Below are 60948 nucleotides of genomic sequence, written 5' to 3' on the forward strand. Positions count from 1 at the left end.
TCTTCCCAGATGACTCCAGCTTGTGTCAAGTTGACAAAAACAACCAATACCCACTCCCCAAAAAACCCCAAGTACACAGCACAATCACCACACCCCAAAAAGTATAATCAAAGTAGAACACCTGACAGGCCAATGCTTAGAATCGCAGCACTAGGGAGGCTGGGCAGGAAGACCAAGAATTCAAAGAAATGGGGTGTGGTGACACATGTCATTAATTACCAGAGTTTCCTTAATCCAAGAGGCAGCAAATCACTTGGCCACACAGCAGGTTCAAGGCCAGCTGGGGCTACATAGTGAGATCTTATCTCAAGAGCTCAAGACTAGTCTATATAGCAAGACCCTGTCTAAAACAAAATAGCAACTTCTCCCTAAGAAAACCTGAAAAAACTGGAAAAATAAGCCACATGTGGTGGTGCATATCTATCCTCTCTGTACTCAAGAGGCAAAGGCAGAAGGATCAAGTTGAAGGCCAGCCTGGTCTACATATCAAATCCTAGGCTAACCAGGGCTACATAGTGAGACCTTGTCACAAAAGCAAAATAAAGCCAGCCAACCAACCAACAACAACCAAAAAAAAACCCACCAAATCAAGGGAAAATAAATCTATTAACTCAAATTACACTAAGTATTTACCCTAACACATAAAAAGCACCCAGAAACAGAAAAGAAAAGGATCAGTAGTACAATTAAGAAATGGACAAAGGGGCTGGAGAGATGGCTCAGCCATTACGAACACACCTGCTCAAGTCAGTAACCCTTCCTTTACTGTGGTCAGCACAGTCTGTGAGACGGTCTTGCGGGAAGGGTCCTGCAGTGCGGGCTTTCTGTCCTGTACCATATGTTCAAAGAGGGCTAGATTCTAATGCTTCACCAGTGAACTAGAGGAACTTAAACTAAATGGAAGTATATTACACAGGTCAGAGGCTTTACAAATGACCTTGGATATTCTATTTCTAAAATGGAAGTCTGTCAACTAACCTGTGTGTATCTTACCTGTTAAAGTCTAAAGGGTGTAAAGACTTGTTTTGTTTGATACAGGTCTTACTGTATAGTCCAGGCTGGCCTTGAATTCTCAGAGATCCTCCTGCTTCAGCATCCTTGGTGCTGGGATCACGACTGGCTTGACAGAAGTTTTACTTCCTGATTTAGGGATGTGAGAGGCAAAGGGCCAGGTGATGTACACCTCGATCCCAGCACATAGGAGGCAGAGGCAGGAGCAGTCTGCATTCAGGACCAGCCTAAGCTCCACCGTGAGACCATGTCTTAACATCCAAGAGCTGGGATGTGCAGCTCAGTGCTAGTGATTGCCTGGCATGACCCAGGGCTCTGGATTATCTCACACGAAAACGGTCGGATTAAAGTCCCTAGAATGTTTAAGCTGCGTATAGAGCAGAAAAGCAGTAAGAGACGCTCAGATAAAATCCCGAAGAAGTGTCCAGCTCAGAGCCTGAATCCTGGTTGCCTTGGGCAGACCCACACTTAGAATACCTCATCTAAACCATGAGCAACAGGTAACATTTACTGGGTGCTCACAAAGTATTAGCCAACAGTCTAACTCCTCAACAGCATGTCCTAAAAAAGTATCACTCATAATGCCACCTTACAGATGAAGGAACAGAGCGAGGCACATAAAACAACTGCTCCTATATGCAAGGGCAGAGCTCACACGGGACGGAGGTGTAGCTGAGGCCAAAAAGAGAAACTACTTGTCACTATTTGCTTGTTGTAGCTAGAAATGAAGTCACCACTAAACAGTCTTAGGCTACGTAACACCCAGAGCACAGTGTCGCAAGACCTTCTTGGTCACAAGTCCACATGATGATTATGAGCTCACTCACTGATAGGCACCTGGAGCACTCCCTAAAGATGAGGCAGCTCTTGTAGACCGAAACGCCAGGAGACCACCACTTGTAAGGGGGCAGACACTAGACCTAATGTATCTGAAGGCTTAAGTCTCAATTTCATCTGAAAACAAGGAGAAAGAACATCTACCTCACTGAGTTTTAATGAGATGACAATATTAGGGCCGATGGTCATGAGAGAGAACTTGGAACTAATGTGAGCTACAAGTACTCTGCCAGTCTACAAGCAGCATGGACTAACCAGCCTACATTAAGATGCATAACATACATAAGTACGGCTACAGCTTTCTCTAATCTGTAACTTCCGAAGTAATAATATAGTATTTCTTGAGCCTGTCACATGAAGCACAGGTCACAGCATGGAATATGGTTTATGAATTCCAGGCACGGCGTCAGGAGCTTTCAGAAAACACTTTTCGGTCTCATGAGAAACAAAAAGGCACGAATTCTCTTTATTACACTAACTTGAACCGTGTGGTCTGAAGGAGAATGTCCCCTACAGCCTCTGGCATTTAACACGTGGCTTCAGTGGACGGTGCTGTTGGAGGTTAGGAGGTGCAACCTCAGAGGACAAAGTGTCACTGGAGTTTAAAGACTCCACACCGCCATTCAGTGCGCTCTCTGCTCCCTGCTTGTGTTCCAGATGTGAGCTCTCAGCTTCTGTCCAGCTGCAGCTTGCTGCCATGCTCCTCCACATGATGGACTCCTACCCTCTGGAACTGTCAGCTCAAATAGACTCTTTCTTCCACAAACTGCCTTGGTCATGGTGTTTTACCACAGCAATAGAAAGGTAACTAATACAGGGACTGGAAGATAGAGGGCATAATTTACCCAAAGCCACACTGGTTAAGATGGAACTCTAACCCAGCAGTCTGGCTGAACCTTAAGTCAAAACCTCTTCTTTCTCATACCTAAATCTCAACGCACACGGACATTCTACTTCTTCTGCCCTCCTGATTCCAGGAGCATTCTGTCTGTCTTCCCTGTGACACCTTCATCCCTTACGGTTACTCTGTGAAGAAAGGTGTGGAGGTGGTGAGAAGCCAAACAGGTCACAGACAGAAATGTTCATTAAGAAAGGGAAAACTCTCTGGAGAGGAAATAAAATGGTCAAATTCTGAAAGGGCTGGGCAGAACAAAATGCCTGTGCAGACTAAGCCTATGATTCTCTAGTAGAGAAGGGAAAATGGCACAGCCAATTTGGTGGAAAGAGTGTCCGCTGGTGAAACCTGAAATAATCCAGGTTGTCCGGTGAGTAGCCCAGTGGTAGCCCAGTGGTAGCCCAGTGGTACTGCACTTGCCTTGAGTTCCACCCTAGGACTGGAAAACAACAGAACTTTGTTACTCCCTTCTCAAAAACAAAGTCTATGGTCTATGAAAGTAACAAAATATAATACCAATACAGTAAAACAGTAACTGTTTCACTGTCTTACAAGAAGAGAATTATAAATATTTTTTTTTTTTTTTTTTTTTTTTTTTTTTGGTTTTTCGAGACAGGGTTTCTCTGTGTAGCTTTGCGCCTTTCCTGGAACTCACTTGGTAGCCCAGGCTGGCCTTGAACTCACAGCGATCCGCCTGGCTCTGCCTCCCGAGTGCTGGGATTAAAGGCGTGCGCCACCACCGCCCGGCCGAGAATTATAAATATTAAGTCAGAAATTCTACTGTCAATTACTGCTCCTGACACATGGTAGGGGCCCAAACCATTTGTTGTGTGAATTCTATGCAGTAATCATCTTGTTTAGCATCAGAACATGCAAGGCAGTATCTTAAGATACTTAACACATATAACTATAAAGACAATTTTCTCTAACCCCACTTCTGAATAGTGACTAATACTAGAAAAGGCAGTAACAGTGCCCTTACATGCAGGCACGATTCAAACTATTTATCATGGCGCAGATGGATGTTAAGGATAACTTTATAAAGTCAACATTAGCACTTCCCTTTTACAGATAAAGAAATGAGGGTGTGGAGACACAAAGTAATTTAACCACAGTCCCTTCACTGAATGGAGTAAAGGCTCAAAGGTCTGGCTCTCAACTTGGCTCATAACCATTTTAGAGTCATGTTACATGGTAGACTGCACAGCCACTAGAACAATGATGTTTAACTGTGCAAGCAGAAACAATGGCAGCTGCTGAGCTGTCCTGTAAGTCTATCTTGCAGCTTTGTCACCCAGAATCTAAGAACAGGATTATAAACTGCTTGTGTAAACCCTGAATTACACAACACTCTAATAACGGCAGGCCGACCTTTCATTTATAGGCTTTTGTACTTTAATCTCTGATTGCTAAAATTCAGTGCTTGAATCCCAAACAGCGAGCAAACACATCTAGAATATCAAAAGTGAGGCCTCGATGAGTGTGGTGCCCCTCCCATACTTTGTCACCTGGAAGGCTGAGGCAAGCTATTGAGCTTGAGGCCAGCCTGGAGTACAAAGCCAAGTCCTTGTCTCAAACAAAACAAAACAAGACAAGACATGGCGGTGCACGCCTGTAATCCAAGCACTTGGGAAATGGAAGCAGGAGGACAGAGTTCATGGCTGGCCTCAGGTGCATAATGGGACCCTGTCTGAAAACCAAACACCGAAATCCAATAGGGACACTTTGGGGGTTCTGGACAGGAAGAGGAGGAGTAAACAATTTAGACATCTGGATGCACTTCCATACACTGGAACTGTACCTATCAACATCTAAATTAGCTCGAACCCAGCCTTGACTACTTCTTCTCTGTCTCCCATTGTTTTCTAGACCTTTCTGGTGTTGAGGGTCAGGATCATATTCTTAATACACGACATGTTTTCATTTAGTTTTTTTGTTTTTTCATATTTCCCTAGGTCATCAATTGTCTCTTACAACCAGAAACATTCTTTGAAGGCTGGTAGTTTCCCTAGCTTTCCATCACTAAGGCTGAGTAAATTCATTTACTACTACTGGGCTGTGCTGAGGAACGCCTCCGCGCATATGGAGCTTATATTGTATCACAGCCGTCAATAGTGCGTAAGTTAGTAACAGATAAGCACTCCAATGAAAAGGAGAAAAACAGACGGGGTCATAGAGAGGTGATTCTGTTAGTCTGACGGTGACAGGCAATCCGGAAGCGTGATACTGGCTGCATCAAATGCACTAAATCTTCGTAACCCGTGATGCAGGGAAAAAGCCCTGTACCAACACTAGTTCCTCCTCCTCTTATGAGGAGCCTCGCTTTCTTCAATACTTTGTGCCTCTCGGGCCTTATAGGATTGGAGGCAGAATCGAAAACTAATGAATGCAGAAATTCTGCAAAGCTGCAAATCACCAAGCCTGGGCTTCGAGAAAGCCAAGGCGCGCTAGATCACATCTGAATAGCTTCAGCGGAACACACGTTTATCGCTGTCACGGTCCGCCTCCGGGTGTCAGGACTCTGAGCGTGGGACAATCTGCGGGTCCCCGGCTCAAGTCCTGACCGAATCCCGACGGGACTGGCCCCACGGGGCGTGCAGCCGCGGCCGGGTCGCGAGGCAGCTCGAGTGCGCGCCGCCCAGCCCGCCTCACTCACCGATGGGCTTGTCCAGGCGCATGAGGCGCAGGTAGGGCTGCAGGGGGCGGGGCGCCGAGTTCACCACGGCCGCGGCCGACAGGCTGAGCGCGCGCCCGCGCGGCGCCCCCGGGGCCCGCTCCCGCCAGTCCCGCACGCCCGACGCCGCGGCCGTGCGCGCCAGGGCCAGACAGAGCCCGCGCGGGCCCCGCAGCCACGCCGGCGCTACGGCCCGCAAGCCCGGGGCTAGCCCTCGACCCCGCAAGCCCAGCATGGCGCCGAGGCTGGACACCGCCCCCTGACGTCATCCCAGGGCGACGTGCCGCGGGCGGGCGGGCATGCGCAGTGGCGTCGAAAGGCCGTTTCCTGGTAGATGGGCGGGTAGGAGGGTCCTTGGCTTGTGTGTGTGTGTGTGTGTGTGTGTTTTAGGCTGCCTGCGTGTATGTGCATTACCGTGTATGTGTGTTGTGCGCATGTGTCAGGTTGCCTGCATCTAGGTATGTGCATCACGTGCATGCCTAGTGCCCACGGAGGCCAGAAGAGGGCGACGGATCCCCTGAAACTGGATTTTTATGGATGATGCTGAGCCATGTTGTTGGTGGGAATCTCACCTGGGTCCTCGTCACCGCTGAGCCGTCTCTCCAGCCACACGTTTCTTAATGAACTCGAAAGGATAGTATTTATTTATATGGAATAGTTGTACCACAAAAAGGAAAGTGTAAGCCCAAAGATGTTAACCACATCCGGATGTTCACTTTCTGAAGCTAAAAGGGAACCAAGAGGCCAAACTTAATCATATAAATTCAGATTTATTTTTTAATTAAGGGAAGTTCTTTACTCCAGGGAAAACCTAAGTTTGACGGCCAGCCAAGAAGAAAGCAAAAAGCTTGACTCAAGAACAAGGTCATGGCACCCTTAATTGTAGCCAGCCCTTCCTTGCGTATTGCTATGTACCAGGCACCTGGTGTGTGTTATCCCGTTTAACTCCCTCACTGACTGGCTCTGGGTAAGTTGCTCATCTGGGTTTTGGCGTTTTGAGATGGTAGTGTGTCCCTTTAGGCCCGTTTTCTTAAAGCCTGTGCAGTGGATTCTGTGGTACCTGAGTAACAACCGGTTGGTGGCCTGAAGCAGGAAGAGAAATGCAGCTGGCCTTTCCCTTGCTTGCAAGACTGAAGGCCAGACTGCAGTCTGGGAGACGCTGCTGATCTTTGATCTTTAGCTCTCTCTCAAGACTTAAAAAATGCAGTGTCAGTCAGCTGTAACTTACCAGTTGAACTCTGAATTCTCTACAAGTTTGCGGCCTTTGACACTCTTTTCCAAAATGTTGCCTCCACGCTGTTTATTCTTTTTGGTTTTTGAAGATAGGAGTTCTTTTTTTGTTGTTATTTATTTATTTTTTAATTATACTCATGATATTCATTAATTACACTCATGATATTAATTACATTTGTGGTATTCATTGATTACATTCGCAGTATTCATTCAATAATTATATTTATGATATTGATTAATTCATTAATTGTATTGATTAATTACATTCATGATATTATGTCCTGATACTACTGTCCATTTGTGGGACTTTTCCATCTCACAAAACAGAGGTTCTGTAATTAGGAAATCATTGCTCTATATTCCTTTCTTCTCCATCTTGAGATAATGGGAGACAGGAGTTCTTTGTGCAGCTCTGGCTGGCCTCAAACTCACAGAGATCCGCCTGCCTCTGCCACCCTGAGTGCTGGGATTAAAGCAAAGGTGCGTGCCACCACCTCTCTGCATGCTGTTTATTTATTTATTTAGTTAGTTAGTTTTTTTTTTTTTCCGAGACAGGGTGTCTTTGTGTCATTTTGGTGCCTGTCCTGGATCTCACTATGTAGACCAGGCTGGCCTCATACTCATAGAGATCTGCCTGGCTCTGCCTCCCGAGTGCTGGGATTAAAGGTGTGTGCCACCACCACCTGGCTACGCTGTTTATTCTTAAACACCCTCTTAGGTAGCAGAGGTGCCCACCATGCCAAACACAAGGCTCTTTTAGACTTGCACACTATATCCAATTGCCTGGAGTTCCCATCACAATACTTAAAATTCAAAAGGCATTGCGAATGCTTTCTTTTCTGTTTCACAGGGAAAAGATGGTGATGCTATTTTTTATTTTGCTTAATTATTCTATTATGATGTAAGAACCCATCAGCTTTTTTGACTCTCACACCCATTTCAATCACCTTGCTCAGTGGTGGTGTATACGTTAGAGAAGGCAGAAGAACACCCGATAGTTACTAGCCTGAGGCAGGGGCTTAGGAGTCACCACAGCTCTTTCCTGTTCTGTTAACCTCACCGAGGTGTCCAACCCTTTGCCATTGTGACATGATGTTCATGGCCTTCCATGGGATGTGTGCGTGAGCACACACACACACACACACACACACACACACACACACACACACACAATAAATACATATAATAAATGTCTTTTAAAAGAAAAAAGTAACCATTTTTGTTTCAGCCACAAAACTCACATGCCCTGGACAAGTTTCATCCCTGGACATTCATTTTTTTTGTGGAGATGTTATGAACCACACGGATGAAATAAATGATGAAAACCGTTGTGTAGAGAGCCGTGCACGGCCGTGCCTCAAAGATGGCGCCGGCGTCCGGCTTCTGCCTTCCCAATGGCAGGTGCTCCTTATTTGGCTAAGGCTAGGATCTGGCTTGCTTCCACACACCTGGACCTAATCTGGCTTGCTTGCGTATGTCTGACCCTATCGGCATTGTCCACGTGGCACTATGGGGTTGATTGCCCAGTGGCTATAAAGGGCGTGGGCTGGCTTTCCCCAAGGGAGATTGGAGGAGGGAAAAGAAGAAGATGGCTTTCCCCGGGGTCAGAAGATTGTCTCAAGGTTCCTGAATAAACTGCTTGGAGAAGAGCCTGGTGTTGCGTCTTCCTTGCTGGTCGAGGTGGACGCGACAAATGGTGGCCCGTACGGGGAACCTTTAAGGCTCAGAACTCTTCACAGTCAGGGCAGTGCACTGGTAAGTCCCCAGGTAAGGTGGGGATCCGCGACAAAAGCGGGAAACATAGAGCCGCGACAAAAGCAGACGGGAAAATTAAGTGGAGCCACGACAAAAGCGGACAGGAAAATTAAGTGGAGCCGCGACAAAAGCGGACGGGAAAATTAAAGAAAGTGAAAGCAGGTGAAAGCAAAAGTGCTGCTAGCATCATGGGCGCAATTTCTTCGCACCCAATTTTTCTGGCTCTTAACGAGCTGCTCCTTTCAAAGAAATTAGAGATTAAGAAGAGTAACCCGGATGTTTGGAGAAAGGTTAGAACTGAAATACAGCTAGCTTGCCCAGTGTTTCTCAATGCCCAGACTCAACAGAGATACCATGACCAGATAAATCAACTAGCAACAAGGGCATGGAAGTCCCTACCTAATAAAGGGGAAGTGAGTGGTAACCTTACTAAGATCCTTCAGGGACCTATGGAACCTTTTTCAGATTTTGTGGCCCGCATGGTTGAGGCTGCAGGCAGAATCTTTGAGGACCCAGATGCCGCGATGCCGCTCATAAAGCAGCTAGTTTATGAACAATGTACCAAAGAATGCAAGGCTGTGATCACCCCTTATAAGAACAAAGGTCTAGAAGTATGGATAAAAGTGTGCAGAGAATTAGGGGGACCTCTAACTAACGCAGGCCTTGCCACTGCAGTTATGCAACTTAGTAACAAGAAAGGAGGGAACACTGGGGCATGTTTTCAGTGTGGAAAAATGGACCATCTCAAACGTAGCTGCCCTCAAGGAGAAGGTAACTTCTATAGTTTCATTAAAGAGTATAAATAAGTAGATGTTAATATGTTATATGTGAGTTTGTAAAAATGTGTAAATGTTAAGTGTGAGTTTAGGCCTAAGCACATGTTATATGTGAGTTTGTGAAAAGGTGTAAATGTTGATTGTGAATCTAAGCTTAATGTATGTGGTGAAAGAACCTGAGACACAGAAGGTTAGTGTCCTAGCAGACTGCAAAGCAGGCAGTCTGAGCGGTTTTTAAAAGCAGAAGCTGCTAAGCTAAGAATGGTGGATGCCAGAACCAGCACAACAAGGTATCCGCAGCTGAGATCTGTGGAAAATCAATGCAACACAGAAAAACCTGAGCTAACAGCAAAAAACGGTGTGGTTTAAAATTACTGACTCCGCAGATGGAAGTACAATTAGTGGAGTCTGATTTTAAAGGCCCTTTGAAGCCGGGCACGGTGGGTTTATTGATAGGAAGATCCTCCACCACCATAAGAGGTCTTAAAGTACACCCAGGAGTGATTGATCCTGACTATACTGGGATCGTGAAAATTATGGTTGAGTCTCCAAAAGGAATTACTGCCATTTCACCAGGTGATAGGATTGCACAACTAGTTTTATTACCCAGTTTACATGAGTCCTATCCAGCCGCTGATTGAAACAGAGGAAATAAAGGTTTTGGATCCACGGGGACAGATTTAACTTTTCTGTCCCTTGATTTAGATCAAAGACCCACCTTGCAATTAACTATTAATGGTACCAAGATAACGGAACTCCTGGACACTGGTGCAGATCGGAGCATCATTGCCTGTAAAGACTGGCCCCGTGGGTGGCCAGTGCAAGTCTTCTCTCAAACTCTACAAGGGCTAGGATATACCAATTCACCAGATATTAGTGCAGGACAATTACAGTGGCAGGATGAAGGGGGCCATTTGGGTGTTATGCAATCCTACGTCCTCGAGCTTCCAGTGTCCCTTTGGGGAAGGGATCTTATGCAATCTATGGGATTCAAATTGAGTATGATAAAGATGGGATGTCTTCCTAGGTTTGGTTTGGGGAAGTTTCTCCAAGGCAGAAAAGATCCAGTTCAGGCACAGAGTAGACCACCTAGGCAGGGATTGGGTTTTTCATAGGGGCTACTGAGGAAGGAATTCCCATTTCCTGGAAAACAGAGGACCTGGTATGGGTACCTCAGTGGCCACTTTCCTCTGAAAAGTTGCTAGCGGCAGAAGAGCTAGTAAAAGAACAGCTTGAGGCTGGACATATACGACCCTCTGGATATGTCCCCTTGGAATACACATATTTGTCATTAGAAAAAAAATCTGGAAAGTGGCGATTGTTACATGACCTTAGGGCTATTAATAATCAGATGCAGGTCATGGGTCCAGTGCAGCACGGGCTGCCGATTCTATCGGCTCTGCCAGCCTCCTGGCATATTATTGCCGTGGATATAAAGGATTGTTTCTTTTCCATTCCCTTATTTCAAAATGATAGTGCCAGATTCGCCTTTACTCTCCCTTCCATCAATCATGAGGAACCTGATAAGAGATATGAGTGGGTGGTCTTGCCTCAAGGCATGGCTAACAGTCCCATCATGTGTCAGATCTATGTGGCTGCAGCTCTGGCGCCCATGAGGCAGCGTTTTCCCATAGTAAGATGTGTCCATTACATGGATGATATCCTCCTTGCCGCAAAAGATGAAGGAATATTAGAGGAAGCTTATTCCTGCTTGAATGAAGCATTAAGAAAGAAAGGTCTTTGCATTGCCCCAGAAAAGGTTCAGAAGAATGGGATCGCTCATTATTTAGGCTCTAATATAACCTTTAATCAGGTTGTCCCACAAAAGGCAGAGCTGAGGAAGGATCATCTTCGTACTCTTAATGATTTCCAAAAATTATTGGGAGACATAAATTGGGTCCGAGGGAGTTTGCATATGTCCAACTATGATTTGAAGCCTCTTTTTGATATCTTAAATGGAGATCCGGCCTTGGATTCACCAAGAGTATTAGCTCAAGAGGCTAGGGATGCATTGCAGAAGGTAGAAGATAGACTACAGGGGGCGTTCCTTGCAAGAGTGCAGAGTCCAGACAAGATTAGCTTATGCATATTGCCTGCCCTTTTAGAGCCTACAGGGATTTTATGGCAAGATGGACCTCTGTTGTGGATTCACCCAAAGTTGTCGCCTGCACAAACTATACAGCATTATCCCACTGCTGTGACAGAGCTTGCCCAACAAGGAATCTTATTATGTGTGCAACATTTTGGAGTGTCACCCAAAGAACTCATTACGTCATATGATAGCAATCAAATTAGAATATTAACTACCACAATAGATGCATGGGCCATATTACATTGTTCATTTTCAGGGTCCATTGATTGTCATTTCCCTAAACATCCCTTGTTAACCTTTTTCAATGAACATCCGGTGGTGTTTCCCAAAGTGAATGCCGCTCAACCCATTGTGGGAGCAAGCATTATTTTTACAGATGGTTCTAAAACTGGTGCTGGAGCATATATGGTGGATAATGGGACACCGGTCATACATCAGTTTTCCCCAGGGACACCGCAACAGGTGGAGCTTCGAATTGTTTTAGAAGTTTTTAGAGCTTGCCCTTTTCCTTTTAATTTGATATCAGATTCCTGCTATGTTGTTAATGCTTTGAAATATCTTGAATGTGCAGGACTGATTAAACCCTCTAGTTCTGTGAGCTCCTTATTTCAGCAATTACAAAGTTTGATTTGGCTACGTAAACATCCATTCTTCGTTCAGCACATTCATGCTCATACAAGATTGCCTGGTCCTGGCCGGGCGGTGGTGGCGCACGCCTTTAATCCCAGCACTCGGGAGGCAGAGCCAGGTGGATCTCTGTGAGTTTGAGGCCAGCCTGGTCTCCAAAGCGAGTTCCAGGAAAGGCGCAAAGCTACACAGAGAAACCCTGTCTCGAAAAACCAAAAAAAAAAAAAAAAGATTGCCTGGTCCTTTAGCTAAAGGCAATGACATAGTAGATCAGTGTACCCGACAAGTGTGGATGTTTATGGCTTCAGCTATACAGCGAGCCTCTGATTTTCATAAAGAATTCCATGTGAATGCACGCACGTTGCAGGCTAAATTTTCCCTTTCCCGTGCGGATGCACGCCAAGTAGTCATGGATTGTCCTCAATGTGTTATTTTTCATCATCCCCCTAGTTTGGAAATTAACCCCCGTGGTTTACGTCCCTTAAGAGTTTGGCAAATGGATGTTACACATATCCCTGACTTTGGGCGCCTCAAATACATGCATGTCTCTGTGGATACTTGTTCAGGGATTATACATGCCTCACCTATGACTGGGGAGAAAGCATTGAATGTCATTTCCCACTGTCTGGAAGCCTGGGCAGCATGGGGAAAACCACAGCAATTAAAGACTGATAATGGGCCAGCGTACACAGGACAGAAATTTAATTCCTTCTGTCAGTGCATGGATGTGCAGTTAACGCATGGTCTCCCTTATAATCCTCAAGGCCAAGGCATTGTGGAGCGTGCGCATCGGTCCCTTAAAGAAATTCTTCAAAAACAAAAAGGGCGAATAGGCCGTGACCAAACCCCAAAAGAAAGACTCTCTCTGCATTATTCACCTTAAATTTTTTGAATTTGGATGCCTCGGGAAGTTCATCAGCAGATAGGCATCATAATCCACACAGCCCTATGAAGGGCATGGTGAAGTGGAAAGATATCCTCACGGGTAGCTGGCATGGCCCCAATCCCGTGCTGACATGGGCACGAGGTTCTGTTTGTGTTTTCCCACAGGACCAGCTAGACCCTATCTGGGTACCTGAACAATTGGTGCGACAGGCCCCTCAGACGGAGAGACGTGATGACACCCCGGAAGCCGATGTGCCTGATCCTGATAGCCCTGATTCTGAGGATCAGCAGCTGAGGATCGACTACTCTGGGCTCTTATAAAAGCCTGGCCATACCCTTTACCCATAACATCACATTCTAGTGTATTGCTTTATTTTTGAGTTGACTTGCTGCAGGAGCAGAACCCAGATCCTGCGCAATGAGATCATTGCGGTCAACTCCACCCGTGTGCACCTGGCCTATCACCTTTTTAAAGGAGTGGGCAGGATTAGGTGCCCTGGCAGGCCTACTGGTGCTTGTCTCCCTAATGGGCCTGTGGTGCATTGTTCCTTTAAGGCTTTCTCAGCAGCGCAATGCAGCCATGATTATCCAAGCCTTTGCAGCCATAGAGGCTGGACAGTCTCCCCAGGCCTGGCTGGCCGCATTAAAAGCTTGATCGCGCAGGATGCCAGGCTAGTGCACTGCACTTGGGTCTAGCTGTATTGCAAAACCCAAGAAGAGCAAGTCTAATTGCATGTGGGTTGATGCCCTAATTCCCACCTCTGCAAAAAAGGGTATCGGACGGGTCAAGCGTTCTCTGGGTGGATGACACCTGGACTAACACCAGTACAATGTCCAAGTTGTTTTTTGGCAGAGATTAGACCTCTGCTCTTGCCTGCTGCTTAAAACAATAAAGGGGGAGCTGTAGAGAGCCGTGCATGGCCGTGCCTCAAAATGGCGCCAGCGTCCGGCTTCTGCCTTCCCGATGGCAGGTGCTCCTTATTTGGCTAAGGCTAGGATCTGGCTTGCTTCCGCACACCTGAACCTAATCTGGCTTGCTTGCGTATGTCTGACCCTATCGGCATTGTCCACATGGCACTATGGGGTTGATTGCCCAGTGGCTATAAAGGGCGTGGGCTGGCTTTCCCCAAGGGAGATCGGAGGAGGGAGAAGAAGAAGTTGGCTTTCCCCAGGGTCAGAAGATTGTTTCAAGGTTCCTGAATAAACTGCTTGGAGAAGAGCCTGGTGTTGCGTCTTCCTTGCTGGTTGAGGCGGAACAATACGATACAGTGCAGATTAAAAGCTAACAGGTATAGGAGCTTAAATAGTCGCACTAACAGGTCAGACAAGCATTTCCCCTAAGGAACCTTAAGAAACTTTAATATTACTACATTTAACATTCAGTAACAACCTTGAGCACTGGTCTTCATACAACCATGCTTTCTTCATATAACTATCCACAATTAGTAGCAGCTTACCAGCAATTTATATTGCATATGCTTCTGCATATGCCTCTCAACTTTTTTCTTTTCTTCCTTTATAAAAATAATTTCTTTCTTTCTTTTTCTTTCTTTCTTTCTTTCTTTCTTTCTTTCTTTCTTTCTTTCTCTCTCTCTCTCTCTCTCTCTCTCTCTCTCTCTCTCTCTCTCTCTTTCTTTCTTTCTTTCTTTCTTTATCTATTTATTTAGGCTGGCTGCACCTTGTAGCTCTGGCTGGCCTGCAGCTCTCTATGTAGACCAGGCTGACCTCAAACTTACTGAGATCTATCTACTCTGCCTCCCCAAATGTTGGGATTAAAGTAAAGCACGTGCTACCATGCCCAGCTGCCTCAATAATTTAAAAAAGATTTTTATCTAGGTGTGGTGATGCATGCCTGGAATTCAAGCACTTGGGAAGTGGAGGCAGAATCAAGAGCTCAGGTCATCCTTAGCTACATGGGAAATTTGGGGCCAGCCTGGGCTGTGTGAGACCTGTCGTTTTTTTATTTTATTTATGTATTTTTTTAAAGGTATGAGTGCTCTGTCTGCATGTATGCCAGAGAGAGCTTCAGTCACATTGTAGATGGTTGTGAGCCACCATGTGGTTGCTGGGAATTGAACTCAGGACCCTTGGAAGAGCAGCTAGTGCTCTTAACCACTGAGCCATCTCTCCAGACTGAGACCTGTCATTTTTTAACAAAGTTATATTTATTTATTATTTGCTTGTAGCTGGTGGAAGGTGTGTATGTGCCTGTGTACATGAGTGTGTGTATTTAAGTCAAATATGGGGGTCCTGGGGATTGACCCAAGGTCATCAGTCTTGGTGGTAATCATCTTTACTCAATGAGCCATGTCTTAACAAAATAGTAAATTAAAAAAATATTTTTAAAGAGGTCAACATAAAACCACAACTCTTACCTCATCTGGAATATAAGTTTATTCTCAGCCAGATATGAGTGACCATGGCTCAAGAACATAGATTCGGATTATCCCAAAACTATGTTTCAATGTAAAAATAATGAGACAGAATAAAAGGAGGCAATAAATCAAGGAATTTGATAAATACATTGTGAGGATGTCATATAGGTGAGTTAGAGCAAAGTGGGGAAGCTCTGCCATAGGTTGTAAATGGCATCCTGTGACGTGTAATTTTGGATTGGGGAACTGAGTGAGTGCACTCAGGTTTTATGTGATGGTTGAAAGGACGTTAGGTCAGATACAAAGGTTAGCACTGAGTGATTAGTAAAGGGACTAAAGATAGCCCAAGATGATTTGTTTCTAGATCTGTAACATTCCAACTCTCCACAACCATGAAGTTCTAATTTATAAGCCTGGTAGACTCTTTAACATAGTTTTAGCTTTTTCAATAGGGGTTTAAATTTACATAGGCAGTGCCTTCTCAGGTTTCAAATATCACTGATTTCTTTTGAGTATTCAAAATCAAAATGCCTCATCCTACTTTTATGATTTGTGTGTGAGGTGGGGAGGCACACAGGTACTCCTGCATGTGTGGAGGCCAGCTCTTTGTGGGGTCAGGTCTCTCCTTCCAACTTTGTGTGGGTTCCGGGGATAGAACTCGGGTTGTTTGTACTTTAAACTATTTTATGTCATTAGGAAGAGATCTGTGGCAGTATGCTGAGCACAGGAAGTGCCTAAGATTCTGTGTCCACTTCTTGTGAGCGCCAAGTGGGATGAGATGGATACGGCTGAAATAGCTTGTGACTGTCACGGTGAGGGTTCCGTGGTAGAGTTATACAATGTACGTTACGGGAATGCTAAAGGAGGTGTTGAACTTCGTGTCTGCCTGGGTCTTCACAAACAGGAACATTCGTCACCTAGAAAGGAGAGTTAGGATAGAGCAGCCAGAGGGGACGCGCACACGAAAGCATGGGAGCAGAAGGCGCACGCACATGCGTGCCCAGACTTCCCGCTTTGTGAGCCTGGAGGACCGAACTGATGAAGTGGCTAGGGTTAAGGCTGACGAAAAGGTCTGTAAGAAGTGGAAAGCCATTTAAGTATTTCCAGCAAGGCCGGAGAGCGGGTGGCTCAGTGGTTAAGAGCACTGACTGCTCTTGCAGAAGACCCGAGTTCAGTTCCCAACACACATCAGGTGGCTCCCAATCACCTGTAACTCCAGCTCCAGGAGGATGAGGTGCTCCTGTCCTCTGAGGGCACCTGCACCCTCACACCTTCCCCTCCCCTCAACATAATTAAAAATAATAAATAAATCATAAAAGTGTTTGAGAAAGTCAGGGTGAATGAATGACTCAGATGTTGCTATAATCGTACAAGTGAAAAATTAAGCGTTAAGTTGATCCAGTGGAAGAGGAACAAGGAAAATAGGTAAGTCCAGACTTTACGACTGAAGTAGGAAATTATGTTTATGCCTGATGGTTCCTTTTCTTCAGAGCCAAGAACTTGGATGTTGGGGAAGATGAACTAATACAGGTAGGTATACAGAAAATGGTGAAGGGAAAGACTTCACTCATTCATTCATTCACTCATTCATTCATTCATTGTGCAGTGCCGAGGATCAAACCCAGGGCCTTCAGTCTGTTCTAGGCTAGCATTTTTCCAGTAAGCCACAGCACAGCCCATCAAAACCAGCCTTTCAAATGTAAGAACCTGTAAGCTTTAGCTTTCTTAGAAGAATAACCATGCAAATTAAGGCTATAAAATTAGTTTATTTCAAATGTGAAAATATAAAAACTGCTTGCATAAAAATTTGAGAGTATTGAAGCATTGAAACTTTAAGGTCTATTTTAATCAATGTACTCAAATTCAATTGAGATAATATTCACAGCAGACACAAACATATAGAATTGTAATCCTTAAAAGGATTAAAATCCTGGGGGAATTACATTCTGTTACTTGATCAGAGCACAGGACTGTAATGTCCAGTGATGTGGACCCCACCGAACCTCCCAGAGGAGGGGTGCTTGATGACAATTATAGGCATCAAATGGTCATGGGTGGTGACTGGGGAAATGACCGTAGACCTGTTCCTGGCCAAGTAGGACTGGAAACTTGAAGAAAGGCTTGCTGGGAGAACCTCCAGGAAAGGTGTCTTCAGGTCTGTGAAGAAATCACTCATCTTCTTCCTCTGGTTGTTACCAGATCTCAATGAACTGTAGATCAGTCACAGCCATCATGTGACCAGGCCAACCACAGAGCCAGTGCTACAGACAGTAGGCAGAGCACGTGAAAGCAGCTGACCCATGGTGATGTGCCCAGCTGTTGGACCGTGCTTCATTTGAACTTCTTATATGGGCTATAAATGTCCTCATTTACAGGTCTCTGTTACTCACAGGTCAAAGCTTCCCAAGCGAAGCAAGAACTAATGGTATAGAAAAAGTGAATACTGGGATGATTATGACATGTCAGGGGTTTCCTAAAACTTCTCTCAGTCAACCAACCGTCTCCTTTACAGTCATTTCCAAACTATGTCACCCCTTTCCTCTCAAGTGCTGTCACTGGTTTTTGTTTTTGTTTGTTTGTTCGTTCTTAATACTACCCCACCCAACCATCTGTCCTTTCACAGGTGGTTTCTGAAGAACAAAGAGAAGAGGCATGGGGCCAGTTCTCTTCCTTTTAGTTCCTCTCAGGTGTGAGCAGATGTATGTCTTTAACAGGCAGTGTGAAGTTGTGGCAATGAGCCTTTCCCTGCCGGAGCTCCAGAGAGGCTCCTGAAGGACAGATTGGACAGTCTTCTAACCAAAATAATAATAATAATAATAATAATAATAATAATAATAATAATAATAATAAAAAGCTTTAAAAAATCATGACATATCCTTCACTTATTTGCCTTTTGTTCATATCGAAGGCATTCCTATACATTTTTAATAACCCTCAAAATAGTGCATGCAAAATGCTAAGCATCATTTGGCCCACGGCGCCATTACCTGCCATTACCTGCGGTGTCTGACTTAGATGAGGTCACACTGGCGCCAGCACTGAGGCAAGCCCCCATCCTCCCAAGGCTCTGGAGCTGAGAATAAGGCGGCCTTCCTACAGACAGCTAGAGCTTTGCTTTACTCTCATGAATAACACCCCTGAACTCTTTCATCTCGGGGCTACTGTATGCCTTTTATTTTCATAAACAAGCAGCAATTTTGGCATTTCTTATGACAAAAAACCCATAGGAAAAGGCAGGCATGCCCAGGGAGCTTCCTGGGCGGAGTGGTTTCTCTGTTAAAGCTGGCAGAGTCTGGTCATCCACCATCTTCAGGGTTTCACCGTTCAGCTGAACAGATCTACGGAAGGAAAGACAGGCCTGAGTTAGGCAGGTTGTGCATGCACTGTGGCCTCTACGAAAGCTGTGAACTAATTTTAAACCAAGGAGGACTTTTGTGGCAGCTTGAGTTATGTAATTTGTATTTCAACACTAGGTGAGATTAGGTGTTTGACCAAGACAAACTTAGAGCCGCAGAGGGAGAGAAAGTAACAGGAGCAGAGGCCATCTGGCCCGCTAAGCCTGCAGTAGTACTAGCTGACTTTTTACAGAAACATGCACAAACTATGCACCTTTTTTTTTTTTTATCTTTTTTTTCCAAGATGGCGTCACATACACAGCTCAGGCTGGAACTTACTGTGCAACCCTGGCTGGCCCCAGACTCCTAGTGATCTTCCTACCTCCACTACATCTAGGTTCTTCATCTTTTCCTGAAGTGATTTTTGTTACTTGTAAACACTGATAGGATTGATGAGAGTTATGTTTACACCATATATAGAATACATGTGACACATGTATAAGTCATCACTATGCCTGCATACAATAAGCACTATGAAAATGTTACATATTGCCATTTTTTTCCATATACGTGAACATAACAAGCCAGGCCTGTAACCCTAGCACTGTCAGGAGGTGGAGCCAGGGGTTCAGAGTCGTCCTGACAACACAGCATATTCAAGGCCACAAGAGACCCTATCTCAAAAACTCCTAAAACAAAAGCAACCCATTACATCATCCTACTTTTAATACCTCAACATATTTTTTCCATCTTTCTATGCACAGAAACACATTTTACTTTAATGGTTGTGCTTATGTATATGAGGGTTGTGTCTACATGCCAGAAGAGCATCGGCTCCCATTATAGTTGTAAGCCACCATGTGGCTGCTGGGAATTGAACTCAATACCTCTGGAAGAGCAGCCAGGGCTCTTACCTGCTGTGGGATGTTCTGTATGGCAAATGTGTTGCTGATTAGTCAATAAATAAAACACTGATTGGCCATTGGCTAGGCAGGAAATATAGGCGGGACAAGGAGGAGAATAAAGCTGGGAAGTGGAAGGCTGAGTCAGAGAGACACTGCCAGCCGCCATGATGACAAACAGCATGTGAAGATGCCGGGAAGCCACGAGCCATGTGGCAAGGTATAGATTAATAGAAATGGGTTAATTTAAGCTGTAAGAACAGTTAACAAGAAGCCTGCCACGGCCATACAGTTTGTAACCAATATAAGTCTCTGTGTTTACTTGGTTGGGTCTGAGCGGCTGTGGGACTGGCAGGTGAGAGAGATTTGTCCTGACTGTGGGCCAGGCAGGAAAACTCAAGCTACACTTACCCTCTGAGCCATCTCTCCAGTCCTGTATATATTTTCTTAAAACTTATTTTTCATTGAATACATCCTCATGTTTGTTCATATCATACAGCATTCATCCACTGTATCATTTTAGTGAACACATAGCGTAGGATTCTATGCTATGAATTCATTAGTGCATTTACTTAATTCTCTACTTCTAGATATTTTGTTTCCATGGGGTACTATCCTGTGTTTTTCCTTCTTTTTTTCACAGGTTCTTTCTCTGTAGCTCTGGCTGGCCTGGAACTCACTATGTAGACTAGGCTGGCCCCTAACCTGGGAGCCATCCTCCTGTTTCTGCCTCCCAAGTGCTGGAATTATAGGTGTGCACCCTCATGCCTAGCTTGTTCTGCTCATGTTTTAAAAGCCTTTTCACCTCTTTTCTAAGACTGGATCTCACTATGTAGCTCTGGCTGTCCTTGAACTCACTCTGTAGACCAGGCTGGCTTTGAACTAACAGAGATCCCCCTGCCTCTGCCTCCCAAGTGCTGGAACTAAAGGTGTGCATCACTACGTCCTGCTCCACCTCCTGTCCTTACGAGGGTCAGTGGGTAGGAACTGGGTTCCACATAACCTTTGTCAGAAACTCAGCACCTAGTCCCACAACTCAAGGCATACTAACAACATGCCACAGTTGTGCCAGCGGCTACCACCAAGGCTATTCTGAGGTGGATTCAGTCCACAGGCTTTGGTTTTGTTTTTACGCTCACATACCACATCAAGTTTATATAAGGAAGCAGAGGAAATATGACCATCTTCAGGAAACCACAAGCAAAAATAGGCTTGAAAGATATCTCTGAATATTGGTAGTAGGAGCACTCAGCATGAACTGAAGGACCGTTTGAGAAATCCTACCAATGCCAGGCGGTGGTGGCGCATGCCTTTATCCCAGTGCTGGGAAGGTGGAGGCAGGTTGAGCTTTGTGAGTTTGAGGCCAGCCTGGTCTACAGAGCGAATGCCTACCGAAGTCCTAGGATCGATTCAGTACTTTGCTACCTCAACTTGAAGGTAAGTTTGATACTGTGAATTAATTAATAGTGCTGTGTAAGACAGGAACACGGCAAGATTCCACCTGCTCAGGCTGTGGTGTTTAATCAGCTCTGCATACAAATGTACCCTGAGGGATGCGTGTTTAAGTGGATTCAGCAATGAGCGTAGGGTTTCATCCGAGGGAAGTAACTTGCTTCATGCTTTGAAGACAGAAACCGGAGGATAAGGAATAGAAGACAGGTCTGTTGGACTGCTGGTGAGATAAAGGTTTAAAGAACTAGTAAGGAGCAGGTTTGGCAGAATTGAGGAGCCTTGGAAAAATTCACCTGAGATAAATATAAAAATACTGTTAAAATACTTTCATTCAAGCACTTGCTGCCCAGCAGACAGCCTGATTCTGGTTCCCCAGACCCACATGCTGGAACTTCTACATGCTGCTCTTTGACCTCTGCGCTCGGGAATGCACCCAAAATGTACTTAGAAACAATTAAAGTAATTACCAAGAAGCTCGTTTACAGCCATTTTCTTACTCTATCCCCCCCCCCCCCCACACACACACAAACTATTGCAATGCTGTAGGAGAATCCCACCCAGCTCTGTGTGGGGTTTTATTCCACCCACACTCCCTTACTAGATCAGATGGATGGTTCTGTGCCACTGGGTATCGGAGTATCTTCGGAACAAATACTCTAAATGTGGAAGTACTCTGCCCTTGATAAACACCAGCCACAAACCCCTTATCTACAATGGTGTCCTGCCTGAGAGATATGCTAGGGCAATGGTGGCACAAAGCTTGTGGGAGTCACCAACCAATAGCTGATCTGACTTAAGGCCCACCTTGTGAGATGGAACCCATATCGACACTGCTTGGGTGACCAAGAACCTGAGACTAGATAGATAGCCTAGGGACCTAGGGCAGAACTGAATAATACTGATTTGAAAAAGAAAAAAAAAATGTAGTGATGAAACAATTCCTAATGATATTCTCTCTACTCATTGACCAGTGCCTTGTTCAGCCATCATCAGAGAAGCTTCCTCCTGTATGGAACACATATAGAGACCCATAGCCAGACATTACACAGAGAGTGAGAGACCTGGGAACACTCAGCCCTAAAGGGGATGTCTCCATCAAATCCTTCCCTCATAGCTCAGGGAACCCCACGAGGAGAAAGAGCAAAGAATGTAAGAGCCAGAGGGGATGGAGACACCAAGAACACAAGGCCCTCTAAATCAACATGAGCAAAGCTCATTTGAACTCACAGAGACTGAAGCAGCGTGCACAGGGCCTGCATGGGTTTGTGCCAGGTCCTCTATGTGTATATTATGGCTTCCAATCTGGTGTTTCTATGATATCCCTGAGTGTGTGAACAAGTGGGTCTCTGTGGGAGCCCACAGAGATTTCCTAGTGAGATCTGAGTTAGCTTTACCCAGCAGGGCTGCATAAGGGATGGATTGACCATGTGCATGGTTACCAGGTCTGCACTTGGCTGTGCTGGGGGGAGGTCTTTTGTTCCACCCCTTGGCATTCCTTTAAAAAACCCTTTAGGAGCCTGGCGGTGGTGGTGCACGCCTTTAATCCCAGCACTCTGGGAAGAAGAGACAGGCAGATCTCTGTGAGTTCGAGGCCAGCATGGTCTATAGAGTGAGATCTAGGACAGGCACCAAACTACACAGAGAAACCCTGTCTCCAAAAACCAAAAACCAAACAACAACAACAACAAAAAAAAAAAAACAAAAAACAAAAAAACAACATCTCTTTAGAACTAGAGACAGAAGGGGCCAGTGGATAAGGATCCAGGCCCTCCCAAGGCTATCCTGTGTTTCTAGCTGTCTCTCTCTCCCCTCTATATTTCTATCGAAATCTCTTATCCCTCACTCCTCAAGAGTACCCTGGGGAAAAAAGTGGGGGTGGGCCCCACACAGATCTCTGATCTTTTCAACTTTTCTTCTGTTGGTTAGTCTGTCCAACTTTGATGTGATAGTTTTTGTTTATCTTATAGTTTATTTTGTTATATATTCTTTAAAATGAATGAATGGAAACCTCGCCACCAGGGTAAAGGTTAACTGAACTGTCACCTGCTGGGAGAGAGAAATGAGTTTTCTTCCATAGAGAGACACATCAGCCTCTCCAGGACAAGCCTCATGTTCAGGAGGAGTTGACAACATATAGTGAACTCCACAGCTTTTTGTGTGCTTTTATTTGGATATAGTTTGGTGGGGTTTGTTTGTTTTCTTTTTGAGTGTGGCCTTATTTTGTTTCTCTGGTCTTGGGGAGTTTGTTGTTAAACTGGGTTTTAGTTCTTTTGTGAAAGAATCTAAAGTTGAGTGGGCAGGGAGAGGATTCGGAAGGACTTAGGGGAGGGGAAGAATATGATCAAAATATATTTAAATTTAAAAATTGTTTTAAATAATAAAAAATATAAAAAAAATCTAAATACACTGACTGGATCTTGATATGTGAAGACATTTGGGATTACAGATTTTCTTCTAAGATAACTACTCGTTTGTGTCCATACCCTTCTACACTGCTCTCTTCCATGAGTTACAGTTGTACAAATAAGTATTCACATATAGAATTTACGAGATAAAAAATGTTAGAATGTAATAGTTACTCCCTTTCCCCTGCCATTGAAAAACCCTCTCTATTCTGATGAATGCCAATAAACTTACATAAAGTTTGCAATCAACAAGAAAAATGACTCACTTGGAAAGTAACCCATCAGGTCCAACAGGCTTTAGAAGGTACTTGTCCACTGGCTTGTTAAACAGTTGATATGGCAACTTCAAGTGCTTGGTGACATTATGGAGGTTCAAGGCATATAGAGTTAAATCTCCTTCCCGATACCTCGGGCTAAAAGCAAACAAGTTAATTCAGTCACATATCTGTCTGACTTACACACTGAAGAGCTTGAACATTCACGCAATCAGAGATACTGAGTACCGTATTCATTGGTAGTGGGATGTATTAGCAGCCTTTCCAAGGATGATGTTAGACCAATCTGGTGGCCCTATTTTGAAAACAAGAAAAGTAACTGTTCTTCACATCACCACCTCCTGAGCCAGAAGAGGCTGAGAGCTTCGCTCCTTTGCCACACTGAGCTCCAGAAGGCCATAGCCAGACCACATGTTTTGTTTTTTTTTTTTTTTTTTTTGGTTTTTTCGAGACAGGGTTTCTCTGTGTAGCTTTGCGCCTTTCCTGGGACTCACTAGGTAGCCCAGGCTGGCCTCGAACTCACAGAGATCCGCCTGGCTCTGCCTCCCGAGTGCTGGGATTAAAGGCGTGCGCCACCACCGCCCGGCCCAGACCACATGTTTTTATATATAGGAAGGATAATGATACTCTTGATGATAATGATAAGATCTACAGTGAATTCCAGTTATAAACTATATAAACGAGCTATTCCTAGTCTAATAAAAAGACTAACCAGGAGGCTGGTCAGAGCATGGGCTGCTCTTCCGGAGGATTAGGGTTCAGTCCCCATAACTCACAACATAACAGTTGTAATGCCAATTTCAGGAGATCCAATGCCCTCCTCTAGCCTCCAAGGGCACCTGGTACACACATGGTATACACATATATGCGGGCAAACACCCATACATATAAAAAAAAATAATTTAAAAGAAGACTGAAACGGGGCTGGGGAGGTGGGTAAGCTGGTAAGATGCTTACTCCATCTCCCGAAACCCTGCAAAGAGCTAGACAAGGTGGCTCGTGCTTGCCATCCTCGTGATGGTGAGATGGGAAGGGAGAGACACGTGACTCTAGAGCTTGATGGCCAGCTCGCCTAGCAACTTGGCAAAGTTCCAGGCCAATGAGAGACCCTGTCCCTAACAAAAGGTAGACGGCACCTGAGGAAGGACCCAAGATTGTTGATGTCTTCATGCACACTCATGTATGTGCATGAACACACTTGAATACGCATGTGTACCCCACATGTGAGCATGCACATATACAAAACACACAGAATATACTAATCACACATAATGATGATTAAGGCCGAGGGTGGTGGTGCACACCTTTGCTCAGAGCACATGGGAGGCAGAGGCAGGCAGATCTGAATTCAAGGGCCAGCTTGGTTTATATAACAAATTTCAGGCCAGTCAAAACTACCTCCTAGTAAGATCCTATTTCAAACAAAACTAATCTGTTGACTTTTCCAGAATTTATCCACTTAAGCCACCCCATACTTCATACCATGACCTTCACTATTCTGAGTCCTCAGTCACCAGGAATGGAGAACATCAGGTGGCTAGTACTAGCCCATCTGCCATAAGAGATTGAAACTCGGATAAGCTAAGCCCTGGGGTTTGGGGAACTCTTTCAACCTAAAGCCAGAGTGCAGGGCTAGGAACATCTGCATGGCCTCTTGCTCTAAAAACTGGTCACAACTCAAGAATATTTTTTATTTATTTGGTTTATTTCTGGGGAGGACATATGTGTGCCACATGTGTGGAGGTCAGAGGCCACCTCTTGGGAGTTGGTTCTCTTCCACTACCTTGTGGTGTCCAACTCAGTCCCTGCAGGTCCTCTACCTGCTGAGCTGTCTGCCGGCCCAGGTACAACTTAAAAAAGAATCTCTAAGTTAAACAAGCTAGGCTTATTTATTTGTGCACATGCGCACGGACAGAGGGCAGAGGACAGTTTTCAGGAGTCAGTTCTCTCCTTCCATCACGTGGGTCCCAGGGCTGGAAACCAGGTGGTCAGTCCTGACGGCAGGGGCCTTTATCGGCTGAGCATTCTCGGCAGCCCTTTCCATCCTTTGATGCTGTCATTTTCTTGATTCTTTCTTCTACCTGGGTAAACTAAGGAGATCGGTCCATCCACAGACTTGTATATTCAAACTAATTCATGTTCACATTTACACGCACCCGTAAGGAATCATCTGCGTACCATTCAGGATATGTTTTCATTATAGACATTATTTCATTAAAATCATTATGTAAATCTTTACTGGGTTGCATATGCTTATATTGAAACAATTGTTTTACTTTTTAATCATATTTATTTTTGTTTTTCAAGACAGGGTTTCTCTTTGTCCTGGCTGCCTGGAACTTGCCCTGTAGACCAGGCTAGCCTTGATCTCAAGGATCCACCTGACTCTGCTTCTTGAGTGCTGAGATTAAAGGTGTGCCACTACTGCCCAGCTTGGTTTTTTATTTTTAAAAAACCTTATTTATGTGTATGAGTGTTCTGCCTGCATATATGTACAGTGTGTGTGTGTGTGTGTGTGTGTGTGTGTGTGTGTGTGTGTGTGTGTGTCTGGTGCCTGTGGAAGCCAGAGTCTTGAATGCCCTAAAACTAGAGTTACAAATAGTTGTGAATCACTATGTGGGTGCTGGGAACTGAACCTGGGTCCTTAGTCAGTGCTCTTACCTGCTGAGCCATATCTCCAGGCCCTATTTAAGCAATTGTGTGTGTGTGTTCTTTTTTTTTTTAAGAAGGATTCTTTTTTTTCTTTTCTCTTCTTTAAGATTTATTTATTTATTATGTATACAGTATTCTGTCTGCACGTATCCCTGTAGGTCAGAAGAGGGCACCAGATCTCATTACAGATGGTTGTGAGCCACCATGTGGTTGCTGGGAATTGAACTCAGGACCTCTGGAAGAGCAAGCAGTGTTCTTAACCTCTGAGCCATCTCTCCAGCCCCGTGTGTATGTTCTTGTATGTGAAATGTGTGCTCATGTGTGTGGTGACTAGAGACCGACAATAGATGTTTTTCTCAGCTGCTCTCCATTTTTTCTTTCTTTTTTATTTTTTCATTTTTTTGAGACAGGGTCTCTCCTTGGCTTCAAGTTCATGAATTCAGAGAGACTGGCCAATCAGCACACCCTGGGGACCCTTTTGTCTCTGCCTTCCCAGTGCTGGACTACAGGTACGCACTGCCACATCCAGCTTTTTCTACATGGAGGCTGGATGTGGATCTCAGGCCCTCATGCTTCCTTCCACACAGCACTTCCCCAGCCGAGCCGTCTAGCCAGCCCCGCTGGAAGGCTTGGGAGTTAGAGTCTGGTATCATGAAGACAAAGAAAGAAAGAGTAAGGAAAAAACGACACAGTTCAGATCCGCACACAGCTGGAGGGCAGCCGGGGTGCTGGGCAGGACGTCTCCCGCTGACTGACTTGTCTGGGGAGCGGGTGCTGGGTACTTACTGGTGGGTGTTCGTGCAGTGCAGATACGCTCGAAGTTTGCTTCTGTCTGGGTCTTTCACTTGCACCATCAGCACCTGGGGACCTACCAGTTTCTTGAACAGAAGAGACAGCCAGTAATCCTATCATTCGGGGGAGAGACGAAAAACAGATCTCTGGTTATTGTCATTCATTCATTCATTCATTTATTTATTTATTTATTTATTTATTTGGTTTTTCGAGACAGGGTTTCTCTGTGTAGCTTTGGAGCCTGTCCTGGAACGCACTCTGTAGCCCAGGCTGGCCTCGAACTCACAGAGATCCTCCTGCCTCTGCCTCTCGAGTACTGGGCTTAAAGACATGTACCACCATACCTGGCCTATATCTTGAAGATTATGAATAAAATAGTCAATTATTAGATGGTGTTTTTAAAACAAATATATAACCCTGACATGTTGTAAAGTTAGACAAACTGTATGGCTTTATAGTTGTTGGTGTTGAGACAGGGTCTTACTCTGTAGCCCAGGCTGGCTTGAAACATACCATGTAACCTGGCTGGCCTTGAACTCATGGTGATTCTCCTGCCTCAGCCTCTCAAGTGTGGGATTATTGGCAGGAGTCACATCTGGATGTCATAAACAATTCTGAACCTTGGCCAGTAGCTAGATAGCATTTTCTCCTTTCTTTTTGTGTCTGTGTGTATTATGGCGTGCGTGTGTGTGTGTGTGTGTGTGTGTGTGTGTGTGTGTGTGTGTGTGTGTGTGTGTAGGCATGTGTGCACCATAGAGTTTGTGTGGGCATCAGTCAGCAACTTCTAGTGTCGGTCTCTCTGCTTGCTGCTGGATACACCAGAATATCTGGTCTCAAAACTTCTGGGAATTCTGTCTCCTCCTCCCATCTCCCCCTCCATCCCCCTCCCATCTCCCCCTCCATCTCCCCCTCCCACCCCCCCTCCATCTCCCCCTCCCATCTCCCCCTCCCACCCCCCCTCCATCTCCCCCTCCCATCTCCCCCTCCCATCTCCCCCTCCCATCTCCCCCTCCATCTCCCCCTCCATCTCCCCCTCCCATCTCCTCCCACCTCCCCCTCCATCTCCCCCTCCATCTCCTCCTGGAGCTCTGGGATCACAGAAGAACAACACCGCACCAGACTTTGCAAAGTTTCTAAGGAGTCAAAGTGTAATAAAGGTGGTCAAGTGTGCTAACACACGCCTTTGATCCCAGCTCTTGGAAGGCAGAGGCAGGTGGATCTCTGTGAGTTGTGGCCAGCCTGGGCTACAATAGTGAGTTTCAGGACAACCAGAGTTACATAACAGAGAGACCAAAAGCCAACACAAAACAAAAACAAGCCAAGGTGCAATAAGCACCTTCACCCGACGAGCCGCCCTCCCAGCCCTGGAACAGCAACTGTAGCTCTGACTTGCTTTGCAAAACATTACCCAAATGTTTTAATAAAATGCATACCATACTCTTAGTGGACATATTTTATTTTTATTTATTTTAGAATCGTTATCAATTTTTTGCTTTTGTTTTTTTAGGACAGGGTTTCAATGTGTAGCTCTGGTTGTCCTTGAACTCTCAGAGATCTGCTTGCCTCTGCCTCTCAAGTGCTAGGATTAAAGGTGTGCACCACCACTGCCCAGCAAGTGGCAAGTAGACAATATTTTAAAAGTGATTCCTGATTCTTAATTTTCTCTGTCTCTCTCTCACACATACACAAACAAAACACACACACACACACACACACACACACACACACACACACACACACACACGATGATCTGTAAGGGCCCTCCTAGCTCATCTTTACTGAGGGGACTGACTCCTCCTAGGAGGTTAGGAAGGCCCAGAGCAGACATCCATCTCTTCACAGTCACAGGAAGTAAGGTCACTTACAGGTAAGGGCTTGAAGTTTTGGTCCACTAGGTGGTAGTTGCCGGCTCCGAAGAACACCTGCCTCATCACCACCTCTATGCCCATCTGGGCTGAGATGCCCAACTTATCCAGCCACCTGGGACAGAGTGACATGAGCTTTCTTTAGATTGGAAAACAAAGTCATTCCATTCTAATTACACATAGATTTGCTCATCTGTGGGGAGGAATCAACAGGAAACTATAAGAATGGCATTAATTACAAATAAGTCATTCACATGAGATGGTGACAGAAGTAACATACACAACACACACACACACACACACACACACACACACACACTCCCATACAATGACATGCTCTATCTAGAATGACATTAACAGTCAGAAGAGTTTCCTCAAGGACAAGACAACTTCTACGGAGCACAATCAAACTTCCACCTCTGTAGACAATTCGTTATCCAGGTCTGTTATCCTCACTCCTCTACCCCACAATGTTTTTGGACACACTACACACACACACACACACACACACACACACACACACACACACACACAGTGAAGACTAGAGAGAAGGCGGTTGTCAACAGTGGTCAAAACATGAGCCACACAGAACCACAGCCAAACCACTGTGATCATCTCCCCCACGCCTTCAATGAATGGCAACTCTTCATTCTTTTCTCAATTCCTGAGCCCTCATGAACACTGAGTGGTTTGTGTTTTATTCTAACTTATAACAAGGAAGATGGTGGGAACAAAAGAGTAGTAATGGATGAGAAAAAAAAGTCTCAGTAGGCCTCAGAATGAAGAGCATGGAGACAGTGAGGATCAGAATGAAGAACATGGAGACAGTGGGCTCAGAATGAAGAACATGGAGACAGTGAGGATCAGAATGAAGAACATGGAGACAGTGAGAATCAGAAGGAAGAGCATGGAGACAGTGAGAATCAGAAGGAAGAGCATGGAGACAGTGAGAATCAGAAGGAAGAGCATGGAGACAGTGAGGCTCAGAATGAAGAACATGGAGACAGTGAGAATCAGAATGAAGAACATGGAGACAGTGGGTTCAGAATGAAGAACACGGAGACAGTGAGGCTCAGAATTAAGAACATGGAGACAGTGAGGCTCAGAATGAAGAACATGGAGACAGTGGGCTCAGAATGAAGAACATGGAGACAGTGAGGCTCAGAATGAAGAACATGGAGACAGTGGGCTCAGAATGAAGAACATGGAGACAGTGAGGATCAGAATGAAGAACATGGAGACAGTGAGGATCAGAATGAGGAACATGGAGACAGTGAGGATCAGAATGAAGAACATGGAGACAGTGGGCTCAGAATGAAGAACATGGAGACAGTGGGCTCAGAATGAAGAACATGGAGACAGTGAGGATCAGAATGAAGAACATGGAGACAGTGGACTCAGAATGAAGAACATGGAGACAGTGAGGCTCAGAATGAAGAACATGGAGACAGTGAGAATCAGAAGGAAGAGCATGGAGACAGTGGGCTCAGAATGAAGAACATGGAGACAGTGGGCTCAGAATGAAGAGCATGGAGACAGTGAGAATCAGAAGGAAGAACATGGAGACAGTGAGAATCAGAATGAAGAACATGGAGACAGTGAGGATCAAAATGAAGAACATGGAGACAGTGAGGATCAGAATGAAGAACATGGAGACAGTGAGGTGCTGCATATAAGCAACCCCTGGGGTAAAACAACCACGTTTGTGCAGTGAACAATGAGGTATGACAGCCAGTCCTGAAGTTCATGGGTCACCCTCAAGTGTGACATGGATATTTTAGAGCTAAACTTCTTGAGAATCTGCAATACAGCTCTATGCACATTAAGCATCCTCGGAGCCGAAACTCTGGACGAACTCTTAACATCTTCCCTCCCATCCTTGCCCTTTCCTTCCTCTTCCCTTGCTTGCCTTGTCTCTTTTCCCACAGGGTTTCATTGTGAACCCCTGATCCTCCTGTTGTGGCCTCCACATGCTGGGATTGTAGGCAAGCCCCCACCCCTGGAAAAGAGCAAGCTTCCCCAGAGAAGGGACCCTGCTACAGGCTGGACCTTAAATGGCCTCCAAAGGCTGGTGTGTTGGAGCCTGGCCTTGGCTGATGGTGCTTGTGTGAGGCGGTAAGGCCTAGTCAGAAGAAGTAGGCCCTTCAAAGGGTATCAGGCCCCCCTGGCTCCTTCTCTTTTCTCTTTTGCCTCTACTCACCCCGAGGTGAGCCGTTTCCTCCACCACGGGCCTGCCATAATATACTGCTTCACAGACCCAAAGGCAACAGGACCAAGTAAGTGATCAGGGCTTAGACCTCTGAAATGAGCCATAGTCAATATTTCCTCCTCTTAAATTGTTTATCTCAGTATTTTTCACAGTGACAGAAGGCTAATTGACATGCATTCTTTGACCTATTTTTAGGGCATCATAATTCCTTCTTCCCTTTGTCCTCTTCATCATCTTCATCATCATCATCATCATCATCATCCTCATTGTTGTCATCCTCCTGTGGGCTAAACCTTGGGCCTATGAGCATTCTAGGCAAGTGCTCTATCACTGAGGCCTCATCTTACTTTTTGTGCTTTGAGACAAGATCTTGCTTGGTTGTCCAGCCTGGTCTTGAACTCACTCTGTGGCCCAATCAGATCTTGGACTTGTAGTTCCCCTACCCCAGCTTCCGAAGTAGCTAGAATTACAAACGTGTGCCATCAAGCCCCGCCAAACTTTCTAAAACAGTTCATGCTTGCTATTGATCCGGGGCCCTGGCGGCGCCAAGCATCTTGGAGCCGCTGATGACAACAATCACGGTGCTGGGATGACTGGGACTGACCCTTCACTGACCTTGGTGGAATTTGCGGCACGACTCTTGCCTATGTCTTTGACATGTTTAATGTTTGAACTCCTTGCTGTTAAGGGCCCCTCACTGAAGGCTGGAATTGGGACAATGTAACAATTTTTATGAAAGCTGATGTTAAGAATAAAACTTATGGTGATTCCCTGGGAGAATTAGCTATGCAAGAAACTGAGTCTTCTATACAACCTATTACTTAAGTGGTATTAATAAGCATGAGACATAGGATGTAGAAGAAATCATTTAAGAAGAAAGGCTTAGGGAAATTTTAGAAGCTGACAAACTATAACTGAATCATTAGGTTTTTATGCTTTGCCCCAGAAATATGGAACTAGAATGGACAAGGAAAAGATTTTTTATTATTAAATTAATAACAAGCCGTGGTAACATCCTGAAGGCAAAGTAAGCAGTTTTAGGAATCTTTTTGTTTGTTTGTTTGTTTTTGTTTGAGACAGGGTTTCCTTGTGTAGCCCTGGCTATCCTGGAACTCGCTCTGTAGACAAGGTTGGCCTCAAACTCAGAGATCCACCTGCTTCTGCTTCTTTTTTTGTTTTGTTTTGTTTTTTTCAGGGCTGAGGACCGAACCCAGGGCCTTGTGCTTGCTAGGCAAGTGCTCTACCACTGAGCTAAATCCCCAACCCCTGCTTGTGCTTCTTGAGTGCTGGGATTAAAGGTGTGCGTCACCACTACCCGGCCAACTTTAGGAATCCTGATGTTCTTTTACTCTTTGCAGGATTGTGATAAAGATAGAGACCACACTGAAACAGGAGTTTATGACAGAGACACAAAGAGAAACATCTTGGCTCAGTGAGCTGCCGTTGTCAGACCAGGACCTCTCTGACTGTAGGAAGAATAAAGAGCAGAAGATGGAATTTCAGAGGTCAGGGGGAAGGATGGTGGGCTTATGTCAGATAGAAAAGAAAGAATTTGAACAAGGATCAGGGAATCAGATTTCTACAGAATAGAGCAAATATACCTTAGAGTAGATTAATAGAATAACACGTGGTAGGAAATAACTTCTGATCTGTTAACTTAGTCAAACTTAAATAGAAACATCCTGTCTAGTTTTCCTGTAACCACAAGGCTTTACAACACCAATGTTAAGGAAAAGGATAGTGAGTTAAAAAGAATTGATTTTATCATAATGTTCGATTTTAGTTCTCATGAAATTTGCCGTTCGCTTGTTTTGTTTCTTTTACTTGCTAAGCCTATGTAATCAGAGAAGACTTTATAGAATGTCTGTACCATGAAAAGACTTCGTCATCAAGGATTAAAGTCTGTGAGGCAATGATTTTATGTATAAATAAAGCCTGTGAGAGATACAGGTTGTCAGAGCAGGACAAGCCACGCCGAGATGCGCTTCCTCTCTGTCCATCTCTCCTAACATGAAACTAAGAAGTGTCCCGTGTCTGATTCCCCCGTCACTGCTCTTGCATCCACCCATCTTCAGACGCCACCCTCATCTGGAGCTGGACTCTGCAGGACACCAGTTAAAGATGTCTGACAAGGTTTAGCAAGCATTTTAGATAAAAGGTGTGAGTGTTTTGCCCGCTTGTATGTCTGTGCGCCAGGGGCATGCCTGGTGCCTGTGGAGACTGGAAGAGGGCATTGGATCTCCTGGAACTGGAGTTACAGACCGTTGGGAGCCACCATGTCAGTGCTGAGACTTGAACCCCAGTCCTCTGGAAGTGTAGCACTGTTCTTAACCACTGAACCATTTCTTGAGCCTGGAAAATTACTTTTTTTTTTTTTTTTTGTAAGACCTGGCACAAAATTTTAGGGTTCTGTCACAGACGTTGTGTTTGGTGTGGGTTTTGGCTGACATTAGGGGATGGAAAGAGCTGGAATCTGAGCCCAAAGTCTGTACAGCATCACTCACATAAAGCCAGCAGCAAAGGTGTCGGACAACAAGGGCGCTCCCCCACCGTAGGCTGAGCTTGTTTCTCCCAACCAGACCTTTTTGCCGGGTCTTATTTCCTTAGTCACCTGGGGAACAAGAAGAGTTCCACGATCATTGCAAACAAGTCAACCACCTCACGGCTGAATGTGAACAGCTCTGCCTCTCCAGACTCGCCTACCCTGTTAGTTACAGACAGATTTAGATCACTTAGGTCTTGGCCATTATCTTTTATGGGCCTAGTAGGGTATAGAAGGAATATAATACTGTCTATAACAGTTAATTCTACTGAAAGGCCATTAGAAGTATTTTAATTTCTAATCACCACAACTAAACATCCAACACTAAGGAGGAAACCAAGGAATAAGACACAGTGCTTACCCTTTAAAATCAGAAAAAAAAATACGGCAATATGTATATATCCATCGACATCATCAGACTATAAAACAGAGACTGGTGTGGATGAAAAATTTAGTAAGACCATTACCTTTAGAATTTTTCGCACAGATAAAATAAAAGTGTCCAGCACATCAGAGCTCAGAAAATCTTCTTTGGTGGCAATGCGTCCATTCAAGTAGTAGCTATTATTCGGAAAGAATTTACAGTTTACTTCTGGCTGTAAAGCCAGTTCTGAACCTTGTTCTTCCTCCTACTCTTTCTCATGGATGCTGTTTTTAAAAAGGCAGAAGTCCCTCCAGAGAGGAGCTAACGCGGGGAAGGGGCCATTCTATCTGAGTAACTACAAGTCAGCTATCCCACCTTAAGCAGGGGCAGACAAAGCTATAAGCACTCAGCGTTACTTATTCTTTGCCAGCAACTGGTTTTACCTGCTTCTGTGGCTCATGGCTTAGTTGGCCATGTACCTCAACCGTGTAGTAACTGCCACATTGTTTAAAACAACGTTACACTTCCGTTTTATTAACATTAAAATCCTTGTGCAATGGATGTTCGAGATGCTGCCCATTTATTACTGGAGCTTTTAAAAGTCAATCAGCAGCTGAGCAAAAGTAAGTTCTTGAAAATTGGCAATTAGTATGACTAGAAGGGCATGGTACTGCATGCCTTCAACTCCAGCACGCGGGAGGCGGAGGCATAGGGATCTCTGTGATTTCAAGGCCAGCCTGGCATACATAGAGAGGTCCAGGACTTCCATGGCTTCATAGATTTTGTCTCAAAAAATCAAAACAAAAACAAACATAAAAAAGACAGGGTTTCTCTGTGTAGCCCTGGCTGTCTTGGAACTAGCTCTGTAGACCAGGCTGGCTTCGAACTCAGAGATTCACCTGCTTCTGCCTCCTAAGTGCTGGGATTAAAGGTATGAGCTACTACCAAACCTCGAGAATATTTTTAAACATTATTTCTTTATTTATTTAGAGAAAGTCTCACTATGTAGCTTTGGCTGGCCTGGAACTCACTATGTAGACAAGCTGGCCACAAACTCACAGAGATCCATCACTTTGTCTCCTGAGTGCCTAGATTAAAGATGTGCACCACCACACCCAATTGATTTTTACTTTTTATGGGTAAATGTGTGTTTGCACGAGTTTAGATGCACTATGTATGTGTAGTGCCCTTAGAGGCCAGAAACGGGTATTGGATCCCCGGGAAATGGAGTTCCAGACTGTTGTGAACCCAGGTCCTCTGCAAGAGCAGCAAGTGTTCTAACCACAGAGCTATCCCTCCAGCCCATTAGCTATAACTATATCATGGAGGCATTCGGAAGTTAATAATGGGGATATTAAGTTAATGTGAATACTTACTGATGCCATGTAACTGAGTCAATCACTTCTCCACCAGTCTTCAGGAAACTAGAAGAAAAGTTCCACAATGGGGTCACTTACCCTCCAACAAGCATATGCGAATTTTCAGAAGAGCTTCATTCCCTGGAATGACTCACTGATGTAAGTCTCAGGCAACACAAAAACCCTAATCATATCCTTGGAATTTTAAGCCAATGTTTCCTCTTTTGGTAAACAATAAAACAGTGAACTGTTTAATAATGTAGAGCACAGGGGATTCTCCACCGGAAAGGACCGTTTATCTCCAAGAAAAGTGGTTTTGTTTCTTTGCCAAGAGGGCACTCACCAAAAGCAAAGAAGGCCCTGTCCCTCTCAGAGCTGAAGTCAAAATCAAGGCCATTGGAAGCCAAGAAGGCAGTGCTGACAGGTATCCATAGCCACATAAAGAAGAGGTGCCCATCACCCACCTTCTACGACCCAAAGCCCCACAGCTCCAGAGGCAGCCCAAATACTCTACAAGAGCATCCCCAGGAAAAACAAGCTTGACCTCATCATCTCGTTTTCCCTGACCACTGAGTCAGCCATGGGAAAAACAGAAGTCATCAACACACTCCAGTTCGTTGTTTAGGTCAAGACCAACAACAGGGAAATCAAACAGGCTGAGAGGAAACTCTAGGACATTGAAATGGCCCCAGGCAATACCCTGGCCAGGCCTGAAAGAAGGGTACATTCTCGACTGCCTCCACAAAGATGCTTTGGATGTTGGGACCATCTAAACTGAGTTCAGAGGGCTAATTTTTAAGTATACATTTTTTTTCACCATTAAAAAAAAATAAGAAGGCACTGGAATGTGGTGGCTCACACTTTTAGTTCCAGCACTCAGGAGGCAGAGGCAGGTGGATCTCTGAGTTCTAAGCCAGCCTGGAATACAGAGTGAGTTTGGGACAGTCAGGGCTACATAGAGAAGCCCTGTCCCAAACAAACAAACCAAAAAGGAAGAAGAAGGGGGAGCCGGGGAGAAAGCAGCTGTGCACCCCCAGTTCCTACCTTCTCAGCAGCTTAACTGTCTTCCCTCGAGGCTGACCAATGTCCGGACCATAGAGTTTTGCATTTTTGAAAGCTGACTTTTGTAGAAGCTTATGCAACGCATCAAAATCTTCTCCTAACTGCAGCCCATCGATGAAAATGTGAGCTTTCTTCCAGAAACTGTTGGGCTCTGGAAGACAGCAATTCTCATGTTCACCTCTTACTTAAACATTCTTTAAACACAAGCACACAGCAACAAACAGTTTTCCAACTACAAACCTAGAATCAAAAGTCAAGAAAAGCGGGCTGGAGAGATGGCTCAGTAGTTAAGATCACTGGCTGCTCTTCCAGAGGACCTGGGTTCAATTCCCAGCATCCACATGGCAACCCACAACTCTCTGTAACTCCAGTTCCAGGGAATCCAACACTCTTACATACATGCAGGCAAAACACCAATGCACGTTTAAAAAAAAAAAGAGTCAAGGAAAGTAAGACCCCACCCCCCCACCCCCCGCCATAGTTAATAAAGAAGAGAGTTTAGAAACAGAAATATTTTAATTATGGCACAAGGAAGGAGTAAACAAATTGAAGCTAATAATAGAGATCTTAAACCAATGGGCCTTTGGAAAATAGTTTATGGACAGTATTTTGAGCCTGATTTATTATTTGTCCACAAAGAACAAAGGAAAAAGAGGGGTTAGGGAGACAGCTCAATTGGTAGAGTACTGCCGTGCAAGCCAGAGGACCCGAGATGGATTCCCAGACATGGTGACCCACTTGTGAACCAGCACTGAAGAGGTAGAGATGGGACAATCTCTGGGACGTACTCTCCAGCTAGCCTAGTCTACAAGGTGAGTTCCAGGCCAATGAGAGACCAAATCTCTCACATACACAAAAAGGTAGAAGGCACCCAAGGAAGGACACTTTAGGGTGTTCTCTGGCCTTTGCATGTTCATGCATATGACCACAAGCACACAAGTGCTGTGGATATCACTCTGTATAAATAAAATGCTGATTGGCCAGTAGCCAGGCAGGAAGTATAGGTGGGACAAGCAGAGAAGAGAATTCCGAGAAGTGGAAGGCTATGGCAGAGAGACCGTACCAGCCACCGCCATGACAAGCAAGATGTAAGGTACCAGTAAGTCACGAGCCACGTGGCCAAGTATAGATTAATAGAAATGGGTTAATTTAAGATAGAAGAACTAGATAACAAGAAGCCTGCCACGGCCATACAGTTTGTAAACAATATAAGTCTCTGTATGTTTACTTGGTTGGGTCTGAGTGGCTACAGGACTGACAGGTGAGAGAGATTTGTCCTGACCGTGGGCCAGACAGGACCAGGAAAACTCCAGATATACACAAGCATGTACACACACACACACACATATATACTTGGAAAAAAAAAAGAAAACAAGAAAGAAATAGAATGGGCAGGGAGGAGAATTTTATGTGCAGAACAGTGCCTGTCCTAAATAGCATGTGCTCATTAAATGACTGCATTTTATTGTTGCACTTCATATTTAGCTATATTGCTTGATGTATGGGAAATTCTTACAAATATATATATATATATATATATTTTTTTTTTTTGGTTTTTCGAGACAGGGTTTCTCTGTGTAGCTTTGCGCCTTTCCTGGAACTCACTTGGTAGCCCAGGCTGGCCTCGAACTCACAGAGATCCACCGGCCTCTGCCTCCCGAGTGCTGGGATTAAAGGCGTGCGCCACCACCGCCCGGCATACAAATATATTTTAAATAAATCTGACTAATCATTAGCGTATTAGAACTTATAAGTTCCTTGGGACTGGAGAGATGGCTCAACAGTTAAGAACACCGGCTGCTCTTCCATATGACCTGGACCCCCTGGTGGCTCACAACTACCTATAATCTATACTGGAAGCTTCTAGACAGCTTGAGCATATAGTGGAGGAGGCGTGGGGATTGGAGTGTATTTGCTATTTTTGTTGCAATAACAGAAAGCAACTTGTGGAAGAAATAATCTCTTTTGTCTTGTGGTTCCAGAGAGGAGCCATGGCAGTAGGTGGCCAGCACAGGAAGCTGAGAGATCACATCTTAGTCACACACAGAAAGCAAGGAGAGAGGAGGGAAAGGAGGGAACCAGGGAGGGAGGAAGGGAGAGAGAGAGAGGGAGACAGAGACAGAGACAAAGAGACAGACAGAGACAGAGACTGAATGTGGGGTGCGGCTATAAACCCTCAGAGCCAGCTCCCTGTGACATACTTCCTCTGGCAAGACTGCACTACCCTCCACAAACAGTTCTTCCGATAGGGGACCAAGTTGTACACATGCCTCAGCCAATGGGGGCCATTTCTCATTCAAACCACCACATGGAGGTCACCTGACAAGCTAAGATATACTGAAAGGGAGGGAAGGGGAGAATCAACTGCCACCCTCACAGTTTCGCTGAGTTCAGTTTGCTAAGCACAGTAAGTTTAAAGTCTGCAAAGCCCAAGGGGAGTTGGGAGCTGGGGAGGCTGAGGGCTCCAGCAGTTTTTTTTTTTTAACCTCAAAAACAACACAAGGATGTGCTCCCAAGATGACGCAGCTGGTGAAGCATTTCTCACACAACCCTTGTAGAGGTGGAAGGAGAAAACCAATACCACAAAATTGTCCTCTGACCTCCCATGACCTTCCCCCATCACACACTTAATAACAATACACAGTGTTTGAGACAGATTTCTCTGTGTAACAGTCCTGGCTGTCCTGAAACTGGATTTGTAGACCAAGCTGACCTTGAATTCACAGAGATACGCCTGCCTCTGCCTCCTGAGTGCTGGGATTAAAGGTGTGCACCACCAGTGCCTGGTTCAACACACAATTTTTTTTCTTAAAGAAAATGTAATCACCACCACCAACACAAAGGTGAGGTTGTTGGCTCTATCGGTACAGTGCTTGTTGTGGAAAGCAAAGGGGCCTGAGTTCATATCTCCAGCATCCACATGAAGTGCTTGGCATGTAGTATGCCTATAAGCCCATTGCTGGGGGCAGAGACAGGCATCCCAGGGCTCAGTGGCCTTCCAGTTAAGCTAATCATTGAATTCTAACTTCAGTAAGAGACCCTGCCTCAAACAAAGTGGATACTGACAAAGGAAGACATCTGACTGAACATCCACATGCGTGTGTGCACGCGCGCGCGCACACACACACACACACACACACTCCACACACCCCTAAACTGGGATTATCAACAGGCTCTGTGATTCAGAGGAGCTTTCTGCTGATGCAGCTCCACTGTTGAGCAATTGCATGACTGTGTCTAGGGAGAAGTCTATTTACTAACATGGAAAAGGATATCAAAACAGGAAAAAGAACAGTGCGGGAATTCCTTTATGAGTGAAATGTTCCCGGGTACATACCATTGCCCAGTTCCCAGGAGATGTTGTAGCCCTTGGAAGTGCAGTAGTCCAGCAGCAGCTGAGCGTTGGAACTGTTCCACCGCAAGTCGGGCGTTCTTAGTAATGCATTTAGACCAAAGATCAGGTCTAACCCTGAGCACTTCGCAAAGCTGTACAGCATGTCCACTGAGCTTCCTAAAAGAAAAATGGTGGTGTTAGTTATGTTGGCACCACAGCGAAGACTACCCCCAGGCTCACTTGTCACGGGTTTTCTTTATATTTTTAGTCAAAGTAATCCCATTCCTAAAAATGGCTGTCATTATGCCTCAGCAACGACACAGTGGACAGGCAGATCAAAAAAGAAAAGCCTGGACTGGGGACATAGCCCAGTTGGTAGAGTAGTTGACTAGCATGCAGGAAGCCTGGGTTCTACTTAGGACTCAGACTCACTACACAGCTTCGGACGACCTTGAACCTCTAATTCTTTTGCCTCCATCTCCTAAGGGTTTGGATTGTAGCTTTCTGTTTGTGTTTTGAGACTGTCAACAATACAACTTTAAGTTTCTAAACTTTTTTTTTTTTTTTTTACGTGCTTGAGTGCCTGCCTGCATGTCTATGTACCGCCACACACATGCAATGCCTTCCGAGGACACAAAAGGTCATGAGATTTCCTGAAATGGAATTACAGATGTTTGTGCGCTACCACATGGTGCTGGGAATTGAACCTGGGACCTCTGGAAGAGCAGCCAGTGCTCTTCATCATCGAGCCATCTCTCCATCCTCAGCAATATAATTGTAAGTGTGGTCTTTGAATTGGATATCGTAGGCATACTAGGCCTCTGTGATTATCGTGCAAATTCTCCAATCATTCTTCAGCAGAAATTCACTCAGGAACTCCTCTAGTCTAGAAAGAAAGAAATACCACTCTATCTGGTAAACGTCAAAACTTCCTCCTTAAAAGCGGCTTGGCTTCATTCAGCTCCCAAGTCCTTGGCTCGAATCCTTTCATAGTCACCACAGCAGAGCCTAAGATTCAACGCTGCTGACAAAGGCTTCTGAGTGGCACAACTCCAGCGAGCATATTTGCTGTGTCACTGACTTCCACAGCACTGTGGCCAGTCAGCAAGGAGTGACCCACACAGGGATCAAGAAACTCTGAGCGCAGCCACCTAGCATTCCACTGGGTCTTACAGTCTCGGTTTAGGTCAGCCTTGAGCTTGGGATCACAGAGCACACACACGGACGTCCACACTCACTTTCCTATGAGGTCCAAACAGCTGTGACAAGTGTTGCCTAACTGCACACTGGGTTTGTGCTGGCTGTTCCACCGCAGTTCTCAGTAATACATGCAGACCAAAGATCAAGTGTGGCCCTCAGCACTTAGCAAAAGTGAACACCTGACACTAGAGTCCACTGCAACCTGTAGCTCAACTGCAGTAGTTACACCCATGATCACTTGCATGTTTCAAAGAGTGATGTAGAAAGTTCTCTGGGTCAGAAATCTGCCACCCGAGTCATGTAGGTTCACCTCTCTCACAGACGAGAAGAGGAGTGCTGTGGAACAGTCTTTGTATATTTTAAGTATGTATTGCTCTCATTGTTAATGAAAAGCTGATTGGCCAATGGCTAAGGCAGGATTTTGTGATCAAACTGCCAGGTGGATTTGCTCCTGGTCAGATCAGAGGATGACTTCAGCTGTCTACTTCGTTCTGTATTCATGAGTATATTTCCTCAATTTATATCTTAATAAATTCCTATTGCCCATTAAATAGACCCACGTGGTTGATCTTAACATGGATAGGTCAAGTATTTATCTGGAATGCTTGGATCCAAAGAGTTTTACAATCTACATGTGTTTTGATTTGAGAGTATTGTAATCTTTACCAACTGCACATCTCTAATTCAACCGAGACTCAAAACAGCGGACTTTGGAGGATTTCAAACTTTGAACTTTGAGATTTAGGATTTTCAACCCATGGGGGTTTTCCACACTTCTAAAAGGAGAAACAGAAGAGTGAGGAAGTGCGGGTGAGTTTTCTATGTCACACTTCTGGTTTTTACTTTTGCATGAAGACTATATTCACATCTCAACTCCCATTCTGAACCCCACTCTGTGGCCGGCTGACAAAGTCATAAGTCAAGAAAAAAGCCACACAAGCTTTGGGTTCAAGGTCTTTCATAAATTTTCTTCTTCTCTTGATGCTGGTTAATGAAGCCAGAGCCTCACGCATGCTCAGTGTGCCCTAGCACTGAGCTACATGCCAGCCTCTCTCCTTAACTCTGTGTATATACATGCAAGTGTGTTCATGTGTGTAGTGTATGTGTATGCACATGCTTATGGAGGTCAGAGGTTGACACTGAGTGTCTTTCTCTGTTTTTCATCCACTTAGGGTTTTTTTTTTAATTGCTACCACCCATCACAAATAACAGCAAATAACTTATAAAAAAATGATTTACTTTATGTGTATAGGTGTTTTGTCTGAAGAATGTATGTATGTGCACCATATGTGTGCCTGGTGTCCACAAGGTAGAAGAGGGTGTCAGGTGCCCTGGAACTGGAGTTACAGACAGTTGTGAGTCACCCATTGCTGTGGGCTGCCAGTATATGAAATAGAGATTCAGCTGTATATAATAAAGCTATACCTAGAAGAGTCAAGGAAATTCTTCAAGAGGAAAGTCAAATGTCAAGGAATATTTGATGATAATCAGTTTTTAATATATCAGCTGTCTTCTGCTACGAATTTCTTGTGCACTCATATACTACTGGGCCTTAAAGGCAAAAAGTATAAGCTTCTCAGACCTACTGCTGATCTACTAGGTAAACAACCCTACAGAGCCTAGGGGATAGGCAGACTGTAGATGCATAGCTTTGTTTCTTGTGCAAATGAAGCTCAGACCTTCCTTTCCCAGACTGGCCAAATGGCATTCCAGAGCATTTGACTCAGAACAAAGGGTTTTTTGCATATCCAGGTGTGAGTGAAGGGGAGGCAGAATTCCTGGTCAGGCAGAGTCATGTGGCCAGAGGAGAAGAGAACAAGGCAGAGTTTCTGTAGATGGTAGGGCAGAGTCGCATGACTGGAGAGAAAGGAACAGGGCAGATCTTTTGTAGAGAATAAGGATTGGGTCAGGTCAAGAGAGTAGGAAGAGAAGAAAGGAGCATGCATGGAGAAACTGGAGAAATGAGAGGGAAAGCGTAAGAGCTTAGTTAGGGCTACGAGAGTACAGAAAACGAAGGGACAGAGAGGAACTGAGTGTCGGGGTGGAACTGAAGCTGTGTAGATAGAAGTTTGTCATAGAGAAATAAAGTAAACGGACATAAGAAACTAGTGTATATAGATTCTTTTCCCTCAGATAACCCCATGCTGGATGTAGCATCTTCCCCAGAACTCTGGGAAGGATTTTCTCAGGGCAGGCCCCTGGGAAAATTCCGATAAACCATGTGGGTGCTGGGTATCAAACCCCAGTTCTCCGGAAGAGCAGCCAGTGCTCTTAACCACTGAGCCACCTTAACTGCTCTTAACCATGACAGCCGCTGAGATACGGTCTCTCACTGAACCTGAAACTCACTAGCTGACCAGAGTAGCTGGCCAGTCAGCTCAGGGGATCCACCTGTCTCCGTCCTGAGGTCACTCACATAAAAACACACACTCAGAGCCGGGCGTCGGTGGTGGCGCACGCCTTTAATCCCAGCACTCGGGAGGCAGAGCCAGGCGGATCTCTGTGAGTTCGAGGCCAGCCTGGGCTACCAAGTGAGTTCCAGGAAAGGCGCAAAGCTACACAGAGAAACCCTGTCTCGGAAAAACAAAAAACAAAAAACAAAAAAACACACACACTCAGTTTTTATGAGAAAGCTGGGGATTCTGGGGATCCTCACGCTTGGGTGGCAGGCACCTTACCAATTGAGCCATATCCTCCCCGCCCCCCACACCCCGACTCCTCGTTCTCTCTCAATGGTACTGAAGTACTGCGCAGCTTTATACGTGGCTACCGGAGTCAGTGAAGCCAGAGTGCGACCCTCCGACACGCCTGTGGCTAGAACACCTGCAGGCGCTTGGTTTCTTACTTGAGTAGGTGCTGTTCTTGTACTCCCTTTGGTACTGCTCTTTGAGCAACAACAGCTCCAGGAAGGGCCATTCCACCTGGAGTCTCCTCAGCACATCAGCAGAGACAGGCTCGGACCGGCAAACGTCTGCAAGAGGAGGAGAGCGCTCACGGTCACCATTTTCACAGGGACAAGGTAGAAACCCAACCTGGGCGTTTAGTCAACTGTTACGTAGCTGAAGAAGGTGGTTAAGTTTCTGGTTATTAAGTACAAGACCAGAGAAAGTTGTATTGTTACATGTGCCACATTTGTTGGCTAACTCACAGCTACCAAGAAAACAACCAGAGGGCAATTTCCTTAAGAAACATTGGGTGTATACTGACATGGAGCACTGGACATGATTTCAAATGGTTTACTAATTCGGAGATCCCCTCAGTAGCTTAAACTTATCAGAGAATTGGATGGAGAGGTCAGAATTCAGCTCAAAAATGAAAGCTCAGAACACAGCTGGCTGTGGTGGCACACACTTGGCATCTCGGCACGTGGGAGGCTGTGGTGGCACACACTTGGCATCTCGGCACGTGGGAGGCTGTGGTGGCACACACTTGGCATCTCGGCACGTGGGAGGCTGTGGTGGCACACACTTGGCATCTCAGCACCTAGAAGGCTGTGGCAGGAGAATTGGCACCAATCTGAGGCCAGCTTTGACTACACAGCAAGACTCTGCCTTAAAAACAAAACAAAACAAAGTTGGAGAGATGTCTTAGCAGTTAAGAGCACTTGGTGCTCTTGCAGAAGACCTGGGTTCAAATCCCAGGACCCACTTGGTGGCTCACAATTGTCTGTAACTCCAGTTCCAGGGTATCCAACCCCATCTCTGACCTCCTCAAGCACCAGGCACACATACGGTGAACATACTTACATGCAGGCAAAATGCCTGCATACATTTAAAAAAAAAAATCAAAACACATAGAAAGATGCTATACCTGGACGGTATTTGCTTTGTAGTGACTTCTGAGATGAATTAGAGCTAATGAGTCCAAATTGGTAAATTACTGACTGTTCTCTCCCTGGAAGGCTGGTACTATCCAAGCCTCTGGAACCCCGGGGTGTGCCTGGGAGCCACCCCCACGCTCTTCCCAGGAAACCTGCACTGTTTTATCACAACAGGGGTGCTTGCTGGCAGAACCAGCTGGGACTGGCTGATGACTTCCTTTCTGGGAAGCCGCCCTGTGGCTGGCTGACAGAGAGTCTCTTTTCTCTCCCAGTGCTCACAAAGGGTGTCTCAGAGGAGCTTTGGGGATCCCAGGGAGCCCCTCACCTGCCCCAGGATGAGGAAAAGTGAGGTGCAAAGACAGGTATCCCATCTAAACTTAGATTATAAATGCAGAAAATGGCCAAATGGCCAAAAGAGAGGATCAGGCTGGCTATGACTGGTGGGCAGGAGCCAGGCTGAGCAAACTCCGGGAACTTACTATTAAAGAGGCCCTCGTGGCTTCCTTCTGCTTTTTCCTACTCACCACACTTCCAGTTTGGGACCAATCCTGACTAACTGCTCTGAACACTTTCTCACTGGAGAAAGTGAGTCGAAAGGAATATGTAATGTATGAACTAACTAAACGCTCGTCACTAACATAGACAAAACACACACGCTCTTAAGGCGTGAAGAAGTACACAATACATCTCACAATTGTTCAGATAATGGTTTAACAGACATCTGATGTCACACAGCACTTCTGAAGGTCATGGACCAGCAAGGGCAGGTGTCTCAGGTGAGGTCCACACACTTCCCATGTTAGAACCATCTGAAAGCTTGCTAAGGACAGAGTCTAAGGTTGGAGCCCTGAGACCCCATCACTCAAACTCACCCTGGCGATAGGGACAGTCAGTGAAGTTGAGACCCAGCACCCGGTGAATCAAATCATGCTCAAGTGAAAGTTTTCTCTGTATTTCTTTGTTCGACCTTTCTTCCATTCTCCTTACAGAATAACAGGCTTCAGTCTGTTGCTACGTTGTTACCTATAAATATCTCCAATCTGACCCTGTTTCTACCCATGTGTTCCCTCCAACCCGCTATTTTCAGCCGACCAGCACTGTTTGTTTGTTTATAAGCCCCAGTCATGCCCAGCATGCTCTTCTGGGATGCTCCATAGTTATGAAATCATCAGAGGAGGAAAGCCGCCCACAGTTTCTTCATTCCCCTTGGGTCTTCCATCTGTCTAATGGTCAGGTCTGAGCAATAACACTTTTCTCTAAACATTCTCATGACTGGTACAGGTTAACTACAACATATAATCTTTTCAAAGGTTCACCGTGGTTGACTTGAGATTGCCAGCAACTTCTTTCTTCCAAAGTTGGTTCCTTCTTGGGATCAAAAATAAGGAAGTCCGTTTTGGTTCCACCAAATCTCAAGTATGCAGGAGATAAACCTCTGGCCAAAGTCCGAAGCCTTGGAGAACTGTTGTGAAGACAAACAAGAAAGTATAATAATAATTATTATTATTATTTTAGTTTTTTTATACATCTTACTATGTAGCCCAGACTTGCCTCAAACTTGGAATCCCTCTGCCTTGGTGCCAGAATGCTGAGATTATAGGCATGCACCACCATTCCAGCTTGTCATTTTTCTGAGAAAGCTCAGTTAAACATTTTCACTTCCTTCTCTCTTGGTGGACCTGCTCCCTAACTTCTAGCTGCTCTCCGCCCCAGTGGGGTGGAGAGAGGTAAACAGTTCAAGACATATTTATCCACAGAAATAAAAGATTCAGTGACCAACTGGATCAGAAGAGTCAAGGGTAAGTTTGGGGAAGAGCCTTGGAAGACGGCACTGTCACCTGCTGAGATGGAAAACGAGGTGGAAGAATCTGTAGAAACTGAGATGCCAACTATGGTGGCTAATCCTTCAATGTCAACTTGCCTCTATTTATAATCACCATGGAAACACATCTCTAAGTATGCCTGTGAGTGTAGTTCCAGAAAAATTTAATGGAGGAAGTAAGATCTGCCCTCAGTGTTGGTGACACCACCCATGGGCTGGGGTCCCAGATTGAATAAAAGGGAGAAAGTGAACATTCATCTCTCTTCTCTTTGTGCAGATGCCGTGGGACCAGCTGCCTTGGGCTCCTGCTAGAGTGACCTCCCTGGGGTGACGAACAGCACACCGAAACAAACCTTTCCACCCTGAAGTGGCTCTGTCAGGCTTTGTCCAGCAGTTGACAAAACTAATACGTAACTGGACACTGAACCCACAGATCCACAGGCCACATGTGACTGGAACTCAAGAAGTACATCTAGGCTTGGGGATATGTCCTGGAGACTCCTCAGTATAGAGTCAATGACCAGTCACACTTAGACTGTAGACCTGATGTCCTCTAGGAACCCCACGGCCACTGACTACACTTGGCAGGGACCTAGTACCTACCTGTGCTCTTCTTCCCCTCCTCTGTTCTAACATCTCCGGAGTACCCCTAGTCCCAACACTGTCACCCACCTCACCCCCACCCAGTCCATCTGTATCCCTGTGGTGGAGTCAGACCTCACAGCCCACTTGAGACCTCCAGAGTCAGTCCCCTTCTCCCACTGGCAGGCTATCTCACCCCACCCTCTTCACTGATCTGGGACTGCGCGGGGTATGAACCCAGAGTTCCAACCAGAACTTCAGATCCGGCACCAGTTAGAGTCTGAACACAGAAACCCGAGTGGCTTCAGACTGAAAACCAAGTGTCGTTCTGCTGGTCCACAACCTGCCAGATTAGAGTAACAGCAACCAAACAATCAAACACCCATGCCGCCAAGGGGAGACCAGATTATCTACACAAAGAAACACACGATGTCACAGCTCCTGATGCCTAGATCCCAGTGCAGAAACACAAACACGAACAACCAAGACAACATGCCTCCTCTGGAAACCAGCCCCCTATTATGATATGTGCTGAGAAAAGCAATTTAGCTGAAGTGCAAGACAAGTATTTCAATATGGCAATTATGAACAAATGTCTCAATGAAGACAAAACATAATAGCCCCACAGCCCAAGAATGCCAATATGCAGCCCAGAAGTTCATGTCAAGGACTTACTCAGAGTCCCTCAGGCCTCATACCATCCCACTGACTTGGGCCAGGCACTGGTTCTGGTCCTTGGCATTTCTATTTTGTTTGATGACAAAGGAGATCCATTTAGATGTATGGAGCTACTATCTGTAAGTAATTGAGATTGGTCAAGAGTTTGGTGTCCTTTGGGAATTGGTGGGGGAAGGAGCTGTGGTACCAAATGATGGCCTGGGTCAGATACACGTGGACCAAAGCCTGGGTCCCAGAAGTATGGACCACAGCATCATGGGTCGCTCTCCATCAACCCAACCTGCCTCATGTCCCGTGGAGGATTTCCCACTCTCTGAAATCAGCATCCTCATATGTCTCACTGGTCTGCCTCTCCCAGCCGCTGGCCCTGGTACTGGCTCCCTGAGAGCAGAGACCTCGTCTGCTCTATCAGATTCTTCCCAGTGCCTAGACGAATGCCTGGCACACAGCAATGCTTAGCCAATATTTGTTAAATGAACGAACAAAGCAAGCCAGCCTGAGAAAGGGCAAGGGAAGGCCAGCCAAGGACTGTTTTTGTTTTTTTTTTTAACAAGATGACATTAAAACTCATTGCTATTGCCATTGTCACATAAAGCCAGTCATATGTCTCAGAGTTTTGCTAGGAAGGAACTTGTGTTTGTCTCCTTTGCAGTAAAGTATCTTTTGTGTTTTTAGAATACAATATTGATGCCCTCTGACGGAAAAAAAAAACAGATTTAACACAGCTGCAAAACTTGCCATAAAAACAAAATTGATCAAAGGCACGGTATTTCAGTCATATGCAGGAGAAAGGGGAAATGCCCGCCACACAGTGTCATGGAAATAAAAGATGTGTAAGGCAGCTGCAGCTGTTCCCTTTCCAGAGGAGGCTGTCAAGGAAAAAACAAAACACATGAAACAGTCTGCAGGTGTTTTTATATTACCTTTAGGGCAAAAATATATTGTTTATCTTTGACACAGAGCAGAGGTGGTTTATTAATATGCACTAAATGCTATTATATTTCCATTTCCAGATTTAAGGGCCACCCCAGAGATTCCAAAGAAGGAAATAAGATTGGACCAAGTGACAGTTGGCATTTCAGTAAGAGCAATGAGGCAGAAGCAGAGGCCATTATCACAGAATGGTTTGGATGATAAATCAAAAAGCTCAAATATGGAAGAAATAGAGAGAGGATGCAACTACTCAGGCAGGTGCTTTTTAAAATGCAGGCATGTTCAGAATTGACTTTTGCTATAACGTGAAGGAGCTGAGAAGGCATGGAGTTGTGATCCAAGAGCATGAAGTTGGAATTTTAAGTTTTCACATATAGAAATGATGTTACTGGAGAGGAAGAAAATCAAGACACCGTCACGATGTTTACAGGTTGAAATGGAGTAGAGTGGCATGTGCTAACAACCAACCATCAGCACAAAAGTACCCTGACTCTCAGTGCTTGCCAATTTCCACGGTGTAAATATTTCCACTGTCGCTGTTTCCAAGGTATAACAGTGTGATGCCACAGAATGTGGCGTTGAGAAGAAATGCACACATCTCATGGGGGGGGATGCAAACTGGCCCAACAACTGAGTAACAATTACCTGAGAGGTCAAGGATGGAGAAATTGAGAGACTTGTCTTTTCAGGTAAACTTGATGTCACCTAAGAAGATAGCAGGACTTGGGACTGAGAGCCGCACTAGATTTTAATCAACATGGGGACTAGGGAAACAGAGTGAATGACAGGATGGAAGGAGAGATGGAGGGGACCACACACTGGCATTACCACAACCATCTCTAATGCACACCAGTTTCATCCAGCACTTTCGGCAGATTGGAAGGATTTTTTTTTCCCACTTAGTCTCCTAACATCACAAGGATGTGAGTGTCATTATTAGTCTCACTTTATAAACATGGAACCTAAACAAAAAGGAGTTAAGCTAACTCACCAGAGCTAAAAAGCCGAGAGGGATTTGAACTACAGCAGTCTGCATGCAGACCGACGAACCATTGTCTAGGAGTAGCAGGCACGGGAATGGAGGATGAGAGAATATACGACTCATACCCAACAGGTCTGCAGGGGGAGAGGAGTCTTCAGGGAAGTGTCTTACATCAGCTAGGGCACAGGGGTGAAGGGATCCTCTGTGAGAATGATCGCAGGGTTACCACGCTCAAGGCTCCAGGGAGCATGGTGGAATGGCTTGGGAGGGAAGGGACACCAACGCGTCCATCAGGGGACAGAACTTCTCAGGGATCAGGCCTGGGTTGCTCTCAGTTCTTTGTCTCTCTTCAGTCAAATCATTTCTTTCAGAAACAGACAGGGGACCTATGGCCCTGGGCACTGTGGGTCTGGTGGTTTGAATGAGACATGTCCCACATGGGCGCACTTGTTTGAACATGTGGTCCCCAGAAGATGATATTGTTTGAAGAGTTTTAAGATAAGGCCTAGCTAAAGGAAGTATGTCACTAGGGGTGGGCTTTGAGAGCGCCTAGCCATACCCACTTCTAGAAGCTCTTTTTGCTTTGTGTTACTTCCTGTTCTGGCCACTGGCAGCTATTCCTTCCCTGCCATCATGGACCCTCTGAAACAGTAAGCGCAAACAACCCTTTGCTTCCTCACATTGCCTTTGGTTGTGGTATTTTGTCACAGCCACAGAAGAGTAACCAACACAACCAGCTATTAATGCACGAACTTCGTATTGGTAACAAATGATTCTCCAATACAGAAAGGAGCTGTCAATAAAGATGTGGGAATTTAACTATTAAAATTATTAGTGAATGGTGTCTGAGTTAGGGTTTCTATTGCTGTGAAGAGATATCACAACCACGGCAACTTTTATAAAGAAAAACGTTTAATTGAAGTGGTGGCTTACAGTTCGGAGGTTCAGTCCATGATCATTATGGTAGGGAGCATGGCAGCATGCAGGCAGACATGGTGCTGGCTATCATTATCAGAAGACAACAGGAAGTGGATTGTTTTACTGGGAGTAGCTTGTGCATAAAAGACCTCAAAGCCCATCCCCACAGTGACACACTTCCTCCAAGACCACACCTACCCTAGCAAAGCCACACCTCCTAATAGTGCACTTCCTTTGGGGGCCATTTTCTTTCAAACACCACAAATGGTTATTGAAGTGGCAAAAAATAATGTTTGCTGAAGAAAGAGAAGCAAATTACTATGCAAAGCAAGCAAAAAAACACATTTTTTTGCTTTGTTGTACTGGCTGGTTTTGTGTCAACATAAGCTAGAGTCATCATATAAGAACCTCAGCTGAGGAAATGCCTCCATGAGAACCAGCTGTAAGGCATTTTCTCAATTAGTGATCAATGGGGGAGGGCCCAGCCCATGGTGGGTGGTGCCATCCCTGGGCTGGTGGTCCTGGGTTCTATAAGAAAGCAAGGCTATGGGGGGCGCTCACCAACCTAAGACAGAGCGCCTGTGTGGCCTGGGCAGGCGTCTCCATGACGGGTAAGGTGACCTGCTGACATCCCACACAACCTAAGTCAGAAGCTCATATTTTAGTAAAGGGGGGCAGCTGTAGGGTCCCGGCCCCCGTTTTGGGTAAATGTTGCCTTGCTTGCTGACCTTGACCTTGATATCCTCCCTAAGCTAATTCCCTCCCGGGTTTCACCCTCCTGAATGCTTAAGGGAAGTTCCTTGTCTGTGTATCCTGCATATTGGGCATTAACAGCTTAGATGCAAGATTGTAAAACATCGGTAGTGAACTTCTGCCCTCCAGGGTTCTCCCATTGTGCTGTAAGCCTGTATTTAAGACCTCCTCCCTCCTTCAAGAAACAGCATTCGGCATTTAAAAAAAAAAAAGAAAGTAAGAAAGTAAGCAAGGCTGAGCAAGCCATGGGAAGTAAGCCAGTAAGCAGTACCCCTCCATGACCTCAGCATCAGCTCCTGCCTCCAGGATCCTGCCCTGTTTGAGTTCCTGTTCTGATTCCCTTCAATGATGGACTATGATCTGGAAGTGCAAGCCAAGTAAACCTTTCCCTCTCTGTCTTAGCTAGGATTTTTACTGCTGTGAAGAGACACCATGACCATGGCAACTCTTAGAAAGAAAACATTTCATTGAGGTGGCTCACATATAGTTTCAGAGGTTCAGTCCATTATCATCATGACGGAGCATGGCAATGTGCAGGCAGATGTGGTGCTGGAGAAATAGCTGAGAGTCCTACATCTTGCAGGCACCAGGAAGTTGACTGAGACACTGGGTGGTATCCTGAGCATAGGAAACTTCAAAGCCTGCCCCTACAGTGACACATTTCCTCCAACAAGGCCACACCTCCTAATAGTGCCACTATTAGGATTATGAGGGCCAATTACATTCAAACCACCACACTCCCCAACTTGATTTTTGGTCATGGTGTTTCATTGCAGCAATAGAAACCCTAGCTAAGACAGTTGTTCAGTGCCACTTTTGCCCTGTAGAACTTGGGATTTCTAACGATCCTCCACACTATATTGTCTTAATGAGGAAATTGTGGCTGTGTATGCACATGTCTTATTTCAAGTCGAGCTGCACGGTCTCTTACAATAGCCACCAGCTGCTGGGTACTCGAAATGTCGTTGGACTGAGCTGAGACATGCTGTAAACATAAACCACAAGATTTTAGAGGCATGATTTCAGAAAGGGACCGGGAACTATCTCATTGCTCTTTTTATATTGGGCAGAGGGTGCAGTTCAGTGGCAGAGCAAGCTGTTTAGTGTGCAAGACCCTGGACTCTGTCTCCAGCACTGCCAGATGTTAGCATCCACACACTTCTTTCTACTGTTTATGTTTACTTGTTGTTGTTTTAACGCTATTTGAGACAGGGCTTCGCTATGTAGCCTAGGCTAGCCTTGAAGGTGTGATCCTTTTGTTTCTGCTTCCCAAGTGTTAGGATTATAGCTAGCAATCATGTTGAGCTTTTTTGCTTTTTGTAAAATGTGTTTACCAAAGAGTTTTAAAATTACACTTGTTCCTTGTATATAAGGCTCCCATCATAATTCATGTTGTTTCTAGGACTGGGGTCTCTTTGGTATTCTTCACTAATCCAGGCTGAGAATATATTCTGACTAATTTCCCCAGGGAAGAGAAATTTAACAGATGTTCCTTTCAATTCTACAGTCTTCTAAGATTAACATTTAAATTTTCCGCACTGTCTGTTCTCTGGTTACAAATGTGAGAGAGACCTGTTTCTATTCATCTAGTGCCTGTAACTGAATCAGACCACCCAGTTCATTTGTTTAGCTCTCCTTGGAGGCACCTCTGAGGTTTGGGCCCCAAGTTGCCTACCTGTATGTTAATGGTAGTTTTTTGTTGTTGTTGTTTTTAAAAAACCTTCTCTATCAATTTGTTTCTAGACAATCTTTTCCTAATATACTCTGCTGCATGTCCTTTAAAACATAACCACTGGCTTGTTTTCTTTTTGGATGCCTTTGTCTTTGGATCAGAGTCTGCCTTCAAATACTGCTTTTATTTGCTCGCTGATTGACTTCCCATAACCTCCACTTCTTCATTGTTGCCTCCCAAACGCTGGGATTAAAGGTATCCGCCCTCACATTTGGCCCCTAAATTTATTTTTTTAAGACAAAGTCTAACGCAGCCCAGGCCGGCCTTGCTATGTAGCTGAGGGATGATCTTGAACTTCTGATCCTCCTGCTTGCTTCTGAGTGCTGGTAAGAGTCATGAGCCACCACGCCTAATTGTATGCAACACTGAGGGCTGACCCCAGGACTTCGTGTGCGCTGGGCCAGAAGAAACACTTAGCTTCACCGTCAAACATTGTAGTAAGTGCTTATTATCTCGTCAAATCATCATACAAATCCCATGAGTCGCACTTGAGAAAACCAGGGTGTTTGGACTGTCAAACTCTTAGCCGTGAGACTCTGTGTGAAATCAGCGGTTACACCTGATAGTGTGGGAAGGGACGTGCGATCGATGTCTACGCCTTCGACGGTGGTGACATAAAGGGCTGGTAAAGATGTAGTCAGCTAAGTGTGGTGGCATTCAAGAGGCTGAGGCAGGGAGATGATGAGTTCAAGGCTAGCCTGAGCTAATGGTTATGCAATGTCTCAAATCAACAAAAGACTTAGTCATCTCTGGAGGCTTCCATGGTTTAGATGACCTGGGACTGTGCCTGGAGTCCTTCATCTTGGGGAGCAGGAGCAATAGATGTGTTTCCTCGGGGGAAGGGGAAACCGTGCCGCTGATGAAGCAGCGTCCAGTCTGCACCCTCATCTTGGAAAAACATATGCTTATCCAAAGGCTTATTAGCATATATTAATTATAGATAATAATGGGTTTCATCATGACATTTTCGAACGTGTATAAAAAATATTTTGATTATATTTACCCCCATTGCCCTCTCTTGTACCCTCCCACTGATCCCTAATTTTCCCCAGCAGTCTGAGTCTCCAACTCCTCTCTCTTCCCTGTCTCCCCCCGCCCTCTGCCCCCCATTTAGTCCAGTCTGGCCTCACACTTGCTGTGTTGCCAAAGACGGCCTCACACTCCTGATCCTCCTACCCCCGTTTCCCTAATGCTGGGATCACAGGCACCACCCAACCCCAGGCACGGTGGTATATATACTCTTGTCTCTCTCCTTCTACTGTGCCTGCTCCCCCGCCCCCCCCCCCCCCCCCCCCCCCCCCCCCGTTGGTCCAGTCTGGCCTCAAACTCGCATGCTAGTCATACACTCCATCAAACTGAGGTGCACCCAGTGCCCTTATATTTAAATGCTGAAAAAGCAGCAAGATGAGCGATGGTTGTTCTCCATTGAGGCCTTTTCTATCTGATTTTTCTTCCATTCTTCTTCTTCTTCTTCTTCCTTTTTTAATCTAAAATTCCTAACAGAGTTTAAAGGACACCAGCGTACTGGTCCTCTACTGAAGCAAATTCAAAGGCTCCATCTGAAGTGCTGGGCTGTGTGACAGCTTTGGGTTTTTGTTTTTTTTTTTTTTTTCCTCCAAAGCTCCTCTTAACCTGGGCTTGGCTGGTGCCCAGGCAACAAGCGCTGAGTAAATGAGACAGGAAACAGCTTTTGGGGGGTTGGCTGTACATGAGACGGAGGCTCAGGCTCGGGGAGACCAAACTGCAAAGTTGTTTCAGCAAAGAGAGTGGCTGGCCCTCGCGCGAGCGTGAGAGGACAGGAGAGGGGGCCGGGGTTGCTGCACTTACCCCAGGAAGGTGAGGAACCGCGGGTCAGTGGCCAGGTTGGCGTCGATGGTCACGGACAGGAACGAGGGACTCACGAGATGGAGCGGCTGCTCGGTGGAAAACTCCAGGTCCAGCACGTCCTCGGCCTGAGCTGTCCCCGCTGGGGCGTCCTGGGCCAGGGCACCGAGCGGCCCCCAGAGCCACAGCAGCAGCAGCCGCCGCATCTCACCTGGCTGGACCGGCGCCGCCGTGAGAGCTCCCGCCCCCGGTACCCGGCCCTCTCGGCCTCCGGCGCCCGGGCTCCGGCTCCGAACCCTCCCACTCCTCCCCTGCGTCCCTCCCCTCGCGCCCTCTTCTCCCCGCCCTCCCCTCCGAGCTCTCTCCCATTTCCGTGCTGACTTCCCTCTCTGCGGCGGCGGTCACGTCCACTTTTGAAAATATCCACACCCATCCGAAGGGTGCGGAGGTGGCCGGAATCCAAGATCCTGGGAGGCCTGGCGAGGGAACGCCCCGGAGCCGCGCGGGGGTTGGACCCAGCTTCCTGATGTCCTGCCACACCGTCCCCTCTTCTAGGTCCTTTCCACTTAGCGCCAGGACTCGACCCTGAATTAAAAGCCCCGGTTGAGGATTCAGCCCGCCCTTACCCCCACTCCCATCTGCCTTAAAACACTTGTCACTTGAGCTTGCCAAAGTCTGACTAACCTAGAGTGTCCTCTGCCGGGATCCGCTTCTCAGGTATCCCACTGTCGCTTGAAAATCTGATCCGAGCATCTGCTGAAACGCAGCTAGAAATCAGTCCTCAAAACCAACTCATGAAAACAGTACTTGGGAGAGCCTAAGAGTATAAGATGCTCCTAGGTGGTCGACAGCTAAAACACCCCCACCCCACCCCACCCCACCCCGGTGCAACTAACCACCCTTGGAATGAAGCAAATTCCCCCGCATGCGTTTATCTTTTGCTGCTGCCTCAACTTTTCTTTAGTTTTTCCCTTGTCATTTACACCGGTATAGAATGATGGCAAACACCAAGTGCTTAAGCTTGGTGTGTGTGTGCGCGCGCGCGTATGTGTGTGTGTGTGTGTGTGTGTGTGTGTGTGTGTGTGTGTGTGTGTGTGTGGTGTGCGCGCGCCTGATACCCCGAGAGAAGCTTTAACCGTGCTAGCTTTCATTTCCACAGCATGCTGCCAATTGTGAATTTTCCTCTTTACACAGGAGGGCACACATATAGAGAGAGCAATCTGTCCAAGTGTCAGAACTACGTGAATGCAGGCAGGTCCACAAGTCCAAGCAGATGGCAGTCTGACTCTATGTCGGTGTAGTCTCCCGGAGGAAGCCTCCCTGTACTTCCAGGTAACTCCGGTCCTGGAAAACACCCTCACAGCATCCGAACATGTTAGAATTGACTGCATTTGCCAGGTGTTGCTCAGTGCTCACTGTATCCATGGGCTTATAAAATTCTCAAAAGAAGAGACGGAGGTTGCGGTGTACCTGTGAAGTGCTCATGCATGGTTCCTGGCCTTCAGTAGGCAAGCAATTCATACTTAACCTGGTAAGCAAATGGCACCAAAAGCCTTAGAATTTTCTGTTTAGATTGCACCACCAGTAAAGCAGTAAATAAAAATGGCTTGCTTGGTATGGGATGTATACCTAATTTGCACCCATCTGTCTATCCTTAGGCGATTTAAAAATTACATGCATAGTTAATGCTGTGACCTGCATTGAGTTGGTATGCTATAACTACGGGATACAAAGGAAAAAAATTCATGTTAACAGCAAACTGTCTGGAGTGTATAACCTATGGAAGGGGGTAGCGGAAGACAGTGCCTTTTCCCATCTGTGTTATGACATGGATCCACCTCTCACCTCCCTCCTAATGTCATGGATGAAGTCACACCAGTTCCTCTGAAGTTTTGGGCATTTTGGAAAGGAGATCATTGCAAGCTTTCCATGCTTCACATTTGTGACATTCTGAGATGTGGGCAAGCAGGATCTACAGGCAAGTTGCTAATACGAGACCTGGGAAACAAGTAGGAAGCAGAGGCACTGCTGGCTCCTGGTGAGCTCTTGGCGGAGATCAGTTCCGGCTCCAGACTCTAAGCTGATTTGTTCCATTGTGCCCGAGGAAGATATGGACATACTCAGAGAAATTGTCACTTCAGAGACACTTTCTAATAGGACACTTCATGTACGTGTAGCAGGGTCCACTTCACCTTGCTTACATTCTAGCCCTCAGTAGGGCTCAGAATCTTAGACCAGTTGTTAATTATTTCTGTTTTTTTGTTTGTTTGTTTGGTTGGTTGGTTGGTTGGTTGGTTGGTTGGTTTTTTGAGACAGGGTTTCTTTCCCTGTGTAGCTCTGGCTATCCTAGAATTCTCTCTGTAGACCAGGCTAGGCATGTGCTACCACTGCCTGGCAATTATTTTTGTTTTCAAGACAGAGTCTCACTGTGTTGGCCTGAAGCTCACAACATGATGAGGCTGGCCCTGGACTCACACCTCTGCCTGTCTCTGCCTCCTGAGTGCTGGGATTAACGGCCGACGCTGCTGCTCATTAAGCTCTGTTTTAGACATGGTTTTTAACTTTGAGGAGCTTCAAATTCATGTGTCTGAAGTACTCAGCCATAGTTCAAAGTTCATTTTTCTTTTTAATTAACCAACTTGAGAGCATGTGACACACTCGGCTCCATTTACGACCTGAAACTTTGTGTTCAGATGAAATAATGAAACACTATCCCCTTACTGATTTGAGTTTTCAGAGACAGGGTTTTGATTTTTAGCCAGGCTGGCCTTGAACTTGTACTGATTTTCCTACCTCTGCTCTGGAGAGCTGAGATTACAGATGCCTCTGTGCCCAATTTACCCCTTTAATCTTCACAATGGCTTTGTAAAACAGTTAAGATTTGAGTTCTAATTCTTTTTTGTTGTTGTTTTGAGACAGGGTTTCTCTGTGTAGTTTTGGTGCCTGTCCTGGAACTCACTCTGTAGACCAGGCTGGCCTCGAACTCACAGAGGTCTGCCTGACTCTGCCTCCCGAGTGTTGGGATTAAAGGCATGTGCCACTGCTGCCCGGCAGGTTCTAATTCTTAATTCTAAGTTTTCCTACCATCCCACCTAGATTTGGTGACTTGAAAGAAGATTTCACAGATCTTTGGCAGGTGGTGGTGGCACATGCCTTTAGTCCCTGCACATGGGAGGCAGAGGCAGGAGGATCTCTGTGAATTCAAGGACAGCTTGGACTACAGAGAGAGTTCCAGGACAGCCAGAGCTACATAGAGAGACCCTGTCTAAAAAAAACAAAAACAAAAACAAACAAACAAACAAACAAGCAAAAAAAGATTTCACAGATCTTCACTTCACTGTGAACATAGCCAGAATCTCTGGATTTATTGCTGTTTTTTGGGGGGGGGTTTGTTTTGTTTTGTTTGTTTGTTTATTTGTTTTTGTTTTTTGTTTTTTGTTTTTTTTTAGACAGTCTCTATCCCAAGCTGGCCTTGAACTCTCTTTGTAGCTGAAGATGACCTTGAACTTGGGTTTTATTTGAAACAGGGTCTCACAGTCTGAGTTTAGCCTGCCTAGAACTTGTTATATAGAGCAGGCTGGCCTCAGATTCATCCACACAACTCTGCCTCCCCAGTGATGGGACTAAAGGTGTGTACCATCCCAGAGTCCTTAAATATCTGACCCTTCTACATCCACCTCCCAAGTACTGGGATTGCAGGGTGTACCACCAAGTCTGGCTTATGTGGTGCTGGGGTTCGAACCTAGCAAGGCCACCTGCATGCTGAGCGAGCTCTCTACCAACTAAGCTACATCCCCAGCCCCTTTGGCTTCTTTCATTAGGTTTCTATGTATACACATTGCTATAATGTATGTTTTATACTATTCAATGATTCTCTCTCTCTCTCTCTCTCTCTCTATCTATCTATCTATCTATCTATCTATCTATCTATCTCTATCTGTAAGGAAAATGGTACAGAAAATAAATACAAAACAATGAGAGAAAGTGTCAATAAGAAGAAATAAGCACCAATAGCCTCATACAATAAACAAATAGATTTTCATATTGTGGTCTGGGTAATTATTCAAAAGTCCCAGGAAATAGGCTGAGTGACTAAATTTGATCACCTATCTCTGGGATGACAAAGGCCCTAGGAGATCCTACTAATTATACTCGTGTCAAGAAAGTATAATACGGTTTACTAAGTGGTACATTATTTATGGCAACACACAGGCTCTGTAAACAGTGTGAATGGAGTAAACCTGGGGCCGAAAGAACCCAGGAAAATTTCAGGAAGGTGGGAGTGCTGGGGGTGGGAGAAAGCAGCCTCACTGGATGGTGTATTTAGTCTGGGCTCTCTACTATGTTCTGGACTTCTGGGCCTCGGTCCTTTGGGCAGACACGAGAGAGAAACTGAATGTGCAAGGCCCTGGGTTTGATTCCTGATAGTTGAAGTGTACACACACACACACACACACACACACACACACACACACACACACCACGAAAGAAAGGAGGAAGAAAGGAATAAGGGAATGAAGGATAGTACTTTGAAGGTGTATAGAAAGATTTCCTGATTTGTTGGTTCCGGATTCTGAGTTACCCGAGGAGGGAGGCCTGTGCGGTAGACAGTGTTTGTGCTGGAGTCTGCTGAGGAGGTCTTGTACTGACTAGTGTTTGCATTGCAGGTTTGGAGGGATTGAATGTTGGAATGGTCACTGAGCATCTAGGGGACTGCCTAGGTGTTGAATATGCTAATTTTTTTTAGCATATTGATTTTATTTACTTATTGGAGAAAGTGATACAGGGTGTCACTGTGTTGCTCCAGCTTGTCCTGGAACTCACTATATAGTTCAGACTGGCCTCGAACTCACAGAGATCCACCTGTCTCTGCCTCCTGAGTGCTGAGATGAAAGGCGTGCACCACTACACCTTGCATGAAGTTTAAAAGTATTTGTGTGCGTGTGTCTGTGTGAGTGCGAGCATTGTGTATGTCACCGTGCATATGTGGAGCTCAGGGGATAGCTCAGAGAGACGGTCCCCTCTTCCGCTTTGAAACAGGGTCTTTTGTTGTTCGCTACTGTATACATAAGGTTAGTTAGCCCAAGAGCTCCCACGGATTTTCCTGTCTCTGCCTCTTGCCTTGTAGGCATGCTGACGTTATGCACACGTGCCTGGAATGACTTGAGTTCTGGAGGTCTGACCTGTAGTCCTCATACTTGAGTGGTGAGTGCCTTACCCAGAGTCACCTTCCCAGTCCTGAAGGAGTCCTCATTTTAACCTTACAAAGGGGCGGGGCCTTTAAGCGGTGACTGTGGAGGAGGTGGGGAGATAGTTCCACTGCTCAAGTGTGAGAATCTGGGTGTGACCCCAGAACTGACTTAGAAAGCTGAAGGGTAAGCTCAGCACTCGGGAGGCAGAGGCTGGTGGATCTCTGCATTTGAGGCCAGCTGGCTTCCAGAGAAAGTTCCAGGATAGCCAGGACGACATAGAGAGACCTTGTCTCAACAAAACAGAAAAAGGCACGGCAAGATGGGAAGATGGTTGTTAGCCAAGTAGTTTAGAGTACTTGGCAAACCTTGCCTCAAAACTTGAGGAACTTGAGAAGCCTCACCTCAACACAAACAATATAAGTGAGAGGTTGCTTGAGGAAAGACACTGGAAGGTATCTTCTGACCTGTGCGCACACATGCATGAATATGTGCATACACATGAACAAGCACACACACACAGCAGTGGTGATGTTACAGGAGTTTAATATTATGGGAATGGGTTCTGTATAAAAGGATTCCCACCCCGTCCCTGCTTAAATCCCTCACCGTGCGATGCTGGAGTAAGAAGTATTCTGCCTGTCAATTCCGGCCTCCAGAACCGTGAGACATAATTTCTGTTCATTATAAATGACCCGTCACAGGTATTCTGTTAAAGCAGCACCCAAAAGACTAAGGTTGTCACAAGCGTATAGTCACCTGAATATTGTATTAGACCTTGTCATTATTTCATACAGTGACTAGAAAA

At 45.5% G+C, this 60948-nt stretch overlaps 2 protein-coding genes across 3 annotated transcripts in view; both read right to left on the minus strand.

Annotated features, from left to right (window-relative positions):
- Nucleotides 1-5760, minus strand: part of Coq2 (coenzyme Q2, polyprenyltransferase) — a 20892-nt gene extending 15132 nt beyond the window's left edge. The window contains exon 1 of one of the 2 annotated variants that reach the window (XM_052735503.1): nucleotides 5400-5760. In XM_052735503.1, coding sequence (XP_052591463.1) covers nucleotides 5400-5652 — 253 coding nt within the window. In that variant the 5' untranslated portion in view covers nucleotides 5653-5760. The remainder of the gene's footprint in view (nucleotides 1-5399) is intronic. The other variant, XM_052735502.1, reaches the window with a different exon arrangement.
- Nucleotides 5761-16906: 11146 nt separating this feature from the next.
- Nucleotides 16907-55229, minus strand: Hpse (heparanase). Its single transcript, XM_052735504.1, has 12 exons — nucleotides 54955-55229; nucleotides 46044-46189; nucleotides 43753-43878; nucleotides 39711-39884; nucleotides 36356-36524; nucleotides 35330-35377; nucleotides 34057-34150; nucleotides 33552-33658; nucleotides 28839-28953; nucleotides 26968-27086; nucleotides 23521-23667; nucleotides 16907-18498 (listed from the first exon to the last, which is right to left on the minus strand). The coding sequence occupies exons 1-12, from the start codon at nucleotides 55155-55157 to the stop codon at nucleotides 18339-18341; spliced, it is 1608 nt and encodes a 535-aa protein (XP_052591464.1). The 5' UTR covers nucleotides 55158-55229; the 3' UTR covers nucleotides 16907-18338.
- Nucleotides 55230-60948: the final 5719 nt, after the last annotated feature.

The sequence above is a fragment of the Peromyscus californicus genome, unplaced genomic scaffold (assembly GCF_007827085.1).
Source record: "Peromyscus californicus insignis strain IS unplaced genomic scaffold, ASM782708v3 Scaffold_13__1_contigs__length_99412109, whole genome shotgun sequence".
In the NCBI taxonomy this organism is placed as follows: Eukaryota; Metazoa; Chordata; class Mammalia; order Rodentia; family Cricetidae; genus Peromyscus; species Peromyscus californicus.

What these genes read in the sequence shown, in the direction of transcription:
- Hpse (XM_052735504.1), bottom strand. Translation starts at nt 55,157, where the DNA reads ATGCGGCGGCTGCTGCTGCTGTGGCTCTGGGGGCCGCTCGGTGCCCTG. An exon ending in GCAATCTCAAGTCAACCACG is followed by an intron (nt 43,879 to 46,043) that starts GTGAACCTTTGA and finishes CTCCTCTTGCAG; the next exon opens with ACGTTTGCCGGTCCGAGCCT. An exon ending in GACTCAGTTACATGGCATCA is followed by an intron (nt 34,151 to 35,329) that starts GTAAGTATTCAC and finishes TCCGAATAATAG; the next exon opens with CTACTACTTGAATGGACGCA.